The 72,089-nt window shown below is 36.0% G+C and overlaps 1 long non-coding RNA gene across 1 annotated transcript; it reads left to right on the forward strand.

Moving 5' to 3' along the window:
* The first annotated feature begins 26,183 nt into the window (after window positions 1-26,183).
* On the forward strand, window positions 26,184-35,430 carry LOC149262008 (uncharacterized). The gene is made up of 2 exons (XR_016248872.1): window positions 26,184-26,448; window positions 35,043-35,430. It is a non-coding gene; the product is annotated as an uncharacterized LOC149262008 (long non-coding RNA).
* Window positions 35,431-72,089: the final 36,659 nt, after the last annotated feature.

Consider the following 72,089-nt stretch of genomic DNA (forward strand, 5'->3'; position numbering starts at 1 on the left):
GAGCAGGAAAGAAAGATAGGTTCAAGGCTATTTTTTCAATAATCATAGAGAAATCCTCCCTGTTGTTGTGGAAGATGATTTTGTTCCTCCAATTCCAGATTGACCAGAAGAGGAAGAGAGGAATAATATGCCAGGAAGATTTTTGTCTACTCCACCAATTCAGTGACTCTCTAATGCAAGTATGTTGGATATAAGGGAAGCCCAAAAGAGAAGATATCTTTTTCCAGACGTGAGTGGTGGGGAGGCAGTGTAGGAAGATGTGGTCATTTTCTTCTGAGTGTTTTTTGCATATGTAGCAAATGCACGGGCCATACCAACTCCTTTTTTGTAAGTTTTCCCAAACAAGGTTTCTGTTATGATAGACAAGCCAAGTGAAAATTATAATTTTGATAGGAGCTTTTGTTTTCCAAAAGGCATGAAGGGTATGGTGTTCCCCTATCCTGGAAATCTTGTTTGATAAATCCTTATAGACCTCAGCAACATTTATGTTATCTAATTGCATTTTACCCGACCAAGTGATTCTATCCTGAGTCCCTATTCGACAAATGCCTAGATGTTTCATTTTGGAGATGGACTGAATCCATTCTGCCTCCAAGTGACTAGGTAAACCCAGATCATAGGCAAATTTCCACATGGGAAGAGAATCATGCCAACCTTTTATGACTTGGCCCCAGAAGAAAATACCATGATTGTTCAGGAAATGTATGATGTTGATGGATATGGAGAGGTTCGGTTCAACCCCCAAAATAGGGTCAATGCCTATAAGAATTTTATTCCCAGATTGGAATTTCCATGCCAGATGATGTATGAAGTACTTTTCTATTTTTTTGAAGCTTAACCAGATTGCTGAGCCATGTTTTATGCCAATTGAACCAAGGTGGTACGAGCAGGTGAAATATTTATTCTTAAGATATTTTTGTTGTATGATCTTACTCCATGAGCTTGTCCCAAATAAACCCCTCTAGAGGGATTTTATAAGTAAAGCTTCGCCAAAATGATGAAGGTCCATAATACCCCATCCACCCCTGTCCTTTGGAAGGGTTATATTAGATAATTTGGTCAGAAGGAATTTTTTCCTATTGTGAGAACATGCCCAGATGAAATTTGCTATAAGACGGTTTATGTCATTTATGGTGGAGACAGGAATGTGAAATAGATGAGCCCAGTAGACCCCCAACTGAGCAAGTATAGCTTGAGTCATGATGGCCCTACCCCCTATAGACAAACATCTAAATTCCCACCCAGAAATTATTTTATAGAACTTTTCAGTAAGCCAATTCCAGTCAGAGTTCCTGTAACACAAAGGTTTAAGTCTATAACCAAGATACTTCAATCCATTTATCATGGGTTTGGCCTCTATTCCAAATAGGTCTTTGATATAAGCAACTATTTCCATATCAGATTGACTATAGTACAAAACAGTTTTATTGGAATTTATGCATAGTCCCAAAGCATTTGCAAATCTACTAAAAATATGAAATAGATAAGACCAAGTGAAACGACAAAGCATACCCAATATGAGGATATCGTCGACAAAGAGGTTGTGTGAGATACTAATGTTGTTTCCCAACTTCAGAGCTTTGAAATTGTCTTCAAGGACCACTTTTTTAATATGCAAGCTCAGACAGTCCATTACCAGAATGAATAAAAGTGGTGATAAAGAGCATCCCTGACGAAGACCTCTGCCCACCCGGAAGAATCTTGTTGGTAGTCCATTGATGATGATGACAAAATTTACATTGTCCACGCAGGCCATGATCCAGTTAATACATCTAGACTGTAGACCAATATTGTTGAGGATTAATCTGAGAAAACCCCAAGCCAGACAGTCATATGCTTTTCTGAGATCCACTTGGAGAATAGTCGCGTCCATGTTTTTCTTGTGGATGGAATGCATGCTTTCCTGAGCATTTGCCACCGCATCATGAATGATTCTGTCCGGAAGGAATCCATGTTGTTCAGGAGATATGTAACGAGAAAGAGTACCTCGCAATCGCCCTGCAATAGTTTTTGATATTATTTTATATATAATGTTGCACAGAGAAATAGGTTTGTAGTCCGAGAAGCACTCAACAGCTTTGTTTTTAGGAATGAGGGTGATGTAAGTGGAGGTTATCTTCTGATGAATGAAACCCATATTCCTTGACTCCTCGATCATACTCAATAGATCCGACTTGACCATATCAAAAAAGTGGGTAAACAACTCAATGGTCCATCCATTCGGACCGGGGCTTTTGTTGCTCTTAAAAGACTTAAGAACCCCCAGCAGCTCTTCCTCGGAAACTTCCTTAAAAAATACTTCATTTTTCTCCTGGTCAAACATGGTGGGGTATGGATCAATTCCCCAAATCATATCTTCCACAGAAAGATTTTCACTTCTTTTATAAGCGTTTTGAAAGTAGGTTATAGTAGCATTGCTTATTTCTTCTTGAGTCTGGAAAATGTGACCATCTGAATCTTTGATTTGCCATATGGAGTTTATATTCCTGTGGAAATTAGCGTATCTGTGAAAAAAAATTGTATTTCAGTCACCTTCATTTAACCAGAGTGCTCTGCTCTTTAATCTCCATGTGGCTTCTTCTGTCATTAGAATTTGCTTCTTCCTGTGTTCCAGTTCTTGAATGCTTGTTCGGATGAATTAAGGGAGGATGTGGGTGGACATGTGGGACTGAAGAGAGTCCAGTTGATCTTGTATTTTTACAAGCTCTTTCCTGCTGTTTCTAATTTTCTTCTTCTGCCACCATTTTACAGATCCCCGAAGGGAGTCTAGTTTCTCCAGAATATTGTGCATGGGGGAGGATCCTGTAACATTAGTATTTTCGCAAGTGTCGAGTACCAACTTGTTAAAAACAGGGTCCTCCATTTCAGAGTGATGGGTCTATGGTCTGATACATAGTTGCTGATGATGTTAACTCAGACATCACCCAAGCATTCCAATAGTTGCTCATGAATAAAAAACTGATCCAATCTTTTTGGCACATAAGCAAAGCCAAAGTGACCATTGTCCCATGTCAGGGAAATTTTGGAGGGACAAACATCAACGAAATTGTTCGAGAGAATTGCATTTTGAATTTTCCCCGCTAGCGGATCCACTTTCCTGTGGCGACCCCAAATCTCATCAAGACAAATGGTGTAGTTTAGATCCCCTACAATAATGAGAGTCTCTAGTTCCATCAAACCAGAAGCTATGAATCGGTCCCAGAAACTCATTCTCTCTCTATAAGGGGCATAAGTATTTAGAATATGTATATGTCTCGGAAGTCGATGGATACTACCTTCCAGAAGAATACCAGCAAAACAATCAAAAGCTCTTAAATTGATCCATTTCGGGTCCCATAAGGCCGCCAGATCCCCCGAGAGGCCCAAAGCAGCAGAAGTAGTAATATACCAGGAAGGGAACATTCTCCGAAAATATTGGATAGCATCTAGGACATTGTGCATTGTTTCTTGGATAAGGATGATAAAAGTGTGTAGAGATAGAAGGAGGTTTTTGAGGGCTAAGTATTTAGGGGTAGTCCCCAGACCCTGAATATTAAGGGAAATGATACACATCATGATAGGTCCTTCTCAGGCATCCGTGCTCTAAGGGCTCGTGAGGGGGAGATGTCGGCAATGTGAATGTCAACAAGAAATTTGTCCAAAGGAGAAAAAATAGGGTTTTTATTGGGTCGCCTCCGAAAGTGGCGACTGCCATGATTTTGCTTTTTGTGCACAATAATGTTTCCTGCCGAGGTGGGGCTGATATGGGGAGATGAGCTGCTTGCCGGTTTGTGTATGGTGAGAGTACGAAGGTCAAGGGTTTTTCTTTGTAATAGAAAGTCAAGATCACTCCCAACCGAATTTGTCGGTGAAGCGGTAGGAGAATTTGGTGGAGTAATACTGAGACAAGGGCCTTTGCCTTTTGATTTCTGATCGGTAGGATTTAGAGGGGCCACGTAAGCAATTTGTGAGGATGAAGGGATACCCGGATATGGATGAGGAGTTGTTAAAGGAATTGGTATGTCCTGGGAAGCTGCAGGCTCGGGGGGTGGATGAGACATAAAAGGTGGTGGACTGTCGGAGGATGGAAAGTTTGATTTAGCTGAATTTATCGGAAATCACTGAATAGTAATAGGCGAAGAGACGAAAGATCCAAAAGCATGTGGAAAATAGGACGACTGGTGGGAGATTTTACCTGAACGATGGATAGGATGCTTATGTGTCCTTATTATTTTCTCTTTTTGTATCTGATGACCCTGTCGTCCCATCTCTGAGAGAGGCCCCGTGGCTTCCTTATAGCACCCTTTGCTATGTAAACGTCCACCCGGACAGAAAGGACACTATTCGTGCATATGACCAGTTCTGTGACAGAAAGAGCATCTGAATGGAACCCACCAATAATCAAGTCTTTTTTGGAGGAAAGTATCACCCTAGGATAGTTCAATGTGATCCGGGAAACCCCCTCTATAATCTTTTTCAATAAGTATCCAAGCTACTCTTTTATCCTGTGCACCCAGACAATGAGGATCCACATAGATAAACTTTCTGATGGCATTTCCGATATCCATAAGAGCCTGCTTTGTCCATAATTCCAGCAGAAGGCCAGGTAATTTTAGCCAAACCAGTTTGTTGGAGGGGGTATTATGAAGGAGATTGTACCCAATATACCACTTATGTAGGGCAAAGATGCTTTTTCCATGAATCCATGGGATAGCTATGATTTTTTCCAAATCCTCCTCACTGAGGAAGTGAAAGTTGTACCATCCCTTCAGAATTCTAACAACCATAGGCATGTACCCTAACATCATTTTCCATTTCCTTTCAATCCAATTACGTGTCTCTAAGTCTTCCATTTCTGAAAAGTACCATCTACCAACTAATGCACTTTTTTGTAAACTAGTAATACGATCCCCGAGGGAGTCATTGTCCAGGGCCAAAGCAGGGGGAGGACGAGCGGTTTTTATGGGGCGGTTTTTCGAGCGACGATGATGATATACCAGTCCGCCAGCTAAAGATCAGGAGGTTTATCAGCGACATCTCGTAAGTTGCCATCTCCTAAAAGAGTGCACCATGCATCAAGTGAGCGTGGGCTGCTCTGGCTGACATGGATATCAGCGCCCAATCGACGGGATTCTGCCTCTTCAGTGGCACGAATGAGCGCAGATGTGGCAGAGATGTCAGAGAGATAATCTGCCATGGAGGATATTTCCAGATTCGCTGAGGAGGATGCGCTAACGGGAATTGACAGCTTATTAAAGGAGAAGTGGGTTGACAGAATATCAAGGATGCGAAACTATACGTCATATGGTGTACCTCCCAAATGTAAATGTCAAATCCTGAGGAAGCCTACATACCCAGAACCGCTAGGTACGAGGACCAAAAAAGAAAGACTTGCCCGGACGCCGTCGATTGACAACCCTAAACGGGAGTTTTATCATATTAAGACTTACAGAAGAATGTTGCTGCAGGTATGAATTTATGTGGGAGTTAAAAGGTGACTTGTGAAGAGAGCAGATGATGTTTATAGCGTATGTGTGATTAACAACTAGCGCAGTCGAAAAGGTAACCGGGATCCCAGTTACCCACGGGCAGGGGTTAAATTTGACGGGTAACCTTACCCATTAGAGAATTTTTTATGACGGTTTTATTTTTAAATAGCTCTTCGCCTGACTTTTAATATTTATTTTTATTCTGTATAATATTTTTGTTATAAAAATATAATCAATGAAAATTCTATCATTTTTTATTCCCTACTATAACTAATATTAGTCCATTAATATAGCACAAATGTAGGATACATCTTAAGTACCAAAATAGATTAATAGATTCTTGAGTAACTAAATTGAGAGTTGACTTGATAAAGAAAATGTATTTCAAAAAAATCATTTTTCACTAATAAGAAAGTTTATTATGTCCATATAATCCAAATTTTCCACTTATCTCAAATATGTTGACCAGATTTCAATAGATCATCATATTTTATATGCATGTTTTGGATAACCAGCATTCCAAATATATGTAATCCCAACTTTTTAGTGAACACTTAAACCAATCATGAGGTGCGTAAAAAAATAAAAAAAGTAGAGTAATCATGTAAAAAACCATAGATTTTGGACTCTTGCAAGTTTTTTGGAAAATGGTGATTGCAAAAAAGAAAAATGGGTGTTTTTTTCTTTTGTCTTTTGAAGACTCAACATAGTGTATATGAATATTTTTGGAAAAGTTACTTAAGAAATATTAGAAATCACTAACAAAGTTCATAGATTTTGGATTGCTGACAAATCTGTTCAGAAATGAGGTTTAGATTTTACAAAAGGAAGAAAGGGTGCTATTTTTTCCCATGTCTTTTAACTATTTCTCATTTCACTTGTGAGAGTGTTTAGGCTTATATTCCCCAAAGATCAGTCATACTTAAGGGTTGATTTGGACACTAATTGGAAACACCATAATATCGATACCTTTGTGGTGAACACAGTAGAAAGCTTGGAAAAATAAATAAATAATTTGCACAAAGTTTAATGACTTAGGTAACTATGTTCCTCACATTTTTTATAAGTTCTTTAAATAAAGGAAGCACTGTGATTAATATCCATTTGAGTACATTTGTGCAGCATTAAAAAAAGAAGTGAAAGAAACATTTCATAAAAATAGGTTGATATTCATTTTTGAGTATATAAGAAAAATATAAATATACCCATCATAAACAAATATATAGAATACAACATGCCAAAATCAAACATCAAATTGGATCAATTAGATAGTAAAAATATCACCAATTTCAAAATTTTATTGCAAGCCAATCAATTTCCATTTAAAACTATAGTAACAGGGGTTTTTCAAGCAAATCTATCAACAAAAAAACTCTTTCATTTTGTATTTTGATGATTTCCCAATGCTGAAGTTAGTGAAAAATAAAACACTGGAAGTTAGTAAAAAATCATGTAACTAACCTTGCTTAGATGAGTGTCACTATTTGGCCAAATGTCCCAAACCAGCCAGCATTTCTGATTTCGCCATAAGTATAATATAGGTTTTGATTGCTCCATTAACCACCAACACAACCAAACAACCTCGAAACTATAACACCTTCAACCATTTTCTCACACAAATCTTCATTTACATTTCTCTCAAATCTAAATCTCTTTCGCTGTAACTTCTTAACATATAAAACTCAAAACTATTAACATATAAAACTCAAAACTCAAAATATACCGTAAACCCCACCTTCCCTCCTTCCCTCCACCTTTCATGACCCACCCCTGGCCCATTTCAAATTTCGGTCTCCGTGCTATTCAAAAATGGCAATAAAGGAGGATCTGAGACAAGCACATGCTCTGAACGCTCAACGATGGAATCAAACCATTCGATTCCATCTCGCACATGAGTTAGCCATAGAACCCCAACCAGCCTCCACAACTTGTCACATGCAGCGTCGCCGCCAAAGTAGTCAATTTTTTATATGCCCGTCAAAATGACGGTTTTATAAAAAATAGCAAGTTAAGAATTACGTGTTTATTTTGCAATAAACCGTCTTTTACGGGTAAAAAGGCAAAAAACGGGTAAACGGGCGTCAATTTTAAAGCCTGCCCACGGGAAAAAAATCCGGTCATGAAAGATCTGAAACCAGCGAGCTGTAGCAGGGGAGGGTGACTGTCGAAAGGAGGAATGTGAAAACCACAGTAAAATAACTTAAAACATAAAGATTTTTATCCATCCATGTTCAGACAGCAACAATAACAGCAATTGCAGACACACCAAACATTGCATAGACGAACCCCACACTGTTTACAGGGACTAGAAATGATAATCAGACTAGAAATTTTATGCCATGTCGGTAAATGCCAGTCAAAGTGGTTAATAGACGGGTTGAAAGCTATGAAACCCGATATGGCAATCCTAAGCTTCTGAAATTCCCATGGCATATGTAATGGGGGAGTGAATGAGCTATATGAACCATAAACAATCCTATATTTACAGGTGACTAACAGCGCTATTCCAAATAAAAGCCGTATAAAAATCCCAGACTGCAACTTTTCATATGAACAATTTAACGAGCACTAAAAAACTCACACAGCTGAGACAGAAACAGGGAGAAGATGAATTTTGTTATGGCATGGATACCAGTAATTTAAGCTTAGGAATGGGGACATACCTTAACGGAGAAAACCCATATCATCTTCCTGTTTGCAGTCTCCAAAACTCTGACATGAACCTAAACAGTAACTGAGATAGATGACGTTTCCTGCCGAGCTTTCTGTCGAGAAAGGATTTAGCGAAAAAAATTCTTTAGCGATGGCACCATCTAACCAGGAAAAAGCTGGTTAGAGGACACTAATAGCCCAGTGGCTAGGCATAATCCAACTTGTTCACCTCTTGTGAGATTTGCGTTTCTTATTATACCCGGAAATAGCCGTTCAAATGGTCATGAAATGTATTTTCATGCCACATTTCCAATAAACATGACATGTTGGATAAGGCCTTTGGGAGGTACAAGCACTCTCGATTAAATAAAATTTGCAGGCTGCCCTTAAACGTTCCATGTGCGAAAAGGCCTTTGGGAGTTTCAAGCATTCTCGATAAAATAAAATTTGCAGGCTCCCCTTAAACCTTCGATGTGTTAAACAAGTTGCCCATGTTCAGGACCCCACAATTACTCGATTCTCCTCTTAATTAGACCACTGTAAAAAGAATGTTATACAGCACATTACTATTTTTTTTTGTTCGTGTTTTTCCTCCGATGATCAGGTGATTTGTTGTTAATATTAGTTTAACAACGAACATGATTCGAATCTCGTCGCCGTCAATGGAACCCACTGTTGAAATCGTAATTTCAATGCAGAGGCAACATCACCAGAAACCGTTCAGCATACCCGCCTGGAACTTCTCGGACCAGCTTTCCGGCGAAGGAATAATCCGGCAAACGAACCCGATGGAATATGGTGGCGCCACATGTTTCTCACCTGACATCAGCCAAAGTCACTTTCTCGGGTGCTAAAGTCTTGCAACAAACTGGCTTCCGATATTCATCACCGCCGTCCGATTGCCCTCATCAATCTCCACCGTCAATCGCCTGAACCTGCATACGGGCAACATTTAATTTTGCGTGGAGTGAATCAAACGATTTGAGTTTGACTGCCGTCCTGCCTGCAAAGGAAATTAATTGAATTTAAACCCGGTTCATAAATGGTTGGTAAAACATTGAATTTCAACCACACGGAAGTATGGGCATATATTATATGTTCTTTTTAAAAATAAGTGTTGACCATATGCATAAAAAAAAAGCCCACGGTAGTTGAATGCATGGTACTGAGTTTTTAATATAATGAGCCAAATATATATGCTCGCATGTGGTAATGTTTTTATATATGTGTGTTGACCATTAAAAACCAGAGGTGCAACGGAAAGCAAAGAATGATTGCACAGCAGTGCATATAAAAAAAACTGTGGCGTATATTTTTCTTGAGTTAACATTGTATTATGGGAGATATGTAAGAGCGCAGCAGCGAAAGAGAATAGTGTGAGCCAAATGAAAAGAGCTCGTGGGTTGAATTTTTTTTGTGTGGAGCATTGTAAAATGATGGTGCAGTAAAAGGTGAAACACACAGCAGTGTGTAAAAAGACAAGAACAGGGTTGTAATGTTTTGTGTGGCATTTTTGTAAACCAGAGGTGTAAGAAAAACCATGTGTGGTTTTGCACAACAGTGCATAAAGAAAATGGTGGAGCGTTTTTTTCTAAGCCTGTGTAAAAATTTGTTTTACAACAGTAATGTAAAAATGGGTTTTACAGCAGTAAACCCAGCACAGTGAACTCTCAGGTGGAGAGAAAAGACAGAGTTTTTGTTTTTGATGGGTGAATGTAAGTTTTGGTAAATCCCTCTCAGCAAAGAGGATGAATGTTGTTTCAGGCTTTATATGTTAATCAATAGAAATATTTTTATGGCTGTGTAATGGGCTGTTATGAGTATATTTTTTTTAAAGCTTCCCTGTGCAAAAGATCCTGGAACAGTGGAAACAGAGCATTGCCTCTGTGGTGTTAATGTTTGTTTGGTTTTGGTATTTTCTCCATTCAAAAATACCCAACAGTGGTATCAGAGCTAGTCCAGGCTCTTTGATGGTGACAGAGCTGGTTCAGGCTCTTTAAAAGTGTCAAGGAAGCTGAAGGAAAGACTCTTGTTGCAGCAGCAGTAAAGCTTCTCCAGCAGTGTGAAGTTTCAGCCAAAGGGATTCAGGTATTTCTTAAGTTTTTGTGTTACTGTTAAAGGAACAGTCAGTGATTTAAAAGAAAACACAGTCAAGTATTTAAAGCCTAGATAAGAATGGCAAGGTCAAAGAAGAAAGCCTCCAAGCCTTTTAAAAATGTGTCTCCCTCCTCTACTAAAATAGAAGACAATCCATTTGAATACATTTTATTTGAAACCCCAAAGTTTGATGGAAACTTTGATGTATGGGAAATAATGATGAGGGCTTTCCTAATGTCTGAGGGGATTGAAGTCTGGGAGTCAGTGATTGATGACAGCAAGATGGATAAAGAATCCATGGAGCATGATGCACAAGTAGCAAAGACTATCTTGAATGGACTCCCTGATTCAGTGAACAGGAATCTAGGAAAATATACATCAGCAAAGGATATATGGGACAGACTGCATGACCTTCATGCAAAGGGAGCACTGACCATGACAATGAGTCAAGAAGAAACTCATGAACCCATCATAGAAGCTGAGAATGAGAAGCTTGACCTCATCAAGCTTCAAGTAAGAGAAAGGGATGAAGAGCTTGCCAAGCTTAAGAAGGAGCTTGACCAATGCAAGAGGAAGCATCATGAAGAAGTCATGTCTATGACAAATCAGTTGAACAGAGCAAAAAAGCAGGAAGACGCCTTGTCAAGTCAACTTGAACAAAGGCACAAGATAGTGAACAAACTTGCAGAAGAGATTGGACAGTACAAGGTAGAGGTCTCCTCCCTTAAGTCCGAACTACAAGAAGCCAGGAAGTAGGCACAAGGAGCTGAAAAGAAAATGGAGAGTAGTCAAGCAGAAATCTCCAAAATGAAGTCAGATATTATCTCCCTCAAAATAGTAGCAGCTGAAGCTACTTGTAGCAAGGAAGAAACTGAGGGACAACTAGCAAAGAAAAATAATGAGTGTGAAAGATTGGAAGAAGAGATTGTCCTCCTCAGGAAGAAGGTTGAAGGGATGAACAAGATCATGAAGAGCTCTCAAGCTCTGGATGACATGCTCAGCTATCACAGATCTCAATTTGATAAATCAGGACTTGGGTATGTAGCTGAACCCTCAAACAAGGATGAGGATGCTTTAAGCAAAGGAGATGTGAAGAAGCCAGAAAGAGATGGTGATGCTCCTAGTTCCAGCAAGGGCAAGGAGAAAAATGAAGGCTGCAATAGAAGAAATCCTATTCCAAACAGAAAACCAGCTCAAAGAAGCAATGTAGCTGATGTCAAAGAGGCAAGATGCAATGATTATCATCAAAGGATCTTGAGGCAGCAAGGCTTCAGAAGTACATCAAGGAAACCTCCATCTCACAGGTACCAAAGTTCATTTTATGGTTATTGTTACTCTTGTTCAAACTTTGGTCATATGGCAAAAGACTGTAGAGCATTTCATAAAGATAGATGTTGTGGTCCCCGACAATCTCCAAGAAATAATTTCACAAGAAGAAATCATGAATTCTTATTCATGAATAAAGTTGAATGTTTCAAGTGTCATAACATTGGGCATATGGTACGTGACTGTAACTTAAGATGGGCTTCTATGCAAGCTGGACCCATGCAAAAGAAGAAAGTTACACAAGTATGGAGAAGGAAGGAAAGGCAATCTGAAAACCCCTTGAACTCCCCAGTGGATCTAAATTTGTTTTGAGAAGAGTCTGCCAAAAGAAGACAAGCATACACTAAAGGGGAGCTTGATTTTTTTTTTTTTGTTTGCTGAACTGTATTAACAGTCATTTGTTGATGGAGGATGTATTGCAGTGCAGCAGTTGCAAATGAAATCTTTGTTAATCCCTCTAAAAGGTAATATGCAGCAGTGATGAAATCAGCAGTGTTTTTGCTTTGTGTTTATGCAATATGCACAGAAATGCATAAAGAAGAAAAGATGGCAGCGCTGAAATGTAAAGAGCAGCAGCGAGATAAGAGAAAAATGCAGAGCATGGAGACCCTCACAGCAGTGGGAAGACAAAATACAAAACAGCAGTTTGGAAATTTTTGTTATGCAGCACATGCATTGAAATGCATAGCAATGGAATGTAGTTTCCCTTCTATGTAATGTGAGAGAATATACTCACAGCAGAGTGAGTACAATACACAGCAGTAAAAAAATGTAATTTTTTTTTGTATGCAATGCAACATGCACAGAAATGGCTAAAGAAAAACAGGGACAGCAGATTTTTAATGCACATGGGTGAATGATAATGTGTGGCAGTAGAAAAATGAAAGGAACTGCACAGCAGTGCATTATAAAAATAAAAAAAATGAAGATGAAGATTGTGTGAAGCAAGGGTGTAAAAAGAAAAGGCAGCAGCCCGTGTTAATTTTTGTTGTTTGGAGAATGCAGCGCAAAACAACGTGAGGAAGATTTCTCGCTATATGCAAGTAATGGAGAGTAAAGAGTTAGTGTATGGGCATACAGCAGTATGATGAAACAAAGGCAGCCACAGTGCGAATTGCAGAGGCAACGCAGCAGCAAATAAAAAGCCCAGGGATGACAATCTATGGTTATGGGTATGGACAGCAGTGAATATGAAAAATGCAGCAGCAAGAAGTTATGGACAGCAGCATGATGGCAAGAAGGAGAAGCACACAGAAATGCAAATGTGAAAAATGCAGTAGCAAGAAGTTTTGAACAGCAGCACATGCAAAAGAAATTTTCCTTACAGCAGTAAAGGTAACTGTAATGAATGTGTTGTTCATTGAATTGAAATGCAATATATGCAACAGCAGTGAATGTAAGAAATATTTACACACAGCAGTGTAAATTTGTAAGTTGGGACAGTGTAATTGTTCCAGAAAAGACAGAGTATTTTGTCTTTGAAAAGTGCACAAGCAGTGCAAGTGTAGACACAACAGTGTGGGATAGACACAGTAAAGAAGATGGCACAACAGTGCAGCAAAGAATATGCAGCAGCATAAAAGAACATTGTAATGAGTTTGCACACACAGCAGTGCAATGATTGTTTGTTTTGGAACTGCATTTGAAGCAGTCATTTGGTGAATCCCTCTGTTGAGAGGAAGATGCTCTTTAGCATTGTTTGGTAAATCCCTCTGTTAATGAGGAAGGTGCTTTTCAGCACAGTCATTTGGTGAAATCCCTCTGTTAAAGGGGAAGGTGCTTTTCAGCACAGTGTCATGGTAAATCCCTCTGTCAAGAGGAAGATGCTTTTTAGCATACGCATGGTAAATCCCTCTATCAAGAGGATGATGCTTTTCAGCATAGTCACAGGTGAATCCCTCTGTCAAGAGGAAGGTGCTCTTCAGCACATTGTTATGGTGAATCCCTCTATCATGAGGAAGGTGCTCTTAAGCACAGTTTCAGGTTAATCCCTCTATTAAGAGGAAGACAACTTTGTTTGTTTGTGAACTGCATCAGAAGCAGTTGGTGAATCCCTCTATGTGAGGAAGATATCTTTGTAACAGCACTACTAAGGAATCCCTCTATGAGAGGAAGAGTCTGGGTATGACCGAATGCCCAGCTGTTGAAATTAAAGGGGAGTGTTGAAATCGTAATTTCAACGCAGAGGCAACATCGCCAGAAACCGTTCAGCATACCCGCCTGGAACCTCTCGGACCAGCTTTCCGGCGAAGGAATAATCCGGCAAACGAACCCGATGGAATATGGTGGCGCCACGTGTTTCTCACCTGACATCAGCCAAAGTCACTTTCTCGGGTGCTAAAGTCCTGCAGCAAACTGGCTTCCGATATTTATCACCGCCGTCCGATTGCCCTCATCAATCTCCACCGTCAATCGCCTGAACCTGCATACGGGCAACATTTAATTTTGCGTGGAGTGAATCAAACGATTTGAGTTTGACTGCCGTCTTGCCTGCAAAGGAAATTAATTGAATTTAAACCCGGTTCGTAAATGGTTGGTAAAACATTGAATTTCAACCACACGGAAGTATGGGCATATATTATATGTTCTTTTTAAAAATAAGTGTTGACCATATGCATAAAAAAAAAGAGCCCACGGTAGTTGAATGCATGGTATTGAGTTTTTAATATAATGAGCCAAATATATATGCTCGCATGTGGTAATGTTTTTATATATGTGTGTTGACCATTAAAAACCAGAGGTGCAACGGAAAACAAAGAATGATTGCACAACAGTGCATATAAAAAAAACTGTGGCGTATATTTTTCTTGAGTTAACATTGTATTATGGGAGATATGTAAGAGCGCAGCAGCGAAAGAGAATAGTGTGAGACAAATGAAAAGAGCTCGTGGGTTGAATTTTTTTTGTGTGGAGCATTGTAAAATGATGGTGCAGTAAAAGGTGAAACACACAGCAGTGTGTAAAAAGACAAGAACAGGGTTGTAATGTTTTGTGTGGCATTTTTGTAAAACAGAGGTGTAAGAAAAACCATATGTGGTTTTGCACAGCAGTGCATAAAGAAAATGGTGGAGCGTTTTTTTTCTAAGCCTGTGTAAAAATTTGTTTTACAACAGTAATGTAAAAATGGGTTTTACAGCAGTAAACCCAGCACAGTGAACTCTCAGGTGGAGAGAAAAGACAGAGTTTTTGTTTTTGATGGGTGAATGTAAGTTTTGGTAAATCCCTCTCAGCAAAGAGAATGAATGTTGTTTCAGGCTTTATATGTTAATCAATAGAAATATTTTTATGGCTGTGTAATGGGCTGTTATGAGTATATTTGTTTTAAAGCTTCCCTGTGCAAAAGACCCTGGAACAGTCGAAACAGAGCATTGCCTCTGTGGTGTTAATGTTTGTTTGATTTTGGTATTTTCTCCATTCAAAAATACCCAACACCCACAACCTCCAGTTTCGCAGTAACGTTAGAATCTCATAGCACAAGAGAACGGCCCATCAGAGGGAAGAGTAAGAAAAACAGGCGAATCAAATTGAATGGGCGTATTTTCGAATTTTTCTGGCCGAACTTGGTAACTATGGTTATCAGAATGAAAACATTAATCACGCTTCTAAAAAAATCATCCATGCGAGCTCTCATTCTCTTGATCCGTGCGTTGTCATACAAATCCCTTGATTAATGGTAGATATGATTCGATTGGTGATTTGGCATTTGTTTCATTGTTTGGTCATCATCTGCTCTCTCGAGTATTCTACAGTTTGTAGCTCCATTGTTTTTATAGCTTCAAGAACACTTTGCCTTTATACTATCACATTTCAATTTCAACCATATGGTGTGTTGACCTACGAAGCAACGTATATTATGTGCGTAGTGTTTATTTGGATGGCCTGCCGACGGGTCCTCGTGCGTAGTGTTTATTTGGATGGCCTGCCTACGGGTCCTCGTATACTTTTTGATGGAACTGAAGATGCCCCTTTGCTTAGTCGACCGTAGGATAAAAATTCATTTAAGTGATTATCATTCACCATTGCCATTATATTATGTTCATTGTTTGAGTTTTCCTTTTGTTTCATATCTAATATTCGTGGATATAGTATTTATAATATTTTCGATTCAAAGCATTAATATTTGAGTTTTCTATATAGTTTCATCCATTACGATTGGCTCCAGACAATTTTTTCCATATAATTTCACCTGTTATGATTGGCTCACGGGATTTTTCACTCTGCTTTTGGTTTTCTTAACCACAATATCATATGCTTTATATTCATATTAAATGCTGAAAGATAACTCATAAAGGTTCTGGGCTCTCGTAGCTCCATATCTTTTTTACAATTCCCACGATGCATAAAATATCAACAACAACAGTATATGAGGTATTGTTATAAAATCCATATTTAGAATATATATATCTATATATATCTATAATTTTGAACTAAATGACACCATATAATAACATGTTCGTTTCTTTATGTCACGTTATATGTTTTTATTACATGAGATATTTACTCAATATTTGTTATTTACATGTGGTTTTAAATATATATAATGATAATACAAAACAATATATATTCAATTACTTATAATTATAACGTTGATCGAATTATGACTGATATAGGTAGAAATAACTATATGTTATATGTTATTAAAAGTTACATAAATTAATTCTATATATAACGTGTATAGTACAATGTGAAACATAACATAATTTATATCATAATAAATATAAAATACTATATATATATAGCGTACAAATTTATATAAAGGTAGTTACATAAAAGCGACCTGGGAATCAAGTAAAATCGATATTCATTAAATAAATTAAAGGCCGAGATTCATCAAATAAATCAGAGGAGGAAGTAAGGTGTCGAAATGAAAACATTAATCAATTCCTTATGTCGTGAGTGAGGTGTTGAGATTTCACCCATTAGAAAATAGGTGGAAAAACAAAGTTAATAAAGTTATCACATCGATGTGAAAACTCACCTAAGACCAAACAAGCATGCTAAAATATGAAGATCTAGAAAGTTAAAAACAAAAAAAATGAGGATAAGAGGAATCATCAACCACCCAAGTGCAAATAAAAATGTGAATTTTTAAATTTTTGAAAATTTGGAGTAAGGGCCATTTCATTTGATAAAAAGTATAGGAGCACTAGCTGGCGGGCCAAGACATGGCAACATACTAGGTGAACTAGTTATCTCTGGTTATATGATTCAAAACCTGTAAAAGTCAAGGAATAACGATGTGAGATGTGGAACCTTAAGTACCTTAAGTATTCAAAACTTGTTAAAATATAAACCCAAAAATGTGATGAAAAAACCTCATTATAAATGAGTTTGTGGAAAGACGATGCAACTAAGTAAAGCATAGTGTTAGTCTAACTTTAATACCACAGGCATGGCCACTGCTACCAGTGGGCACCTATAACCTTGATAGGGATGCATTTTAATTCAATGAAATGTTTGTATCCCATCTATTAGATATAGACTAATAATTTTTCAAGTCGCTTACTTTTCTTGTCGAGTTTTCTTAGAAATTAAATAAAAGTCGCATACCTAGTTTGGTAACCAGTTAATGGCATGTCATTCACATGAACTAACAAAAGTGAACAAACCTACTCATGATGAGACCTCTTGACTTTCAACCTTATCGCCAAAATACATTACTATGGTTTGGTGACCATTAGGGGTAATATAACATTTTTTAAGACCCATGCTCATAATAGGTCAGCTCGTAATGAGACTTCCTATCCTTCAGTTAACCCTTTTATGCCAAAATGAACTGTGATTATGATTAATCTACAATATATTACTTAATATATATGGAATCAAAATTTCTCTATAAGAGCAAGGGATCACGTAAAAAAATTTCAGTGACTAATCATTTACTTGTTAGTCCTATTTTTAAAAACTCGTGACCTTAAGAGTAAGCCAACATGTAAGGATCTTTCTATTTGTTCAAATAAAATGTTTTTAAATAATCATGGAAGGAATTAGGCAAGAATTGTGTATAATCCAACGACATGTTTGCAAAATTAGAGACTTAACTCATCAATAGAGTTGAGTGTCAGCAGAAGAGACATCTTCATAAAAAATATTTCCGTAAAGATAAGATTTCATTTATGCATAACCGGGCTTAAATTGTTTGGCCAATGGTTGAGCCAAGGAAATCCCCAATAATGATGGAATCCACCGCCATGCAAACTAAAGAAAAGGACTAGAAGAATGTATAAATGCCTAAGAAAAACAAAGCAGAGCATGAAGGTAGGTCGAAAAAAATATTCAACAATATCAAATTAAAAGTTAAGAATGATAAGAAGGATAAAACTCTAGGGATTAAGATAAACTTATGTCTTTTTTGTCCATTTAATCTTTTAGTGTGTTATATATAAGCTTGACTTTAAAAGTTGCATTTACCATTCTGCAAGGATTTTGGTAAGTTGGGCTTTTTATTATGTAGCAAAGAAATCAAATGTTAAATGAATAAAATAAATCCAAAAGCAATAAGTTGTTATGATGTTGATTTCAAAGTAGAGGAGAACAGTAACAACTAAATTTTCATAAGAAAAGTTTAGTGAATGATTAATTAACTTAAAGTATCTTCATTTGATTATTATTAAATATTTCATGACGTACAAGAATAAAAAGCGAAAGAAACAAATTTAAGTAAACTTCCATGGAAAAGTCGTGATGACGGCTCAAGTTTAGCTTGGTCATTAGCAGGCTTCCAAAAATGCATTATTGAGCAAGAAAGAGTACAAACTAGGTGCGAGAAAGCAACTGAGAAAGCCTATCCAGATATAGCGTGTACGGAAGACAAGTGGATGAAATACAGATTCCACTAAAATGTTAACAAAACATTGTATTATTCTAGTGTTTACTTTGGTGTTATTAGAGAAACAAATATCAATTATTTAATACTAAAATTTTACCAATAAAATCATTTAATAAATATTACCAACAATATCATATAAGTCAAATATTTTATTTGGTGCTATTGTGAACAACAAATATGTATTGTTTAATATTAAATTATTAGCAATAAAACCCTTTAGTGCCAAGTGCGATGAACCACACATTTAAAGCTTTCTCCATACAATGGAGTTCTATTGCACTTCCACACAAATGCCTAATTTGAAACATATTCATAAATATGAACATATACATTATTTACAACTAAAATATTATTAATAATATAAGCATAAAGTATGCATTTTTAATACTAAGATATATAATCAATTGAATAGCAATAGTATGCATCATTTTTAATTAAATTATTATCAATAATCTAAGCATAAACAATATAATTGAGAAAATATACACCATTTAATATTAAACTACTAGCAATATAAGCCTTTTGTGCTAAGCATGGCGATCCGCATTAAAAGCTTCCTCTGCATAACAAAGTTTTTTTGCACTTGTACACATATGCCTAGTTTGAAACATATTTAGAAATATGAACTTAAAAATTATTTACACTTAAAATATTGCCAATAATATCATTGCTTGTCACAATAATTGATGGTCACAGATAGCTACATATCTACATGCCTTGTGAACACTGCCTACATGTTGAAAATCAACAGGTACCGAACACAAGGGAAAAACTCGTTGGTGGCCTCACGTTGTGTGATCCTTTCAATTACAAGGTTAAGCATTTCGTCCATAGTGCTATTGATGGGTCCATCTTCGACATCATTTTCATTTTCTATCAAATTTGCTGATAACCATAACAAGCCTAGCTTAGAAGCTAAGTGAAGTTGTGGCTTTGAACCTTTATCTGTAGCTTCTAGATATAGAGAAACTATCTTTATAATGGTTAGAGCTCTATAGGTTCTTTTATTTAGTTTAGGGCTTATGAGACTTTAAAATATTAATTACAAGTTCAATTTTGTGAACAATCACCACAATTAGGAAAACATATGCCTCGCATCTATGTTGATTCTCCAAATATATGCTTGTGTTAATTGCAAAGGAAATCACTAACAATTTAATTTTAACAATAAACGTTTAATGTTCAAAATTTCAAAAAAGCATTGATACTCTTCATGATTGGGCTATAGAAGTTATTCTAAATTTTTATGCTTTCTTAAGAAGGAAAACAAAAAAACAACTTTGTAAATCTATTTAGGAACACATGGTATTGGTTCCCTCCCCCACCCTTTTTTTTTTAAGGAAAGGAAGTATACTTGAATATTCACAGACCAACATTATTTGTTTTTCTTATTATTCTTATTATTACAGTTTTTTTTATCTACTAGTCAAACTATATTAAGTGTCTAATACATATGATTAATATTCAAATGCTAATGTAAAAATACCACTTACTAATTTTTATTGTGTTGTCCATAGAAGCGTTCACCCGTTGTTCATCATGTGATCATTTTAGCATACATGTTACAAACACAAGTCATAAGAATTGGTTACAAATAAAATTCTTGTTTGGGTTGTATGATGTTGTTCTTGGAATTGTAGACCATGAGCGACAATCATTTAGAATGAAACTATAAAACATTTAGCATTAGTAATAGTTCTCTCATAATGATGTACGAATTTTAAATATTATATGATGTTATAATAATAAAGAACATTTGGACACAATACGTTACTATCATATAATTCTTAGTTTGGAAGTACTTTAATCCTATGGAATTAGAAACTCTTATTTTTCTTATTCCCATATATTTGATCTAACTCATATCGTTATGGCATAAAAATTGAATACTTTGAACATTTCTATAAGACTTTCATATTTTCTAAAACTAAAATCCATGTAGTATTTATATACATCATTAATGAATATTCTTTATCTTATTATGTTTTCGTTAGACAATTGTTACTTAATTTTAATTATAGTGTTCTTTTAAGCCGTGGTTTCAGTGTAATATTTGTGAATAGGAAAAAGTTATCAAATTCGAATGATGTTGCAGTGGAAATGCATGGTAGTGTGGACCTAGAAATGAGAAGTACGAGAGAAATAAAAATTGCAATCAACAAAACTTAATCAATAAAAACTATCGAAGAAATAAACACAAATAGCTATTTTTGCCCAAAATCAATATAATCTGTATCAAAATTTTCCTTTTATCCTCTTTTTTTTACCAACTTTCACTTTTATATTCTTTGTTTTTTTTCTTCTTAAAATAAATAAAATATTATTTCAATTCAATGATTATAAATTACGCAAAATTTTCCTTTTATCCTCTTTTTTTACCTACTTTCACTTTTATATTCTTTGTTTTTTTTCTTCTTAAAATAAATAAAATATTATTTCAATTCAATGATTATAATTAGGCAAAAGGATGTTGGGTTAATGCAATTGTTGATCAAAGATATCAATAGAAATATAATTAGAAAAAAAATTCATGTCGTTGTCTTGGTCACATATCGAACATTTTTGGGAAAAACAAATAAGTCAAAAGAAATACTTTGTGCATAATTAACAGATAAGAAATCATAAATGACAATAACATTTTTTGTGCCAACATCGTTAATCGAAGAACATGAGTCAAAGCTTGATTCAAATGTTGGTGTTTTTATTAAAGATTTTGAAATTATTTCAAACCATAAATACGATTATGGTGTTTGGGAGAAAATTATTTATCTAAATAGTCTTAGAATTATTTCAAACCATAAATACGATTATGGTGTTTGGGAGAAAATTATTTATCTAAATAGTCTTAGCAACGTAGAAAACATTTGCCATATTTGTGTAGAGTACCGAATTTTTTCCAAACATAACAATTGCAAATATGTGACGCAATGGCAATGCATTTCTAGTAGGCATAATCATATCTATCACAATTTTGGGAACACAAACAACAACACAATATGTTTTGGAAATCAAAGATAACAATGGAGAATATGACAAATCTATATTAAACTTTTTTTTATTTTAAAAAAATATTGTTACAAATTTCATTGAAATAAAAAACAAGTCACGTATACATAGGTCTATAAATTTCAATGTTTGGGGAAAAAATTATGCATCATCTATTGTATGGTTGTCATATGTTATTTTACAAATATTTCATATGTAATAAGTTCAAGTACATGATAAAATTGTTTTGACATGTGTTGCAATTGAAAGAGATTTGCAACAAAACATTTTTTTTTATGATATTGCTAAAAAAAATAGTTAGAAAACAAGAAAAAGTTTTGCATACATGATATTCAACGTTCATTTCTCTAGTAAACACGGGGAAAAGATGTCAGTCTAAGAAAGTTTCTTTCCTCGCTAATCGAAATATGCATAGTAAGCTGTATCATATTGTTTAAATAGACATGGATAAAGAACAAAAAAGAAGAAAAGAAATTGATTTCGTATTATTAAGTATCTGTTTCCTATATTAAATTTATAACATTTTTAAGGATATTTGAAATTGATTAGCGTATATATGATGCCATTTGAAAATATATGTACAAAATGCAGTAATCTAATCAAAACTACTAGAACTATAAAGCATACTATACTTTATTGCACTCTCTGCAAGTATCACTTTGGATTTGTTTATTTTCATCATCTAAATTGCATCATACAACAATTGATAGGACTGAAAAATAATATATTTTGAGGTACGTCAAATTGGAAAAAACATTATCTTCACTACGAGAAATTTCCTACGACGAATATTGTGCAAAAAAAAATAGATGTTATTGAAATCTTGAGAAACTTTGAAATACATGGAACATTTATGATAGAGCATCAAAACGTAGTTGTATGTATACACTGACAGGTTTATTTGTTTATGTTGTTAAGTAATTCAGCAATGACACAATTTTTGTTCGTTGTCTTTCTAGGCATCCTAATAGCTCTTTCGCTTTACTAGAGACTTGCGATTTGATTTCGTATTATCAGTCAATATACTATACCCATGTAAAAGCAAGATTAACAATATACTCATCACAACAATAAGAAAATTTTGTATACTAATGCAAATGTTACTATGACATTACACATAAATGTAATTCAATGAACTAATTTTTTTGTTTCGACTCTATGTTTTGTATTATGCTATGTTGTTTTTTTTCCCTCATTATTGTTTTTTTCATTGTTTTCTTGATTTATCAAAGTTGTAATTTCTAAAACTACGCAGGCTCAGTGACATTACTTTACAATAATGGTCTTCATTGTTTACAAATTCATTACCTTTTTTCCTATTTAAATAGTTATTCGATACAATATTTAATCAAATATCCAAATAACTTGTCATACAAATCTCAAACAGTTTTATAAACCAATATAGCTTGTAAAAAATATTGTACTTGTTTAGTAATCTTCGGCAAAATCACATAATCAATCTTTTGATTATGTAATCTTCGGACAAAAGATTGATTATGTGATTTTGCCGAAGATTACTAAACAATGTTATGGATCACAGAAGTCTAAATTCCTTAATATTGTATTTATACATAGGTCGGTAATACAAAATATTCCTATATGTTTCTTCGTGTTAAATTTGTTGATAATATTAAAATACATAGCCTTTAACATATATTAAATTTCAAAATCTATTTAGCAAATAGACTAAAAATTGATAATGCCTTCTCTATTAATTAACCATTGTTTTTCGGAATTAACGATTGTACTAATTATGTTATCGGAATTGAAAACTTATTCATCTATTCATGAATTTCAATAAGCTTTCTAATAATGTTCTTACAGTATCTAGTTCATCTTCGAGACGCCTAAGAATTTGTAGAAGTTCTAGTATTTTATGCATTGACATTATAATTTATTTTCTAAGCATTAAGATATCTTGGCTGAGCATTAAAATATCTTTGCTTTCTATATGTACATCTTCCTTTGTGTTCCTACCATTGTTTCTTTGAGCCATTTCTTTGGTGTTAGTAAAAAATTCAAAAAAAAAAATCATAAATTCTAAAGCAATACCTTAAAACACTTATGAGTTTCATAACAAAATGAACATTGACAAATTGCTTTTACAAGAAACAAGCATATATATAATGTGTTAGAGTCAATAATTCATGTAAATCTCGAATTGACATTTAAGTTATGAAAAGACATTTAACTACTATTGATTTCAATGATAACCATTAAATAGTAATTGTTATCAATGTGGATAGTATTGATTTGCCTTAAATTTAATTAGAAACAACTGTTGTAAAATATGTTACTTTAAATCATATATGTTTTACTTAAATTCCAATTTGACATAGTGAAATTGACACAATTATGTTTCATGATTAATCTGCCTTACATACTTTAGAAATTAGTGTCAAGATACTATTTTATTAAAATCATAAATCACATTCTATTTTCATTAACTAGAGCTCTTTTTCCAATAAATAAAAGTATTTTTTGTAATTATTCACTGAACTAATGCATATCTAGCATATTTACTATGTAAACTTTCCATGCTAGCGACCATATTTTACTTTTCAAAAGTATTCTTAGAACCCATATTTCAATTCCCCACTTGAATACAATTTTTCCTTCATCTCATTATGCAGATATTAAATGAACTATGTTCATTGAAATAAGTAATGTGTCTCATTTATGTCTCACTACCACTTCCAACTACCGAGACAAAATCTACAGTAATCACGTAATAAAATATGTTATAAACACTAATTTTATACTACACATATTACGATTATATTATGCAATATCAAATTTGATAATTGAAAATTGAAAATGCACATTAGCTTTGAACTTTTTCGTAGCCAAACTCAGCACTTACGTATCAGTTCCTAGAAAAAAAATCTACAAAAGCCTTTAATTTGAAATGCGAGTGTTCACAAAATCAAAGCTTGAAATATTCCTCCGCACAATAGACTACCACATAACCATAAAGAAAGATTGTGTTCAATGATTTCGGACCACTAATATTTGACAATATTAAGATACACATTACTTATAATTAAAATATTGAATTATAAAATAAGGAATATTTAATACTAAGATATGATCAATAACACCAGTATAAAATGATGAAATTAATGACTAGGTGACTAAAAATGTTAGTCACCGCAATTATTTCAAGTGAATTACTACTAAATTTGAGCAATTTAAAGTGACCGAACTAAAAATCACTAACTTAAATGACTAATTTAGTCTAGGGATAAAATATACGACTAGTTAATAAGTAACTAAACCAAAAGAGACTAACTTAAATGACTAATTTAGTCTAGGATTAAAAAATATGACTAGATAATAAGTGACAATTATTTCATGACGAGACTACCCTACAAGCCACCAAATTTATATCATATCCACGAGGTCAACAACAATTTGTGGTTCAAGATATAGCTAATTTGGAACAAACTTAGCTCTAGATCCCAGGATTTTTTTCCATCTCTAATGTTCATGGTTATTGAGATCAATTTCTAAACTATGTGGGAGCCAAACGATCACCTTTCCCATGTTGACTCCCTCTATTGAACATCATGGAAAATCTCCATAGATTAGTTATCCTTACTAAAACAAACATTTCATTGGAAATGGTCATTAATCCTATGACATTACTACTTCACTATACTTTTTGACCACACAGAGCTTATTTTGATGTCTACGTTGATAGTGTAAAACTAGCCAAATACCTATCAACACTGATAACAAATTGTTTAGCTAACCCTTATTTTTCCTGTGAGAATACTCAAGAGATACTTTTCCATATTTGTGAATACATGTTAAAAATAATTATAACCAATTTAATCACAAATTAATTTTAAATTTGTTGCTACATGTTCTTCTGCTTTGATATAAAAATGCATGTTTAAAAATCTCTTCAATGAAATAAATGTTTAAAAATATAATCATAAATGGATTATGTAAATTATATTATTGACTTAAAAAAAGGTGAAAAGCTTCAAAAACCTATACAAGCATTATAAATCTTAAAAATAATTTAAAAGATGAATTAATTTATTTTTCCTTCTGATTTTACAATTTATTTTTTCTTCCATAAAAATAATTTAAATATTATTTTTTTTTTTTGTTAAAAGGTGTTTAAAACGTTAAAAAATCTTTTATATTTGAACACAAATCAAACACAAATCAAGGTGATGGAGGGAAAAATTAAAAGAAAACTAAAAAAATTTGTAAAAGGAAAGGTGTTATCTTGCCATAACATTTTCAAATGTTTGTCTTTTGCTCTCACTGCCATTCAATTGTTGAAAATAAACAGAGTCAAAAGGAAACCAAACTAACCTCTCACCGCCATTCAATTATTGAAAATAAATAGAGTCAGAAGGAAATCAAACTGACCAAAAAAATTCCACGCAGGTTCACAATGAGTGCCGTGGAGCCATTTTCTCTGTCTTTGGTTTTTAACTAAAATGCTATTGAATTTGCTGGGGGTTTTCAGGTTTTAGGGGGTGTTCTTTCAAGGTTTCCCTGTGAGTTTAGTAGAAATTTGCTTCTAATTTGTTCAGGCGTGTGAAAAGAAGGAAGAACTTACACCATGTCTCTAGCTTTAGAAGTATGATGCATGATGCAATATGATTTCACATACTGGCCTATCACAATATAGAGGAATGGGATCGGGTCACATAGTGTTTATAGAATGGGCTTTGGATCTAAATCTAAACTGCTATGGCTTATCGGTTAACAAGGTGAAATGAAATTGTAGCAGGGGAAAAAACAAAGGTAAAGACAGTTCGAGAGCCAAAGTAAGGAGTTTCACCACCGAAACTAAAGGCAGGAGCAATTCATGACGTTGAGTGAGATCTTGGTGGAATCTGCAGAATGATGGATTGGCAGATCTATCCATACGACTTCATGAAGCTCTGGTGCATGAGGGTTTGAAGGGCTTGGCCCGGCTTCTGGCAGAGGGCATCAAAGAGGTTGGCCAAGGGATGAGGGGCTTGCAACAATGGAGCAATTCACAGTTTCAAAGGGTTTTGTCTGTTACGCAGGTCATTGTCGCAACTTGCTACTCTCTTACAAGTAAGTTTGGCTGCCATACAAACAAAAACAAACATTTTCAGCCAAATGGAAAAATGATAAATTATAAGAACATCTAGATCAATTATCACAAATCTGCTACAAATATGTTATACACCATGCACATTAAATTAAATCTCAGTCATAAATCTTGTCTATGGACTCCAAGGTTGGAGATAAGCAGAAGAGATACACCCTGAAGGAAATTGGGTGGATGATTGGAGGAATTACATTTAACTCTTATAAAAAACAAACATTTTTAGCCAAATGGAAAGATGATAAACTATAAGAACATCTAGATCAATAATTACAAATCTGCTGCAAATATGTTATACACCATGTGCATTAAATTAAATCTCAGTGAGAAATCTGGTCGATGGACTCTGAGGCTGGAGATAAGCAGAAAAGCTACACCTTGAAGGAAATTGGGTGGATGATTGGAGGAATTATATAAACATATTGGTGCAATCCCTGGTAAAAATATCTAAGAACGAGGATCTCTTAATCTGGTCTCCCAATCCTCTAGGCGATTAGTCTCTAAAAGTAGGATATCACTAGGCGCAGTCCTCCAGGACCTTGGAAAACCCCTGATGGGGAAAAATTGTGGAAATTTAAATGCCCTCCAAAGTCCAAGATGTTCATATGGCTCATCCTAAAAAACAAAGTTCCTATATGGGACATTCTTCAGAAAATATCTTTCAATGGACCAAGCAGATGCCCTCTTTTCTTGGAAAACTCGAAATCCATTGACCACCTATTTATACATTGTCCATTCACATTGGCAGTATGGAAGGAAATAAAATCTTGAGGGGGTAGCTTGTAGTCGGCAAGGAGATATAGTGGAAGACTGTTTAAAAACTTAGATTCAAGCTAAGCACTCAAAAAAATTAAAATCTCTCCCTTTGATCATAGCACGAGACATTTGGTTGGAATGGAACCATGTGCTCTTCAAAAAGCAGGCCCACTCTTACCTCTGTGTAGTCATGAAAAGCCTTGCTCTGCAGGACTACCTCTCTTCATAATCTGTTTCCAACACTGCTGTAGAGGAAACATGGTAAACACTTAGTCATCTGAATCTGCTAAAAAAAAAAAAAATCTCCTCTTGAGGGGGCTCTTCCTTAGGAGTTTTAGTTCCCACTTCTTTGGTTTCTACTTGTGGTGGGCCTTCATTAACTGATGTTGGTGCTTCTTCTTCCTCATCTTCATCATTGGATATGACTTCTATATAGTGAATTTTCCCTTTTCTTATACAACAATGCCCTGGCTCCCACAGATCTTTACATGTGAAGCATAACTTCTTACGTCTGAGCTCGTTTCGAGTTGCATCGTCTAACCTGTTCCTTCGATTTCCTTCTCATTGGGGAGGCTTCTTCTCCTTATCTCCTGGGGGAATATAAGGTTTAGCTGGGGCTTGGGATGAAGAGGCTTTGCTCATATCTCGAGCCTTCTTAGCTACTTCCTGGAAGGTGGATGGGTTAAATGCCTGAACCCATCCATGCAATGGTTCAACCAAGGCTTCTATGAAAAGCATGACTAATCTTTCTTATGATATGTTTGTCACCATTACAACAATTCTCTCAACTTCTGTAATGAAGTCATCTAGTGACCCTGTTTGTTTTAGCATTTCTAATTCCCTAAAATGGATGTCGGGGTGCTTCTAGTCAAATCTGTCTATCAATCATTGCATAGAATCCTCATAAGAAACAATATTTGTGTGCCCTAATGTGACCAAACCATGGTACCACTATTCATGGGCTTCTCCTTCAAGGTGTAGAGTGGAAAATTGGATGGCATTGGTTTTTTCCATGGGGTTGAGCCTGAAGTAGGTGTCCAATTTCTGTACCCAAGCCCTTACTGAACTTTTTGATGATCCATCAAAGGAAGGTAAAGGGAGTTTACTTACCTTGCGAGCTAGCTCTCCATTGGGTTGTCCTCGAGGTATATTCCTATATCGGAAGTTATTGTATTCGTTGAAGGACATAGCTGCTCGAGTGGCCTCCTCTAATCGTGCATAGTCCTGAACATAATTGTTTAGGAGTTGATTTGGCTCAATTTCCCCTTGGCCTGTTGGCACTTGGTTGTTTGAAAATTGAGGTAGAAGTGCCTGGCTACTTATTTTTCTGCTGGTTGTTTTTTTTTTTGTAAATAAGATAGTATATTACTTGGTAAACTGATAGATTACAAAAAAGGGTTGTGTGGGAAAGAACCCGACACAAAACCCTGCCAAAAAGCAAGTACTGGTCATAGCATAGGCTGTATTTACAGTACGAGCCAGACAAAAGAGGTAACATAGTACAAAAGAGGAGCCGAGAGGTGCTCATTACAACATTTTCAAAATTAAGAAATTTTTTCTGCTGGTTGGGTTGTTAGGTGGGACAGGATTGTAATGCCCACTTCCTTCAGTTGTCGTCCTATTGGTAGCAATGACATTTGGTTGTCCAGTGAGGTGAGTGTTCAACATAGCAATTTGTTCTTGTCCTTGGGTCAAATATTGAGCTATCTATTGTTGTCCTTGAAGCATTTGTTGTCCTTGCTGGTGCAATAGTTGATTCATCTGTTGTTTCCCTTGTATCAATTCCTTGAATAAGATAGCAAGGTCATGTTCTACTCTGTCTCCCATAGCGAAATGGTGGGTATTCCTCTTCTTTCTTACAATGACGTCATTGGTATCCTCAGGAGGCATATACTAGCATACACCACAAGATGGCAGGATGCTTGTGCTCTGATACCATTGTAGTGTGATAAGGTAATTTGCTAGGGTTCTTAAACAGTTGGTACAATTCAACAATTTTCTTTTTAACACTTCACGAAGTAAGAACAAGACATACTTCGTAAACACTTAAATAATATATTTCCTCAGTTAGTAGTAGGTCGAACAATACATTTCAATTCAACAGTTACAACCTTATTTTGAATCAATAGATATTCCAAATATTTTGCAGGAAAATAATATATATTATTGTTACAGTTTCATTAGCAAATAATTCAATGGCATTTACTTTCAAAACAATTCATCCTGTCTACCACTTTAATTTCCCAGGGCTTTAATTCAATGTAGAATTTTAGCGAGCTCTACTACAACAATAAAAATAATCTAATATGGTCTTAGTGTCCCAATTGGCTTCTGTTTCATTGATTCATGGTAGTTTATTTTCTCTTAAGGCCTCGACGTGTTTTCCTAGTAGCTCCCAATTATGGAAACTGTTATCTCAAGCCCAAACGTTGGGTCCTTGTAGCCACTGTATAGGTTTTTCAAGAACCCATTTGGAATAGATCGATGAGATTGCTTCAATGAGGGTTTAAACTTTTTCTCTTAGCTTCCACTATATCTTGAATCCTTCGTACCACCCAATCAGACCCTTCACTGCTACTTTCAAACCAAGGATGCCTGAAATCCAAGATTGATGCCAAAGAAACTTTGTTGCCTAACCCAAAACTAGACGTCTTTGTATCCAAGACTTAGAGCAAGGGATCCTTAGCTAAACCTCATTGTTCAATTGATTTTCTATGCCCATACTGACTCGTGTCACTGAATTAAACTCAAATGGATTTGTTGTCTCGAGAAATGATGCCCGCATGAACTAGATGCCTTAGGAAAGGACCCCCTACCACAAAATGATCCCAGTGAGCTTCGTTGCTTCAGGAATTGATGCTTCTATGAGCTGGTTGTCTTAAGAAAGGAACTTATTGCCATGGAGAAGGTGCCCAGAACAATTTGTTTTTCCCTTCAAAATATTTTTGTGCCTAAACAAAGGTAAAAGGAGAAGAAAAACCAACTAGGGTGGAATTTTTCATCACCGAAATTGGCAAGAGAAAATGGGGTCTTAAAACCCTTATAGCTATTGCTCAAGATAGAATGAATTGATCTCCAATTGAATCCAAGCCTCCTTAATTTATAGACTTCTATGAGGGGTCTCACTTCCTTAAGTGGTTGAGTGTGTCACACTCAAAGCCCCAACTTTGGGTTTTTTTGCCCAGCTTACCCAAAACTCGCCCAATGTAATTTTTTGGTTTTTATCCCCTATTTAATGGACTATAGCCTACGGGGACAAATAGGATACTAAGTCCCCTTGGTCATTAATTCGTTGAGGACATTACAAAGACATGCTTGTTTAGCTATTTGTGCCTTGATGGTAGTTTATGTTGTTACTGCTCTTACAATTTCAAGGTCAATCACTTTGGGATGATTTTCCTCTATCCACCCGTGAATTTCTTCATCATCACCATGAATAAATTTTGTTTCCAAATGGAGTGGCATATCTCGATAGGTGCTTTCCAAGCCTTGCTGAAGATCCTTCAATGTGGGTATAGTGATCCAAACTTTCTATATTGACATATGTTTTTTTCATCTACAGTTGAAGCTTCTCCTTCAGTCTCAGTTGTATTCATCTTATTAATTGTGGTAGGTATTCCTTCCTCATTTTGAACTGACTTTTCTCTTCCATTAACAACATACAATCCATAACCATTGTAATACCGAGAGTATATTCAATCACCTACAAACAACGTCTATGTAAAAACACAACAAAATTAGATTTTAGAAAATGTAGTACAGTCATTATCCAAAAAAAATCTAAAGAGATATTGTACTTGACACATTTTCTTACCCATGACCAAAATACAAAATAACAGGGAGGTCTAAAGGTATACTCCCTTTAGAAAACACCCATGTATTTACACATTTTGACTACATATCAAGTCTTACACTATATGCATATCATTAAAAAAATAGTATCTATGTTGTCCGAGGAGGCAACCAAAGTTGAATTAGATAGGGTTGCTAGGGGAGAAAAAACCAAGTTTACCAAGGATGTTGTAAGTGGAGCTATGTGACCTTCCACTTGCAAAATTTCCAACCATCTTCTCAAACTTTTTGTTTCATCATTTTTCCTTTAATCATATTCTTGTGTTCTATTAATATCTCAGTTGTCATTATTTGGGTGGCTAGTAGGTCCAAACATAGATACAAAGCCATAATATGATCCTTAAGCTTAGCCAGAGTGCCATCAGAGATAGGCATTATTCGTCTTTGATTCCCTTGATACTGAAGCCAATGGGATACTTTGACTCCAAATCCGAACCACCTGCAAGCTCAAACCAACTTTCCAAAGTTGAGGAAACCTAAAATATTTGTCTCTCCAATTGTTGAAATTGGAATAGATGGTGGCCATAGAAAGAGGGGTCTTAGCATGGTGGAGAGCCAAACACTTGACAATATTTAATGTGCACTCTGATCCATGTGAACCAATTAGGTTTTTCATGGAGCTCACACATGTGTAAATACATGGCCCAACTAATTTCATGATAATGAATTGTAGTTCCTCCTGCTTGTAGAGCATTTGATCCCCAATATCCCATGCCATAATTGGATACCAACCTATGTTAATCCTTTTATTGTATTTGCTGGTGGTGTTCACAAAAGTGAAGGACATATTCCCTGCAATTTTCATAATGATTTCATAATGTCAGATCCCCAAGCTATGCACCAACAAACTTCCCTCCCCCCACAATGTGACCGGTTGTTCATCTGCCTAGCTAGCAGATTTGTCTCCTTGGGTCATGGACAAGAGTTACGAAATTGGGTGGAATTATTCCACACAACATTCTTAGTGGATGAGATTGCTAGGTTACCCAATGGTCCATCAATCTATTGAGATATCAGAGTACATGGATGGATTGATATTCTAGAACGTAGGGATTGTAAAAATGGATTATAAATTTAGATTTGAGGGAGTGGTGCTGAGATTTATGTGCCTTGTGATATTATTGGAATCTCCCACAATAATTAACTTGTGAATTGGGGATTTTTTGGCAAGATTCATACCTTGTAGCAGTGCATACAACTTTGCTTGGTTATTTGAAGATGTGCCCAAACTCAAGGAATAGGCTCGCTAAATTTGTCCACTAGGGCTAATTAATTCCCCCCTCACCTATCACAACTAGGTTTTTTTTAAAGCCCTGTCAAAAGAAAGGATGTATGAATCCCAAAATGTTAACCTTTCTCGATAACTTTCTCTGGAGGGATAATTTCCAGTGTTGTTCCTAAGAGGACAAGGGGAAAGTTGAGGATGAATATTGGATTCATCCATCCATCTTGTTTCATATGAATCCAAGAATTAAGGCCTATATAACTTGGGGCATTTGATTCAAATATGTTTCGCTGGTAGGGATTTAGCTCTATCAGCTACTAGTGTTGGATTAGTCTAAATGTCTTGGAATATAGCTTTGTTACATGTATGCCAAGGTTTCCAACACACATACTTGGGGAGTGCCATCTAAAGTCATTTAAAAGGGGCTTTCTTCTAAATGAATTGAGATAATGTTGGCGCTAAGATTCAAAAAAATGAAGGGGAGATTCACATTCTAAAAAAAGAGGACATGGGGGAGGGTTGTCAAGGAAGACCTGAGATTCATAACCAAGCTTCATTGTGTAATTAGATGAGCCCCAATCCTTATATTTTTTTTATTTGGAGTTGGGTGCACAACCAGATAAAACTAAAATAATTAGAGGAGCAAGATTCTTAAGTTGGAAGGAATCAAGCCCAAGTTCCAACCACACCAGGAACCTTCCAAGGTTTAGAATGAGGAAGAGCAAGGTCAGTTCAGTTCAATTCATAACCAAGCTCTGAGTGAAAGATAGAACTTCTCCTTGATTCCATTCAACGTAAAATGAACATCTTCACCTACAATTTTATCATTTTCCTTACAATTGAAAAGTCCCCATTCTCCCAGATTTTCCGTGTTGTGGGTTGTTGTCTTGGATTTTCCCAGAATTTCTCTTTAACTCTGAATTTTTCCTGGATGTAGGAGGTAGATCACCTCAGTTCTTAGCAGGAATCCAGAATGGATTAAGTATGAGTATTGCAGAGCTACTTTGAAATAGTTAAATCCAGAAAATTAAGTATGGGTATTGCAGAGCTGAAATAAAGTCAAAATAATATATATAATCTAGAGCTTGAACATTGTTGATCAATAAGGCACCCTTGGCCAACAACTTGGGATGTACCTCATCAACCCATATGGTGCAAAAAATGAACATTCAACAGAGGCATGGCTCAAAAACATACTTATACCTAATCTTCTAGAGGGTGAATAAGGAAAAAAATTTGAGCACTGTCAAATCCCAATGAAGGATGACCAAACCAAATAATTGCAATCTCCAAACAATGTGGCACACCAGTGAAGTTTTTCTTGAAGAAAAATATAGTAATGGTCTTGAATGAATGTCCAATTACTCTTGGCAAATTGACACTCCCAAAGGAGGTGTTTCACCATTCCATAACGATGACACCCCCAAAGTAGGTGTTTCACCATTCCATAACGATGAAACCCCCAAAGGAGGTGTTTCATCATTTCAACATGTTTCCTCCCATAGTAGTGCCTTAGATGGTCATGTGGGAGGGCTTCAAATGCAACTTTTAAATGCAGATTTGGGCTTTAGTCAATGTGCCAACGTTAAGTGCATACTCAAAAACTTTCTCTGAATCATGGCAACCACTGCTAGAACAACAACCACTTCTACTTGTTCACATTCTGGTTTTAGACTAAAGACATGTTATATTTGCAGACAAGGCAACATATTCCATAATGGGCACCTGTCTCAATTTGGGAAATTTAAGGTAGGGCTCTTAAATTCTATAGGTCTTATAGGTAAAGTCTATTTAATGCTTGTTTCAATGCCAGAAGTGAAGAATTTAGCTGCTAAGCAACAAAAAACATCATCAATCATGTCCAACATGGCCTTGTAAATTCACAAAAAAGGAGAGAGAGAATGTTCATTTTCAAAAAGATGTATGTTCATTTTTTACATCGCCCTATCCAATATCACTTTCTTGTGGGTATTTTTGACATGCAAACTAGGTGAAGGTAGAACACATCATGGAGAACTTGCCTACAATATTAGATTGGCATAAACACATACTTTTAACATACATGAGGTTGCTTCATCAACAAGCGGTCTCTAGTTTTTTTTCTGGTTTTTGTTACTTCGGTAGGTGCTTCAGTTTGCATGTGATCATAATGAGATCCTATAGTGTTTGTGAAGAAAACCCAAAAATTTCAGGGATTTTGAGGAGAACCCAGAATTAGGGCATCATATATTATTGGTTATGAGGGCAGGTTGCAGACTGATTTTCTATTTTCTATCTTTTTGTGGTTTATATGGTCTTCCAATAGACAATGTAGTTATTCCTTGAACTTTTGAGCTGAACACAGGAGTTGCTAGTGTGCCTCTGATGCTCGATGTATCACAGGTTCATGGAGGACCTTAGGCACATGTCTGTGGAGAAAATCTAATGGATTTTATGTGCCTTTCATAATGACTTTATAACAACAATTGGCTTGGCCTATCTTGGCTGAAATAGGTGATTTTCTTGTGGAGTACTTTTGAGAATTATGGAAGAATTTATGTGTGGTGTCTTGCTGCTATTTTGGAGTGCCTATCTTGTGCATTAGTGGATCTTCTTCTATTATTGTCCATATGTCCTTGACACTTTTTCCATTAAAGATATGAGCTAAAACAGGAAGACAAAGTGCTTTGGTTGATGAAGTTACTATCATATTTGTTTTAAGGGAGGTTCCATATTTGTCTCTGGCAGGTTGGCATTGTTCCTGGTGGGGTTACATGCTAATTTGAGGATGCTTGTTTTGGAAAATGGAAGTGCCCTATCTTGGGGTTTCACCATGCTTTGAATGATCTATTTTTCATGGAGAAAAGGAGGCACCTAGGTGCATGTGCTTTTGATGGAGATCTATTCATGGTTGTCCACTTGTGCTTTTTCAGGAGTTATATGCTTGGTATGGATGGCACCTTATGTAAGCGTGCTTCAAGGTGATTTTGTTGATTTACTCAGGGAGAGGAAGGTTGATGCATGCTAAGTTGAGGATATTTTTCTTGGCTATATTGGACCACCCTATTTGAGGAGTGATGCATGCTATCATTGGAAGCTTTGTTATGTTATTGGAGATGATCTATTCTTATCCATATAGAGTGGCCTACTTGGACTCTGTCTCTTGCTTTTCATGAATGCACATGAGTATGAGGATCAGATCATCCATATTAGGGTTTCTTTGACTTTCAATTTCTTTTTCTTTTTGATCCATGGTAGATGCATGTGACCTTGCATGGCACCTATTCTTGGGTAGAGTTATTATTGGGATTATGCTTCTTCAAGTATAAGAGGAGGAGAAGGTTAGTAGACAATGGACTGGTTACTTTTGATTCCACCTTTCCTCTTCATTCATCCATAGTTCTTGTCCCTTTCATATTAGATTACTCAATGCACTTAGTTGTTTGGTATTGATTCCTCAGGCCTGCTATTGACATGGTTAGTGATGACCTCTGAATAGTAGAATTGAAATAATCTTCAGTAGTGTGAAACCTATTAAAATCTCTTGGAGCAGTGTTATTCTGCCTATGGACATTGTACTTGTCTACAACTTTGTCAATGAAGAATACTCTCTTGGCAGCCATATGATGTTTCAGGTGTACTCTTTGGTTTATAATGATGATTTTCTGAACTGGTAGTTTTGAGTATATCACTCCCCTTATTCAAGAAATCTTTACTTTAAGTACTTAAGTGTTATGATTCACTTCCTTTTGGGTGTGTATCATTGACCCAATTTACATATTTCAGTGAATGCCACTAGGGATACCCTCTTAAAACTAGCATGCACTGGTTCCAAAGTGAGAGAAGTTTGTTGGTGACAGGCATTCTTCTTGATTGTTCCATTTGATCCTTAGTTGTTAGGTTGATGATAGAACCTTGTAAGGACAATTTTGAGTGATAAAAAAACCAATAGACATGTCAATTTGCCTAAAATCTATGACGTTTTGTAGCATGTGTTATCATCTATGTACTCTGAAATAAGGAATTAATAGAAATTTGTATTATATGCACCTTGTAGATTTTCATATTATGAAAAATATCCCCTTTATCCTGAACTTTGGTGTATTTTTTATTTTTTAATTTCCTGAGTCAACTTTTGAGGTTTTCTTGAGTCCAAGTCCTTTCTCACTCCTTGGCCTAAATGAGTCATTGTCTGGGGTGAGTTTGGTAACCTTGTTGTAGAATTTTATATAAAGGTATGCCCTGAAGCCCAAAAATGCTTTCCTTTTTGGCCTTTTTTTTTTCTTGGGACTCTTCTTTTTCATGTGATGTAATTCTTTTGCGCCATGATGTGCTGAGTTGATCTCTGAACTAATATATTTAGCATTTCCAAAAAAGCACTCAAAAGCCTGCCTTTTGTGAATTCACTCTACCATAATGATGAGAAATCATTTTTTTGTTATGAAAAATCTCCTCTCTGCTATGAGAAAACCTTGTATAGCTCATGGAATTACAGATGTTGTGAGAAACCTTGTGAGAAAACCTACTCCCACATTAAAATACATATTATATAAAATTATCTCCCAGAATGCTTTGCTCTTGGAATCTTTTGGAAAATTGTGATTCATGTTGTCACTTCTCTCTTTGGTCCAACACAGGTGGAGAATTTTTTTTTAAGCCATAGATCCACTTACTTTCTCCCAAGGGAGTCCTTAGTTGACCCCATTTTCCCAGTGGAAAGAGACTGGTCTTTGGTCCTTCCATCGAATTCCAAAATCTAAAACCCTTTCAGAACCATTTTGCTAGCTTTACTCTTCATATCACCTTGAAACTCATTTCCTTAAAACCGAGCAATATTAACCTAGGGAAGCGCCCACCCCCCCCCCACCTTGAGGGGGAGGAGAGCCAGCTTGAAGTGAATAAGAGGTTTGGTGAGGTGACAATGGCCTCCCTTTTAGTTGCACTCCAACCACACTTTAACTTTTGGACTTTATCTCAAGAGGTAAGAGTTTGTGTAATAACATTTTGCCATTATTTCCAAGGATAAACTCCATTTCCTGAAAGACATCTATAAAAAACTACAACATTGGATGAGGATTCATTCTTGAAGAATTTTGTTCATATTGGTGACTCCTATCAACCCTAGATCCACTTACTTTTTTCCAAGGGGGTACTTAGTTGAGCCCATTTTCCGAAAGGAAAGAGAGTGGTCTCTAGTCCTTCCATCAAATTCCACAATCTAATACTCTTTTAGAACCATTTTGTTAGATTTAGTCTTCATATCACCTTGAAAATAATTACCTTAAAACCAAGAAATCTTAATCTAGGGACGACCCCCTTGAGCCGAAGGAGAGCCAATATAAAGTGAAAAAGAGGGTTGGTGGGGTGACACTAGACAATGGCCTCCCTTTTAGCTGCACTCAAACTACACTTCAACTTTTGAACTTTATCTTAAGAGGTATAAGTTTGCGTAATAATATTTTGGTATTGTTGCCGAAGATAAAGACCATTTCCTAAAAGACATTTATAGAAAAGATACAACATTGGATGAGGATTCATTTTTGAAAATTTGTGCTCATATTGGTGACCCATTGGAAGAACGAAGACCTTCTTCTTTAAAGATTTTGAAGATTGTGCTTGTGAGGTGAGAGACACATCATTTTGAAGACATTGATAGCTCACATTTGCTACTCATTATGAAAAGTTACAGAATTGCATTATTATCAATTTAAGCTCCCATATTGATGAAACATGGCTCCTTGGGAATGTCATGAGATATATAAGGCTAATTGGTGGCAAGAGTATCCCAAGGTACCCAAACCACTATAATGTGGATTGGTTGAAGATTGTCCAAAATTTGATGGTTACCCTTTTTCAGCCATCCCTCATATTGTATGACCTTTGAAATAAACCTCAGTAGTAGATGCAATTCATGAAGACAACCTGATGAAATTATTCACTTATTCATTGGCGCCATAAAGGGACTGGTTTAAACTTCATGTATTGTTGCACACGGTAAAGTATATCTTCTATAACAGATTTATTTGAATTTTTTCTCAAGAATTGGGGTCCAAGATTTCAAGGTATGAAGATACTTATTAAAATTTGATGGTGGCCTTACAAGAAGAAGATTGTCTTTAACTTGTTGAAGATGCCATTGAAGAAGATAGCAGGTACTGTGAATAGTTATCAAAAACTCTGATGGGGACTTGTTGCTCAATCTTCATGATGAAATAAGGAAAATATTTGATGTCATTATGAAAAATTATCATAGCAATCCCATGGATTTGGTTTCCCAAAAACTCGCTGAAGCATTTGAAGCATTTAATTCACTATGTTCAGTCGTGGAAAAAAATATGGCAATAGAAAGGCAGAGATAAACCTTTTCCAGGACCCCGTGAATAGTGATCAATGTATAATCTTGTCCAAAAAGCTACTGAAACTTGACATAGCGAAGGACAAATGGGGAGACCCGGAAGAAGATATTGTTGACAAAAAAAAGTTGATTACTGCAAAAAGGGAAGATCATGAGTTTCCCATCGATAAGTCAGAAGTTTGTAGAAGTTTCAGGGGCTAAAAGGCCACCCTAATTTTCTCTGGGCAGAATTTGAAGGTGAAGAAAATGGTGTGATAAAACTGAAGATGACATTCTTATGATTTATTCCACTAAGGGTTATGGCAGTAGTTCTGTAGCAGAACATGAAACACAAATAAGAGAGCCATCATGTAGTTTTGTAGAGAGATAGCCTCTAAATCATGTTATTTAAATAAGTCTGTGTGTCTAATTCATGGAAATTCTTTTTCTTCATGTTTTTCAATGATGACCCTTGTCATGATATGAGAATTGCAGAGAAAAAAAACACATTGGGCTGGTGGCTGAGAATCACATTGAAGGGGCATGACTTGATCATTTTCCTATGGAAGAAAATCAGTCTGATAATGCATTTGTGAAGATAATAGTCACAATGACACAGATAAGGAAGGATGAAAATTTCCCAAGAGCACTCATGGCATCGCAATGAGTCTTGATTTCGTCAAAAAACTGAATATTGATGATCGTGCTAGAGATTCTTCTATCCAGGAAAGGAGTGGGGTTACATCCATTGATATAGAGCCCCCCTACAAGGGAAATCATTTGATGATAGCACTTTTGTCCCCAGACTGTCGCTCCAATGACCAAAATATCATACAAGTTTACTGCATTCTTGAGAATTATGAAGCTATTAACAAAGAAGACACTCTAGGTCAGCCTCTGTCTTCTGGTTCCAGCACTGATATAGATTGTGAGTTTTGTGATCAGATCATCCCTACAGCAGAACCAAAATCTTCCCAAGAAGAGAATGATAATAAGTGTGATCAAGTTGTAAAGAATAATTCTGAAGACAGATAGATCAACCACCTTAATCAAGCTCAAGAAAATAGTGGTTATGTTTCTCAATCCAAAGTCTTTCCTGGATCTAAAGGAGTGGACTACTTTGTATATGATAATATTTTCAACCATACAGCCTTCCCAAAGCTCATAACACAGCATTTTCACTCAGAATTAGAGCTAAGTAGCAAGGGAACTTTATTTCTCTGTGATGGTAATGAGACATGTGCTAAAATTGAACAAGACAATGCTCTGCAGTTTGACAATGATAGTAATTGGAGAGGGAACAAATTTATTCCCACAACAGAGGTCACATCAGAAAAGATTTCCCTAAGCATTGCATATACTTGTGAAGAGAATACTTTTAACTATGAGGTTCTTGATACCTTCCCTATGAACTAGGCCACTTTGGTTGTAAATGAGCCACCATCCACCATTGCTACAAATGATTTACCAATCTCATCCTATGATGACAAGGATGTCCAACTCTTTGTTTCACTTTGCATTAAAAGCAAAACAAGATTCCAAGTTTGAGAAAAATATGAATGCAGAGGATCATAAGTTTTCCAGCACTTATGAGATAGAATTTGAACAAACTTATGAAATTGGAAGGGAAAATCGCTACCATCCTGGTTGGCTAGGGAGTAAGTATAACAGGCCCAATTGGAATGATACTCACTTGGAATTTCATTCTTAGTAGAATAGGGGAAGGTCACATGAATTTGTTTTTAGGGATCACAAAATTTTGATAATTACCACCAGAAAGAAAAGGAATTCGGGTCTCTTGTCACAATGGAAACTGGCTTTTGCATCTCTCCCATTATGGCTATTCCTCTATATGAAAATGATGGAAACATGAACAAAAGTGGTTTTCTTGGCAATGAACAACATCTTGTTAAAAGATTACCAAAAAGATGGCATTCAAATGGTTTCCCAAGGATACAAAATTCACTTATCACCCATTGATTTTTTATGGACTGTCTTTTCCTATTGATTATGATGATAGTGTGCTAAAACCACATGGGACACAAACAAAAAATTCCATCATAGCCATTCAAATCAAATACATAATGTTTTGGAGCCATTGTTGTATCCCAGGGATTTTTCCATTATCCGAAAGAATGATGGATCGAGCAAGGGTGAACTAGCCATAAGGAAAATTGATGTTTGCCAATTTGATGTCTATGGAAAATCACTTGATGGTATAGATAATATTGGTGTGGGTGTATAGAAAAACAATATTATTTGCTCCTAGAGGATTTTTCTATGAAATTTAGTCACACAACAGGAAAATGAAAGGGAGTTTTTTCCAACAGTGAAATGAACATATGCCTTTCATTCAATTTCTCATTTCTAGAAAAAACAAAAAACAAAAGATGATAGTTTACCTAAGGGTCATCAAACTTGTATGATTATTTGTGCAATTGGAGCAATGAGAGAGCTTGAGATTTTCCTGTTGACAAATCTGAACATCCTTGTGGATATTTCCATGATTGGTCATTTGTTCCTTGGTTTAAGAAGGATGAAAACAAATGTTGATGATATTCAAAATAAGTCTGTAGCAGTACGCATACAATCCCTTTAGGAAAACAATGTGGCGAGGAGTAGTGTTGACCATGTGCTCTTATCACTACGCCAGGATGAAGTTGAGTGGAACATATGGAGGACCACATCAAAGTTGGTTCAAAGCCTTCCATGCCTCAGTGATAATGAAAGATACAGTGCTTTCAATGAAGCCACAACCAGTCATGGAAGACACCAATTTATGAATTTTGTGGTAGATTTCACTCTTTCCTACCAAGTGAGTTCTTGTAACATTATGGATCTCGTTTGAACCCTATCAATGAATACATTTTTTGTGTGCTCTAGAAGGTGAGATATGCTCCATTGCAATTGCAAATCCAAAATCCTATATTTGAGTATGACTTGTGTGTTGTGAAAGGGATACCAATATTGTTTGATAAGGTAGGTTACACAAATGAGAATTTATGGTGGAATGCATCATTCCAATACTCTTAGTTTTAGTCTTCACATAAGATTGTCCAAAGCATAGGTATGAACAATAGCACTGGTGGCAAGACTTTCTTGCCAAAGATAAGCCTCCAAATTATACTCGTCCATCCAATATGGCTTCAGACCCTCAGAACAGATATGTACCAGAAAGGATTATATAAGCAATTGTTTTTCTTATGCGAAAATTTAAAAAAGGGTTCAGAGCTAGCAGGAGAATTGCAGGATTTTCTATGGAGTAACCACTACAACAATCATGCTCAGAGATACATAGAAAAACACACAAAAATCATCACTAGAGTATATTTGCACCTAATGATTGTCCAAATACCTAGATTTTGGCTCAACCTGGTAGTCAGAAATTCTCCAGATTAAAATCACTCAGAGCTCAATGTGGCCTTGTTTGCTATAGTGATCAAGCATAGAGGGTGAGGGAATTGCCTTTGATAAAGTGCTGAGAATTATGTGATTGGTGGATATTGAAGTATTTTCATGGGTCAATGACAAGATCGTGAGGTTCTCATGAACCCCCTAAAGGAGCACATGTCCATTGGTTGTTGAAGCAGGCACTACTAATAAAAGTGGAAGAAAGTAAACAACCCTCCCCTAAATGTGTCTAGTCTCAATGCCTCAGTGTTAATGAAAGATACACTGCTTTCAATGAAGCCACAACTAGTCCTAGAAGACACCAACTTATGACTTTTGTGCTTGTCTGGACCCTAGCAATGAATACATTTTCTGTGTGCTCTAGAAGGTGAGATCTGCTCCATTGCAATTGACAATCCCAAATCCTATATTTGAGTATGACTTGTGTGTTGCTAAAGGGATACCAACACTGTTTGATAAGGTAGGTTCCACAAACGAGAATTGATGGTGGAATGCATCATTCCAATACTCTTAGTTTCAGTCTTCACATCAGATTGTCCAAAGCATATGTATGAACAATAGCACTGGTGGCAATACTTTCTTGCCAAAGATAAGCCTGCAAATTATACTCGGCCATCCAATATGGCTTCAGACTCTTAGAGTAGATCTATACCAGAAAGGATTGTATCAACAATTGTTTTTCTTATACGAAAATTTAAAAAAGGGTTCAGAGCTAGCAAGAGAATTGCATGAGTTTTTATGGTGGAGTAACCACTACAAAATCCATGCTCAGAGATACATAGAACAAACATGCAACAGTCATCACTAGAGTAGATTTGCACCTAATGATGTCCAAATACCCAGATTTTGGCTCAGCCTAGTAGTCAGAGAGTCTCCAGATTAAAAGCACTCAGAGCTCAATGTGGCCTTGTTTGCTATAGTGATCAAGCATAGAGGGTGAGGGAATTTCCTTTGATAAAGTGCTAATAATTATGTGATTGGTGGATATTGAAGTCATTTTCATGGGACAATGACAAGATCCTGAGGTTCTCATGAACTCCCTAAAGGAGCACATGTCTATTGGTTGTTGAAGAAGGGACTACTAATAAAAGTGGAAGAAAGTCAACAACCCTCCCCTGAACATGTCTAATCTCCATGCCTCAGTGATAATGAAAGATACAATGCTTTCAATGAAGCCATAACCAATCTTGGAAGACACCAATTTATGACTTTTGTGGTAGATTTCACTCTTTCCTACCAAGTGAGTTCTTTTAACAGTATGGAGCTCATTTGAACCCTAGCAGTGAATACATTTTTTGTGTGCTCTAGAAGGTGAGATCTGCTCCATTTCAATTGACAATCCCAAATCCTATATTTGAGTACAACATGTGTGATACTATAGGGGTACCAAGACTATTTGATAAGGTAGGTTCCACAAACGAGAATTAATGTTGGAATGCATCATTCCAATACTCTTAGTTTTAGTCTTCACATCAGATTGTCCAAAGCATAGGTATGAACAATAACACTGGTGGCAAGACTTTCTTTCCAAAGATAAGCCTGCAAATTATACTTGGCCATCCAATATGGCTTTAGACCCTCAGTGCAGATCTATACCAGAAAGGATTATATCAGCAATTGTTTTTCTTATGCGAAAATTTAAAAAAGGGTTCAAAGCTAGCAAGAGAATTGCAAGATTTTTTATGGTGGAGTAACCACTACAACAACCATGCTCATAGATACATAGAACAAACATGCAACAGTCATCAATAGAGTAGATTTTCACCTAATCATGTCCAGATACCTAGATTTTGGCTATGCTTGGTAGTCATAGAGTCTTAAGATTAAAAGCATTCAGAGCTCGATGTGGCCTTGTTTTCTTAGTGATCAAGAATAGAGGGTGAAGGCATTGCCTTTGATAAAGTGCTGAGAATTATGTGATTGGTGGATATTAAATTCATTTTCATGGGTCAATGAAAATATCCCGAGGTTCTCATGAACTCCCTAAAGGAGAACATGTCCATTGGTTGTTGAAGCATGCTGTTAATTTTTGCTATGTTCTATGCTTAAGAGAAATTTACTTCAATTTCTTTATTAGCCTGATATCAATATCTAGTTTAGCAATCACATGAGCATGATAGTAAGATGAAGATAGAACATTAACTTCAAAAGTATAAGACAAGCCAAGACAAGAGGACACAAGATGTGGCACTGGCTAGGGACAAACCCCAATGTTAGAAAATCCTTGATCAATTCTTCTTATATTCTTAAACAATTCAGTAGAGAGAGATAATACAAATTTACAAATCTGATAATTTATGACAACAGTAGAAAAGCCCTAACTAGAAAAGTCAATGTTCGTCAAACAAGGTATAATTCTTCTTCTAAGTAGCTCGGTCAAACCCAGTCAACTTCAACCCCCAACAACGAACCAAAATAGTCCAAAACAGTCTGAAAATGTCCAGTCAAATATGATGAACAGAATTCAACCCTGTGACCAGCCCTAGGATAGTGAACACTGATCAACACAGGGGTCAAATGGCCTTGGAATTTGTGCCTAGAATTGCGGCCTACCCAAACATAATTTCCTCACTCAAATCTGCAGTCAGCGCTTGTCAACACATCCCTAGAAAGCCTCCCTACAGCTTGGTTAACACTAGTAAATGTTGGTCAATGTAGTCAATAGAAAATGTCCTCCTTCCTTCGCACGTGTGAGAGAAAGCTGCTAAATTTGCGTACCTTGTCAAGTGAGGAGAGAGAGATGTGATGAGATGAGATGATGAAATGATGAATTTATGTCTCCTCCTTTAATATGCAATGTTGAGGATGAGTTGGGGGTTAAAATTCTTGTTTTTCTCATTGGCCAACCTTAACAATTTGTCAATAATACAAATAAATTCATATCCCCATTTTTACATGTCGGAATCGGATAATCTGTAGATCAATCCTACACCTCTCGGAGAGAGAAATCCAAGAAAAATATCATCTATCATGAATAAGATGACCCATGTGGAGTTTGGCCCTAGTTGCCAATTTTAACATATGCACTACTAATAAAAGTGGAAGAAATTCAACAACCCTCCCCTAAACATGTCTAGTCTCCATGCCTTAGTGATAATGAAAGATACAGTGCTTTCAATGAAGCCACAACCAATTCTGGAAGACACCAATTTATTCCTTTTGTGGTAGATTTCACTCTTGCTCGCCAAGTGAGTTCTTTTAACAATATGGAGCTCATTTGAACCCTAGTAGTGAATACATTTTATGTGTGCTCTAGAAGGTGAGATTTGCTCCATTGCAATTGACAATCCCAAATCCTATATTTGAGTACGACTTGTGTGTTGCTATAGGGATACCAAGACTGTTTGATAAGGTAGGTTCCATAGATGAGAATTGATGTTGGAATGCATCATTCCAATACTCTTAGTTTTAGTCTTCACATTAGATTGTCCAAAGCGTAGGTATGAACAATAACACTGGTGGAAAGACTTTCTTGCCAAAGATAAGCCTGAAAATTATACTAGGCCATCCAATATGGCTTTAGACCCTCAGAGAAGATCTGTACCAGAAAGGATTATATCAACAATTGTTTTTCTTATGTGAAAATTTAAAAAAGGGTTCAGAGCTAGCAGGAGAATTGCATGATTTTTTATGGTGGAGTAACTACTACAACAACCATGCTCAGAGATACATAGAACAAACATGCAACAATCATCACTAGAGTAGATTTGCACCTAATGATGTCCAAATTCCCATATTTTGGCTCAGCCTGGTAGTCAGAGAGTCTCCATATTAAAATCACTCAGAGCTCAATGTGGCCTTGTTTGCTATAGTGATTAAGCATAGAGGGTGAAGGCATTGCCTTTGATAAAGTGTTGAGAATTATGTGATTGGTGGATATTGAATTCATTTTCATGGGTCAATGAAAAGATCTTGAGGTTCTCATGAAATCCCTAAAGGAGAACATGTCCATTGGTTGTTGAAGCAGACACTACTAATGAATGCGGAAGAAAGTCAACAACCCTCCCCTAAACGTGTCTAGTTTCCATGCCTCGGTGATAATGAAAGATACAATGCTTTCAATGAAGCCACAACCAATTCTGGAAGACACCAATTTATGAATTTTGTGGTAGATTTCATTCTTGCCTGCCAAGTGAGTTCTTTTAATAGTATGGAGCTCATTTGAACCCTAGCAATGAACACATTTTTTGTGTGCTCTAGAAGGTGAGATTTGCTCCATTGCAATTGACAATGCCAAATCCTATATTTGAGTATGAATTATATGTCGCTACAGGGATACCAAGACTGTTTGATAAGGTATGTTTCACAAATGAGAATTGATGTTGGAATGCATCATTCCAATACTCGTATTTTTTGTCTTCACATCAAATTTTCCAAAGCATAGGTATGAACAATAACATTGGTGGTAGACTTTCTTTCCAAACATAAGCATGCAAATTATACTTGGCCATCCAATAAGGCTTTAGAACCTTAGAGAAGATCTATACCAGAAATGATTATATCAATAATTTTTTTCTTATGTGAAATTTAAAAAAAGGGTTCAAAGCTAGTAGGAGAATTGTAAGATTTTTTTATGTTGGAGTAACCACTACAACAACCATGCTCAGAGTTACATAGAAAAAACATGCAACAGTCATCACTAGAGTAGATTTTCACCTAATGATGTCTAGATACCCAGATTTTGGCTCAGCCTAGTAGTCAGAGAGTCTCCAGATTAAAAGCACTCAGAGCTCAATGTGGCCTTGTTTGCTATAGTGATCAAGCATAGAGGGTGAAGGAATTGCCTTTGATTAAGTGCTGAGAATTATGTGATTGGTGGATATTGAAGTCATTTTCATGGGTCAATGAAAATATCCTAAGGTTCTCACGAACTCCATAAAGGAGCACATGTCCATTGGTTGTTGAAGCAAGCACTACTAATAAAAGTGGAAGAAAGTCAACAACCCTCCCCTGAATGTGTCTAGTCTCTCTCCAACAGAATGTTCATCATAATGTTGCATCTTAGTAGGATTGTATAAACAATTTCTTGGTAAATAACCTCAACTAATATAGAAAGCTATTCCGATTCCTCTACACTAAAAGTTAAAACTATCAGTATTTTGGTCATTTTTTTCGAATATGGTTGCAATAAACAATACCCTGGTTTTAAAATGTTATGTTGGCATTGGTGATTCCTCATGGATTACTTTTGGCATCCCTGGAAACCATTGATATTCATTTATAGGATAGCCAATATTCTTGTTTGTTATGGAAATCAATAGGGTTATGCTCATAGCACACCTTTCTTCCTAGTTGGATTTCCCTATCAAAGGTGAAGCATAGGAAATGAATCAAAGAGGTAGTTCAGAATGGAAATATCAACAATATATTATTTCACCCTCTTGATTAGTGAGAATCCATGTAACCCACTATGACCCATGTCTTATAGTGTTTTCCTACATGTATGAGTGGAAGAAAATTGCAGTTGGATCTGCTTATGACTGTTATAACTTGGATGGATCTTATTATTTGGGTTTGCTTTCATCTTGGGAAACATGCAAGTATAACTAATGCATGAATTTGACAAATCTTCATTTTTACGTCTATATTCTTGTTTTGGTACTTTTTGGTTCTCTTATATTTAGCGCCACCTCTCATAGTTGTTTCATGCTTTGCCTATTTTTTCCTGGGTGTGTTTTAGCTTCCATCTTATTTTTTGATATTTATCATGAAAAACTCATTCATTGGTTATGATGTTCTCAACAAACTTGTAATTCCCTAGCCTAAACAATACTTACAGGTAAGAATTCTTTATTATATTTTTTCTTTGATCAATGCAATTGTTGGCTACTTTGAAGATATCGGTGAGGAAGTTTATCATCATATAGTAATCTAAATGGCGCACCTCCTTTTTTTGGATCTTAGTCCAAATATACAAAAGGTATATCTCTGGAGAAAATTTGTGTGCATCCTTCAATGGTTGGCATGTTGGATGCTTCTACAGAGGATGCTATTGAACATGGTGGATGGTAAGGGCCAGAAAATATAACACTTTATAAAATTTTATAATATGTATTTAAATGCATCTGAGCCTTTAATATCTATTTTTTATTTTCTAGTTGAAACTTAAAGTGCTTCCTTAATTCAATTAATCTTTGTTGTACTGATGGAACAATTTTTCACATGCATTTGTAGCTTAATATTGTTTTTGTTTCTTAAAAAATTATATGCATATGTCTGGCATTATTATAATGTTATTTATGATGTATCAACCCTATTTTAAAGGGTCATTGTGTGGAGAGGCCTCTATAATGGCACATATGTTAAGGAAAAACAATATTTTAGTAGAGCATTCAATATTGGAGCATTGGAAAGAGTTCATTGTGGAGAAACTTGTATTTGGGGTTGAAGATAAAATTGCAGGTTTGAAGCTTGATTCTGGAAAAAAATTCAGGGTTGATTTGCACCCATGGTCACCATCATTTCATTTCAGATTTAGTACTTCTTGGTTGGGCATCATATTGTACTGTTATAATGGGCTAATGCTAGTTGTTGAGGAGCTGAAAGAGAGGTGTGTTGACCTTCTTCTTGACTGTTAAATAGGAGAAATTTTAAATATGTATGGGTAATCAAAGGAGATTTTTTTTCTTTTGTGATGCAATTTTCCAGCCAACTGTCATACATTATTTATTATATGTTGTCTTTTTCTTTCCATTTAGCATGTAACTTAGTTAGCATGATTGTGCCTAAGATTTTCCTAAAGGTTGAATGATAAGTTTTTAAGGTGTTTTTTTCTATGGTGACATTTTATTTGCTTTGTTTATACAAGTCATCTAGCCACATGGTGGCCACTATCGCCACACTGAAGAAAATTTGTTCGAGTTTCTTGATTTTCTAGAGAAAAATGGTAGACATTGCTGATGTTAAGGTATATGTTGTTTAAATATTTTATAGTTTACTTTAGTTTATATTCCAGTGTTCATATTATTTATAGTTTACTTTGTTTTGTGTCTTCTTTCATTTTCAGAAGAGGAAATCAATATTGTTGGTAAGAAGCAAAAATTGAAGAAAGAGGAGAACAATAACAGTATTGGAGCGAAAAAACAGAAAAAGAAGAGAAGAGAACTGATTTAGTGATACCCTTAAAGGCAATATCCCGCATGAGAAACACTCATACAAACTAATGGTCAAATCTTTAGAGTTGGTGAATTCACTTGCAATGCCTTGACAATGCAATGATAATGTTTTGAAGTGATGAAACAATATTTCATGTGTAAATTGTAGTCCAACCAATATTAAGTTGGAAACTCATATTGTAATACATGACATTTTATATAATATAATTTATGTGGTTGAAATTATTTATAGTTGCACTTGATATTATTTAGTATTGTAATTAACATATATAACTTTGTGTTTTCATATTAGATGAACATCCACATTGTATGGCATTTTTTTTTATAAATTTAATTGAAAAATCATACTAATTAATTTATGTTGATAAATAATGAACACATGAAATTAATCTAAAACTATTACATTAGTAGTTTATATTGATTAATGGTGAACACACATAAAATGAATATACGACTAAATTAGTCATTTAAAATGATTATTAGTGAAAGTAAATGAAATGAATATAAACAACTAAATCAGTCATTTATATAATATGAAACTACCAACAAAAATAAATGACTATTACAAATGATAAATTTGTGATTACAAATAACGACTAAATTTTGCATATATATGACTATTAGTAGCTAATTTACAGTATCTTATAACACGACTTAAATTTAGTCATATTTTTTTGGTAATTAATTTATTTCAAATGATGACTAAAATTTGCATATATATGACTATTAGTAGCTACTTTACAATATCTTATAACACGACCAACATTTCAGTCATATTTCTTTGGTCATTAATTGGTTTTTTTGGGTGATCATATAGTAATATATTTTGTTGTATATTTGGTTATTAATGGTGATAATTAATGACGAAATTTATGACTAAATATACTACTAAATAATAAAATTGATACAACCAATTAATGACTAAGCTAAAGACTACTAAAAGTTGGTTGCATTATAAGATACTGTAAAGCAGCTACTATTGGTCACTGACCGAAAAATGGTCGTTTATATGCAAATTATAGTCATTTTTTTAGTAACTAATTATGCATTTTTTACTAGTGTAATTGTTATAGACATTTTTGTGCCTTGCAGCTCCAAGCATGAAATGTCCATAAACCAAGGGCTCCTAAGTCGCTAAAAGTGTTGTTCCAACCCCTAAAGGAACAAGGTCAACAAATTACAGCTTCTCCCAGAAGTTCTCCACCAGAAACTGCTCAGAATCAGTCAAATCAGGATCATTTCAGCTGCTCCACTAGCTAGCTGCGTTGCATAGCACCTAAATACACTAGCTGGGTGCATTGCAACACACCTAAATGCATTATCAGGGTGCGTTGAGCGGGAAATGACAAATGGCAGTGCCATTCCGCGAGGTGGAAAGACAATGGAAGCTTCCAGAATCTTCTCCTATGACACTTGCCTCACTGAATTCGACCAAGGATGAGTAAGAGGCTCTCAGTCTCCAAGTGGAAGAAAGAACTGACAGAGAGAAGACACTAATCAAATCACAGGCTAACTCATCCTCCTTGCATACATCTATATATGGATCCCTCATCCCAGAGATCCAGAGGCTGGAATTTTGTACATTGCAAGGAATTGCTGTTGGTTTTGAGATAGATATCAGAGTATTGGGTGATTTATGCTTTGTTGGAGGTGAAGAGGGGCTTCTTTGCTGGGAGGTTGATGCTGGGTCAGGAATCATCTGTTGTAACTCCTCCTGGATCTTCTTGTTATATCAATAAAACTATTTGAGTTTTTCCTACATGCTTGTGTATCATTGATGCTTGTTACATTTGTATGTTTAGCTTAAATTTGATCCTAAGATGTTTATGAATATAGATCCATGTCTTTGTGTAGTTTTCTTCTTCTGTGATCTTACAGGAACTTTGTGAAGCTGGGCAAGTAAGGGAGCAGGTAGCTGGAAGCTGTCAAAGAAGAGAGGGATTGGATCAAAGGATTAGCGCAAGACACAGGTCGGTTCTTTCTATCACCCTCTATCTTTAATTCATAAAGCAAATACAAAAGTAGTTTTCTCTATTTGTTTCTAAGGCAGCTGTCACACCTTAGTGGGATAGAGCAGTTCTAAATAGACACTTTTCCCGGTAACAAAATGGCGACTCCGCTGAGGAAGATTGTCTAGTCAGTTTTTTTGTGTATCTTTTTGTTGTTTGTTTCATAAACTTATAAGTAGCATTCAAACTGCATTTGCCATAACAAATGCAAAGTAGACATCTGCTGCTTCAATCCATTCACTGGATCTGTTTATGATTTGAACAGCTGATTCAAAAATGATCTGATTGCCCTTTGTGATAGCTCTTAAACCCTCCTTAGATCTACCCCCCTAATTGTGCATTACTGATTGCTTTTACTCGGCCAAAAACCAAAGACTAAACTGCAAACCGTGACCCAGAACCCGGACAGATTCTCATTTCTGGCCCATCGCAGGTACTGTTAAGAGTCCCTGCATTTCAGCGCAGTTCCCGAAAGGGCAACCTGCGCTGCAATCTAGTTTCTCTGTGTTACAGGTGCGCTGATCAAACTAGCCATGTGCAGATGAGGTTCTTGTGCTTCATTCTTTCCAGTTTTGTCTCTGATTTTTGCAGCCTATGGTCAGTGTATGCGTCTGTTTAAAAACCCCTTTTCCTTGTTGTTATTCCGCCTCCTTTGTACAAAAGAACTGTAGATGTTTTTGTGTGTTTGTTGAGTCGTTTACAGTTTTCCATTGCAAAAGTAGAATATTCGTACTGTCGTCCTTTGATTTAGATTTGTCGCAAGTGTCGATTTCGATCATAGGAGAAAGTTTGATTGCTTTTGATGGTCGACTATACTTTTAATTTTTCCTTTGGTCTAAATTTGTGACTTTCTAGTGTCAAAAACGAGTATTTATTTCAAAATCGTAAAGCGTCGTAATCGTCTTTATCTTTTGATTTCGAAAAGAAGCTTGTTTGTGTTTGTCGCTTGAAAGCAAATTCAGATTTGTACATCAACTTTCTTTTTAGCATCAATATTAAGAAAGTCGAAAACAAATACATGCACATGTGCATTTGCATATTGACAGTCTGTTTGGCTTGATTTAGGAAAGTGCATTTACAGTGTGCTCTTTGCTCTTTGTGAAAAGATTGTGTCTTTCTTTTCCCCTAGTAGCTAGGATTTTCATTGCTGAAAAGAGATAAAAGTTTGTTTATCATCTTTAGATTGCATTTTAGGAATTACATCTACATCTCGTGGTGAACCCAAAAGGCAAACTTCATAAGAAAGATCAACTTAAAATAAATTCAATGAATCTAACTACGCTTGGGAACTTAACGCACAACATTTAGAGGTCTAGGCTAGAGACGTATTCCGGCGTCGTAAAGCCTGGTAACTGTTGTCCTCACTGATGGTTGGGTGATTCCTCCACTTTGAGACGATAAGTGCTAGTACGGACTTGTGCTCCCACGTACCATCGAGTATATATTGGGAGACCCCTATAGGCTTAAATCCTTTATCCATAGGAAGCCGTGTCTGCCGCCCTATCGATCAAAATGCACTGAACACAACATTCAGGAAGATTGACTGCCGTACCGTAAAAAGTATTCTGCAGTTTTGCGATTGGTTTGGTACTCCCTCTACCTAGATCTCCAGAGCAGTCCCTTTCGTTCCTTTTCAGACTCTTTAATGGAAAAGGTCCATCTGAGCACTTGTCACTTCAGGCTCATTAAAAATCGAAGGAGACTAGAGTCATCTTTTGTTTTTTCTCGACTCTTTAAAACTGAAAAAACAAGTTGTGTCAAAGCATCTAAAAGTTTATTTTAAACGGAATATTCACTACCCCTTTCCTACGTTGATCTTGGGTTGAGAAAATGGAGTCTACCAACCAAGGAATTCCCCTTGGTGGAAATCCTAGTCCCTTCTCCTCTTGGGGAGATGTTGGTGCACCCCATATGGCCACATTGTCGCTTCCAGGACTGACAATTGGTTTTCCCGTATGGCTCTTCTCAACCTCTGTCGTTCAGAACACCACTATTCCTGAACAATCGAATCAACAATTAGACGAGTCCAGAGTTGCCCACCAACCTTCTATTTCCTCTAGTTCTTCTTCTCCTCCTTCCTCTTCGCTTGATGGGGCTAGTAAAGCCAAAAATCAAGTTCCTAAGGAGAAGAAGGAAAAGAAGAAGAAAGAGAAGAAGAAGAAGGAGCCAAAGGCAAACGGGGGAAAACGAGTGTCGTCTAACGAAAATCCACACACTGCACCGACAAGGCCTAAATCGCCATGTGTCATTTGCAAAGGAGACCACTTTCACAGAGATTTTCCTTGCATCCCTCGGATATTAAGGGACTGGTCTCCTAGATTGCACAACCCGGTGTCATCAACCTCTGATGATCATGTTGAAAGCACACCGTCGACTAGTGAAAGTGAAGTCCCAGGACAAAAAGGAAAATATAGATTTCCTTGTAAACTGTGTGAAGGCGATCATGCCGTCCACCGTTGTCCCTTCTTAGACAAAGCTAAAAGAGTTTTGGATGATCGTCCGGTTTCACCGTTACGACTTCCTCCTGGATATAAAAAACTCTTGTCGAGTCCGTCACTAGTTGAAAATCCGGCTGGCCCGCTCAGGTGGTCGGCTAAAGCACCTATCGCTGAAGATAAACCATCTGGATCCATACCAGATGAAAGTCAAAAGGTCGAGGCGGCAGTTGACCCGGTCTTGCCTTCAGAGGTTTCATCTTCAGATGATACAATCACTGAAGAGAACAAGGATGACACCATCCAAATTCTTTTCATAAGCACAGACTCCAACGAACATGGGGGCAATATACCCGTTCCTTTACCGCAGCAAGGAAGTTCGTCAGAGTCGTACCCGGCCGTCTATTCGGTTCCACCTCCAAGCAACCTAGTTGTCTCCTTCGACTGGAATCAACTAGGCAGACCCCGTTTACCAGCTAGTGTACCATTCCGAATTATCGTTCAAATATATAGAATGGTTATGGCTGGTACCATCATAGATGAGGGGGCTTCTGTGAGTATCCTTTCCTCGACTTCTTGGAAAGCGCTTGGTTCACCATCGCTTTTGCCTGAGATGAGAAATCTGACAGGCTTTGATAAAGGAACCAGTCGACCTTTAGGGATCCTTCCCGATGTGCCCATAACATTGAGAGGGAAAATCATTCGCCTGAACGTAATGGTAGTTCAAGGACCCCTAGATTACAATCTACTCCTTGGACGAGACAATATTTATTGCATGGGAGCGATTGTCCCTCACTTTTTAGAGTAATGTGTTTTCTGCACGAAGGAACAGTGGTCAAGCTCGTGGACCAACTTTCATTCCCGGGATCATACAGAGAAAATAGTCATATACCATCCCTGAATGGTATTTTCATGCAACAAATGTCTCAATCTCCAGTCCGTCCTCACGATGAGCGCGAGTAATTCGGAGGGATATGACTGAAACCCAAGGGGCATGCATCCTAGTCTGCTTCGGTAGGAAAAAATTCGGGTATAGGGTAGGTTTCCATGGGAGAATATGACTAGTTTGTACCCCGTCCGTGATTGGAAGAGGGGTTATTCTAGAACAAGATTCTCTTGTCAAAGTTATGTGAGTTGGCGGGCATCGTCGCCCACCTTTGTTTATCTCGGTAGATATCGCCGAAGAAGTGTTTTGTTTGCACCGCGAATAGAACAATCTTTGGGTAACCTGTAAGAGGTAAGCCTCTCTCGTCAAAACAAGTGTTTTGACGGAGAGAAGTAGAGGTAACCTTGAAACTCTGTTTTATATCTGGGGGCATGCAAACCTTTTGGAGTGCAAGCAAAGAGAGACTATTTATTTTTTAAATTTTTAGGACCTCTAACCCTTTAAACTCGTAGGATTGGTCGTCTCCTAACTTGCATAAAGAAAGGATGTGGGGCAAAACTCTAAAAATTGCCGTTTTTATATGAGACATTCTTATCATATGACTGGATTAATCGAGCAGTGTTACCGCGAGGTTCAAGCTCGTTAAAAAATAAACCCGGACCGAGCAAATGTTTCCACCCACGTTTAAGCTCGTTAAAAAATGAACTATTCCCCGGTAAATAACCACCGTGAATGTAGTACTTCAGCCATTAAAGCCTTGGTCGTGTTTGCACCGTCACCTCCACTTTTACATTGGCTGATCATTCACCTCCATTTGATTGTTTACCCATTTTGAGGAACAGCTGCGAAGAGTGATTTCACTAGCCATCCTTGTGACACTCCCGTGATTGGAAAATTCCAAACCTTACCTGGAATCAGCTGCTACCCATTTTGTCACTTGTTCCTCAAAAGACGAGTCTTCTTTAAGCTCTTTTCAACTGACTCGTAAAATATGAAAAGATTGCCGAGTCCTTGGCCTTCCAGCTCGTTAAAGGGACAGGAAGTGCTATCCCTCCTCTAGATTTTAATCTTTTTGGACCTAAGGTATTATTGCACAAAAAGATCGAGCGCTTGTTTTGTTCGGCTCGTTAAAACTATCGAAAATTCATCCCTTCTGTATTGTTTTATACTTTTTCGGACTTAAGGGATTAGATGACGAAAAAGGGATTTTGGAGTTACCTTTACGTACCTTTTCAGACTCTCTAAAAATGAAAAGGACCGAGTTATCTTTGTCGTTAAACTCGTTAAAAAGATTAATAGCGACAAACTTGTCTTTAGACGAGAACGAGTTTCACTATCGATAGGCTCGTTAAAACATAGCGATGGGTTTGCCCGAAGGGCAAATTATAGAACAAGCATATGTTATCCTCCTCAATCTTGACAAAAATAAAGAGGTACTGGTCAGCAATGACTGGGGAAAAATTGGGAAGAAAACTCAAAGAATCTTTATTGGTAGCAAGTCGCTCTTGAACATGACACTTCCACTCCGTGTCCGAGTCGGGTTGGGTTGTTTCATTCACCGGTCACATCACCATGGTCACGCCATACCATCCACATTTGGGGTTAATGCTACCAATCCATCACATAATTGTCGCCGACATGTTCAAGAGAAGTCATCCAGAGAAGTCACCTGTGTCCCACCCACTACCATACATTATACTCCATTCTTTCATGAACGCCATCCTGAACCATATATCATCAGATTTTTTTCACCTCCATCAAAATCATTTGCTCTGTTCCGTGTCATTGTTGTGGGATTTATTAAGTCCCTCCTTTGACGGATCACGTCTTGTCGACATCAGCTCATTATCCAAGAAGTTGGTCTAGGAACACCCCATTCAGTACTTTGAAGCTTGCATTCCTCAATGGCAAGTTTCTCACTTCCAACGACAGGTTTACATCAATGGCCTTCGACCGAAAGATTTTGCGTGGTGTTCGACGCCAAGTCCTTTATTCACACCACGTGAATTGTACTGTAGTACCTTGAGGGTCATGATCATTATCGGTGATTCCTTTCGCGCTTGTTAACAGTTTACATCATTGACTGGTAATCAAGCGATGTCTTTCCATGTTCGACTTCAGAACATTTCTCACATGGATCGACTTGTACTTCGAGTGAAGATCGGACGAGATTGAAGACCCCGGATCTAGTTTCATCCATCCGGGCTGCGATATATATTCAGGAAAATAAAGACATTAAATGTACAGCATTGCAACACAGATAATCATCCTACCAAAAGGATGGTGGCTCTATCAGAATCATCAGTCTACACTCAGACGATTGTCTGTCCTATGTACATGAAAATGAATTTATAAAGCTGAGCATGGGAATGCCCGCCTCATCTAGATCATGAAAAATAGTATGAAGATAATGTATTGTATTGTATCTTATTACAGGTCTCCTCCCAGCATTGAAAGAACTTCAGATCCTCATAATAAAGCATTTCACCCGATTAACGGCCTCATACTTTAGGGGGCAACTGTTATAAACATTTTTGTACCTTGCAGCTCCAAGCATGAAATGTCCATAAACCAAGGGATCCTAAGTCCCTAAAAGTGTTGTTCCAGCCCCTAAAGGAACAAGGTAAACAAATGACAGCTTCTCCCAGAAGTTCTCCACCAGAAACTGCTCATAATTAGTCAAATCAGGATCATTTCAGCTGCTCCACTGGCTAGCTGCGTTGCATAGCACCTAAATACACTAGCTGGGTGCATTGCAACGCACCTAAATGCACTATCAGGGTGCGTTGAGCAGGAAATGACAAATGGCAGTGCCATTCCGCGAGGTGGAAAGACAATGGAAGCTTCCAGAATCTTCTCCTATGACACTTGCCTCACTGAATTCGACCAAGGATGAGTAAGAGGCTCTCAGTCTCCAAGTGGAAGCAAGAAATGACAGAGAGAAGACACTAATCAAATCACAGGCCGACTCATCCTCCTTGCATACATCTATATATGGATCCCTCATCCCAGAGATCCAGAGGCTGGAATTTTGTACATTGCAAGGAATTGCTGTTGGTTTTGAGATAGATATCAGAGTATTGGGTGATTTATGCTTTGTTGGAGGTGAAGAGGGGCTTCTTTGTTGGGAGGTTGATGCTGGGTCAGGAATCATCGGTTGTAACTCCTCCTGGATCTTCTTGTTATATCAATAAAACTATTTGAGTTTTTCCTACATGCTTGTGTATCATTGATGCTTGTTACATTTGTATGTTTAGCTTAAATCTGATCCTAAGCTGTTTATGAATATAGATCCATGTCTTTGTGTAGTTTTCTTCTTCTGTGATCTTACAGGAACTTGGTGAAGCTGGGCAAGTAAGGGAGAAGGTAGCTGGAAGCTGTCAAAGAAGAGAGGGATTGGATCAAAGGATTAGCACAAGACACAGGTCGGTTCTTTCTATCCCCCTCTATCTTTAATTCATAAAGGAAATACAAAAGTAGTTTTCTTTGTTTGTTTCTAAGGCAGCTGTCACACCTTAGTGGGATAGAGCAGTTCTAAATAGACACTTTTCCCGGTAACAGTAATGAACATTATTTATAATTAAAATATTCACAATAACATCATATTGGTCCACTCATTATATCAATATTATTGCAAACAACAAATATAAATGCCTTCATTGTGAACACTAGTGGACTCTAGCTCACAACGCCTATGGAGGAAGCACGTCCACACATAGCATGCGTGAAAGAAGCAGTGAAAATGTTGTTATGTTGAGCAAGAAATGTTGAGAAATCATGAGCTGAGACAGAAGTGTGGGCGAAATGTGAACCCCACTTAATTAGTTGTAGAGATAGGTAGATACACATCATTTATAACTAAAGTATTAGCAACAATCATATAAGGCCACCACTGCTTAGGTGGTATTGAAATTATTTAATACTAAAGTACCAAGTGCGGGGATTCGCATATTGAAAGCTACATCTGCACAATGGACTTTCCCTGCACTTCTACACATATGCTAATTTGAAACATTATTTACAATTGAAATTTACTTAAATCACAGTAGTATACATTAAATACAATTAAATATTATCAATAATTGTGTGGATAAACATACTTCAAAGGTTCTTGTGCTATAAACAAAGATTCTAATCGATGAAATGTAGTTTTGAACACAACTTTGAGTGCACTCCGCACTACGTTTACTCACTTGACTAATAATATCCATTATCTATAACTAAAGTATTAGCAATAATATTAGCAATAAAAGTGTTTAGTTCAAAGTCCATACATCCACACAAAAATCATTTTCTCACATAAGCATAAACAAACTACTATTCAAAACATTACTTAAAATAAAAATCCTATGAATAATATGAACATAATCGATGTTATTATCTGTAGAAATTTTACTAAATTGACTGCTAAAATGCATTTTTTATAACTAAAATATTAACAATAATATTAACACTCAATGCAAAGTGTGGATATCCATGCAAATAACACTTTCACATAAGATGTCCAAAATATAAAAAATATTAGTAGTAACTTCATGTACGTTCACTGTTTACTAATTTTTTTATTTTTTTTATTTTTTTATTTTATTTTTATTTTTATTTATTTTTTTTTCGCTCTATTGGGGTCTCCACATATAACATGTATGTAAATTGTTGTGCAGACTAAGTAGTGTGAAAAATTCGGACCTCTCTACACAATAGTGTTACACTTTATATATAGTGCATACGAAAGAAGTTGTGTAGTCATAGGTGTGCAGAGAAAGTAATGCAAAATAAACAATGTGGATGATATAGACATCTATATACAAATACAAAAATATATTCAAAAACATGAATATCACCAATAATATCGCATATGTCAATTTCTTACTAAAATATTAGCAATAAAAACCTCTCGTGGATGTAATTCAGACCTCTCCACCCAATAGAGTTACATGTATAGATACACGTTATATGAAAAAAATTGTACAATCATCATTGTGCAGAGCAAGAAATGTGGATGAAATATAGACCTCTTCGCACAAATCCAAAAATGGTTATTAATTGTACGAAAGAAGTTGTGTGGAGGCAACAATAATGAGAAAATGCAAGTGCAAAAAACATTGTCAAATAAGGATTTAATAATCTATATACAAGAAAAGGACTAGCTATGTGGATAAATATATCCAACATAATACAACTCATCCACACTTCAGCATATATGCCTAATTATTTACAATTGAAATATTAACAATAATTGTGCCGAGTTATTTATATTATTTTATTATTAGAAAATGAATACATCGTTACTGAGAAAACACTATGAAAAAAGAATCAATTGTTTTTATTTTATTTTATTTTCTTATTGGAAAGTGAATAAATCAATACCAATAAAATGGCTAACACCTTCTGTGCGAGAAACTTAGTCTATTGTGTGGAACTTAGCTAATTATGTGGAGCTTATAGCCTATTGTGCGGATATTATAGCATATTGTGTGAAACTTAGCTCATTTTGTGGAGCTATTTATTTTATTTTATTATTGGGAAACAAAATATTTCATTACTTTGTTATTGGAAAATGAATACAACATTACCGAGAAAACAACTAGTAACTTTTGTGTGACAAACTTAGCCTATTGTGCGGAAGCGAGAAACTTAGCCTATTGTGTGGAACTCAACTGATTGTGCAGAGATTATAGCCAATTGTGTGGAACTTAACTCATTATGTGGAGCTATTTATTTTATTTTATTATTGGAAAATGAATACACCATTACCTTTATTATTGGATAATGAATACATCATTACTGAGAAGACAACTAACAAATTTTGTGTGATATACTTAGCCTATTTTGTGGAACTGAGCCCATTGTGCAAAGATTATAGCCAATTATGCAAAACTTAGCTCATTATGCAGAGCTTATAGCCTATTGTGCAAAACATAGCTCATTATGCAGAGCTTATAGCCTATTGTGCAAAACATAGCTCATTTTGTGGAGCTTATAACCTATCATGTGGAACTTAGCTCACTATGGAGAACTTATAGCCTATCGTGCAAAACTTAACTCATTGTGTGAAACTATTTATTTTATTTTATTATTGGAAAATGAATATGCCATTACAGAGAAAACGCTATGCAAAAAACATCAATTTTTTTTATTAAATTATTGGAAAACGATTATGTCATTACATTTATTATCGGAAATCGAATACATTATTACCAAGAAAACAACTAATAACTTTTGTGTGACAAACTTAGCCTATTGTGTAGAAGTGAGAAACTTAGCCTATTGTGTGGAACTTAACTCATTTTGTGGAGCTTATAGCCTATTGTGTGAAACTTAGTTCATTGTGCAGAGCGTATAGCCTATTGTGTAGAACATAGCTCATTGTGTGGAGCTTGTAGCCTATTGTGTGGAACGTAGCTTATTGGAAAACAAATACGTCATTACTGAGAAAAGAATATGAAAAAAAAATCAATTAAATAGTGATAGAGGTTGGGACTATGTTGCATCATAACTATTACCCTTGTTTTTTCTTATGATCACAATCGACTCTTATAATACATTTATAAATTTTAATTCCTTTTCACATAGAATATGGGATGTAATGAAAGTTTATAAAGTTGATTACATTAAGAATTTAAATTTATAAGTTAAAGGATTTTACATCTTAGTTTAAATGGTTCGCTGAATAATTCATTTTTTAAATATTTTAATTTTACTTTAAAAATAATAAGAATAGAAAAAAACTTACATGTATCACATTTATTGTTATAATAAAAATTTACGAAGTTTATTTAATTATGAATACTAATTTATAAATGTTGTATTGACAATAATAATCATTATTATAATTTTTAAGTCTTTCCATAATTATTTAAAAATTACTATTTTAAAATATATATATTCACACAATCATATAAATTAAATGATTAGTAACAAAAAGAACATCTAAAATCACTACTCCTGATCATTATGTTGTTGTCTCACATGGATTCCCATCACCTCCATCCCAAAACACACCCAGCCATGCTGAGGGTGCATAGTCAACACCTCATGCTTAACCTATTGACCGAGAAACATAACACCTCTACTACAACTACACGACCAAAGACAATCTGGGTTGACCCTTTATTAATTAGTTTGATGATTTATTAATTTTGGTCGATAAATAATTTTCATTTGTAAACAATATCTGATGAGGGGTTAGATAGATTTAGAGTGGGTACAAGTGTCCCATTTGTCCAAATATTTTTGTTGAAGATATTTTCCTATATGTAAACATGGAAGAGCTCTCGAGAATAGATGACAAGCTTAGGTAGTGAGTCTTTATAGATGGAGTAGTCTAAGAAATGAAACTAATTGTACATTCTTGGTACATAGTCTTTGTATACAAGCCGATGAATAAAATCCATGATGAAAAATTTATTCATTGAAACTAAAAACATAAATTTATACATATATTACGTAAGTACAAGACAATTATGTCTTGGTATCTTAGTAACGTAAAAATAAAACTATCAACTAACTAATATGGTACAAAAATAATCCCGAAGGATTATTTAACATTCCCCTCTTAATCCAATGGGACATCTAACATGCCAAGTAACATTCTAAACTTTTCAAACATTTCACATCCCAAAGCTTTGGTAAATATATCTGTGACATGCTCTGAAGTAGGACAATGTGTCAGATGAATGACTTTGGCCTCTACATAATGTCGAATAAAATGATATTTGATATTGATATGTTTGCTCCAATTATGAAACTTAGGATTCTTGGCCAATTAAATTGCAGAAGAGTTGTCAATAAATAAAGGAGTTGAAGACTTTTGTTTCTCCTATAAATCTTCAAGTATTTTCCAAAGCCAAATTATTTCTTTTGTAGCTTGAGCTGCTGCAACATATTTTCCTTCGGTGGAAGAATCATCAGGAACATATTTCTTCCATGATATCTAATTGATAAATGTTGATCCAAGATTCATCAAATAACCAGAAGTAGAGGCCCCATGCTCCTTATCTTCATCAAAATTAGAATCTGAAAAACTAGTGAGATGGAAGTAAGAAAATTTGGAATATTTGATGGCATATGAATGAGAGCCTTCTAAATATTTGAGCACACATTTTTTTGTGATCCAATGACCCTCATAGGGCTGATGCATAAACATAGAATATATTCCTACAACAAAAGCTATGTCAAGATGAGTAGTAGTAAGAAAATTTAAACTTCCAATAAGTTGTTTGTACTTTGTTGGATCTTCAAATGCACTTCTTTTGTTTGAAGTGAGATTTAGGTTTTGCTCCACTGCAGTAGAAACAAGATTATAATCTTGCATTTGAAATTTACTCAATAATTGTCCAATGTGTTTTTATGAGAAATAAAAATATGCTTGGGTTTTTTATCAACTTCAATTCCTAAATAGTAATTAAGTAAACCCAAATATGTCATATCAAAAAAACATTGTCGCTCCATTTCAAGAGATGCTATATAATAGTCATTGTTCCCTGTGATCACCAAATCATCAACATACACAACTAGATATACAACTAATATTCCAACCTTCCTAACAAATAAAGTTACATCATCTAAGTCAAAAACTTTATAATTCAATTTGAGAATATTTTTGGTTAAATTTTTGTACCATGAACAAGATGATTGTTTCAAGCATTACAAAGATTTCATCAATTTACTTACCCTATGTTATTTTCCTTTGAGAGAAAAACCCTTTGGCTAAAACATATAGACATCCCCATTCACAAATTCATTCAAAAAGGCTATTTTTACATCCGTATGATGTATTTTCCATCCCTTTTGAGCTACAAGATAAAACAAGGTTCTAATTGTGCCCCATTTAGGTGTAGGAGCAAATGCTTATTTATTATAAACACCTTATTTTTGTGCATACCCCTTTGTTACAAGTCTTTCTTTGTACTTGTCAAGTGAACCATCTGCCTTATACTTAATTTTATAAATCCTCTTACAACCAATGGGTTTCATACTAACAGGAGGATCCACGAGCTTTCAAGTGTCATTCTTTATGAGTGCATCATACTTCCCCTGCATCTCATCTTTCCAGACATCATAACTAAAATCTTATTCAAAGGTAGAAGGTTCATTAATAAAAGGAAATTTAAATTCACAATCATGAGAACTATTACCTAAACTCTAAATAACATTTCCATCATTTCCTTTATTTTTTTTACAAGAATTCCATTTATGAAAGTCATCATACTTTCTTGGAAATTTCTTGGAAAGGTCTTGATGCATGTTGATATTCGTAGTGATTGTTGTGGTGGTTTCTCATCTTGAAAAAAAAATCTCTGGAATAGGCTCTTTATGAGAAATTTTTGATCCTACAGAAACATTATTGTCATCCTATTTTTCTTTAGTAGAAACGGTATCATTATCGAGTGTTAAAGATGGAAAATCCACATATTGATCTAGAATGGGAATCCCGTTGTTTAGGATGTGGAATTCAATTATCTAATTCACAATAAAACTTCTTAGAAATGAATTTATCCAAATAATTGAGTTATCTATCAATAGTGGAAGCATATTTAAAATACTCAAGAAAAATTACATCTCGTGAAATAATGTATTTCTTGTTGTCCTGATCATACAACTTGTAATATTTGGAAGTAGTAGAATATCCCAAGAAAATACATTTGTGTCTCCTGGCACCCAATTTGTTGCACTGATTTTTATGAATCAATGCATAACATATAGAACCAAAAACTCTATAAATTTGAACAACAAGAAGTCAATTATACCGCATTTCATAAGGCGACTTATTATTCATGACAGAAGAAGGACAACAATTGCGAATATAGGTTTCACAAAGCAATGCTTCTTCCCAAAACATAAACTTAACATTCTTTAAAAACATCATTGATCTCACCATATTTAGAAAAGTTTTGGTCATACGTTCTGCAACACCATTTTGTTGTATTATCAGATTGTAGAGTGTTAATTTTAAGTTGAGTTTCGTTTTTAATCGATAAATGAACCTTTTTAAAAGTTTCAAAAACTTGTGATTTATCTTTTAGCATAGAAACCAAACACATCGTCGAGTATTCATCAATAATATTCAACATATATTTGTTGCAATTTCCATATGGAACATACGTAGGCCCACATAAATCAGAATGTATGAGACCTAACCTCCTAGAAGCTTTGGAAGTAGAATTATGAAAGGGTTGCTTACTGTGCTTTCCTAAACTAAAAGCATCACATAGAGTAATTTTTCTTGGAATAGTAGGAAGACCTTTAATTCATTATTGTCTCATAATCTTTATTCTATAATAATTTATATGACCAAAATGAGCATGCCACAACAAACGAGGAGATAGAGTATCTCTTTGTTGAGTCAAATGAGCAAAACGGAATGTAGAACATGAAATGCCTTTTAGTTTCAAGAGTTTTTCTTCTTCAAAACAAGTCTTAACAATTATATTATTAGATTCTCTATGAATTTCAACTATACCATCAAATATATGTATAGGATTCCCTTGCTTCCTAATATGTATGAGAGACATCAAGTTTCTTTGAAATTGAGGAATGTAAAGATCATCTTGTAAAATATAATCAACAAGTCTCGATATTTTCAACAGAATAGATCTAATTCCTGAAAGGTTTTACATATGACTTAACAAAAAAATAAACTACTCCATCAATATTATCAATGAAAGTTCCAAAAACATATCTTCTTGAGGTTATATGAAAAGTGGCTCCAATATCCAATATCCAAGTATCTTGCCAGTAAAATAAAGTAGTTCTAAAGACATCACTTATACTGGAATTACTATGTACAATAATATAGTGAGCATATTCTTGTGGTTTTCCTTTGTTTGGAGGTGATTTATCTTTATTTTCACTAAATTACTCTCTCTTCTCACTGATCTTTTCCCAAGGAGTGTGACAATTCATGGCCGTATGAACAAGTTTACCAGACCTATAACACTTAATAGTTTGATTATCATTTTGAATTTTTTTTTGTTTCCTGTCATCTTGATTGTAACTCCCACTGCCTCTAAATTGTTTCTTACCATGACCTCTACTACTTTTTCCACCTCTAATAGACTCTCCTTGAGACTTTTGTTCCTTTTGGGAAAGACATAAATAATCAACATTGGAATTAGGAGGTGACTCTTTCTTCCCAAAGGCCTTCTCTCTCTCTCAATAATTTTGCCTACAATTTTATCAAAGGTAATTTCATATTTATCGAATAGCTTGAAGAGATTTCAAGTAGTGTGAATAGGTAGGGTAAAGGGCTTTAATGAATGCAGTAAGTTGAATGCAATAAGTTTAAATTCAACTTTAACACTAGTGGGATCAATATCATGATAAATCGCTTTTATTTATGAAGACAACCTCATGGTATAATTGTCTATCAATTCCAAATTAAACAACTTCATCATCAATTTTATGATTTCCAGTTATGAATGGGACTGAAAACGTCCTTTTAATTTTTTCAATGTTGTAAATGTTGTGGTGTTGGGAAGAATATGTCAATTCACCTCTTATGTTATTGATGCAGAAATCAATGGATATGCCTTTTTATCCTTGTCTAAATTGTAAATTGATTTTCATATTTAGGATACTCTAGTTCATTGTTATCCTTTCCTTCGCAAACACCTTCTAATAAATCGTTAAAAATTAGAGTATTTTTAACCTTTCGAAACCATTCTTGGTAATTCTCTTTCCCACTGAGAATAACACCAACTATAAAGATCAATGAATTAGTATTTATAGTAAGATTTGGCAGCCAACTACTAAAGAACCTTTTATAAATTTCTTTAAAAGCTCAAAATCATAGAAGTTCAAAACTATACTTCATCCATATAGTTTCACTAAATCACATTCAATAAAATTCTTTCTCTCTATATGGTCTCCCTTTTTATTTTTATTTTCTATATGGTCTCTGATGAGCCCCAAAAATGGATAATTATTTGGGCTCATTCAACCTCCTAATTCGAATTAAGCCACCATTCTCATTAGTTTATTGCATGTTTTTTATAATATTTATGCTAATAGAGTGAATTGGGTTAGTCATTATGCCAACAAGTCTAATGGGTGCTTTGTGTAGTCTTTTTGGTCAATTTGGAGACAAAATCAACGGGTTTAATGAGCACTTGGCAGCCAAATTAGTGGGAGAACAAGAGAGAGGATTTGTAGGAAGGTGTCCCCTTCATTTATGAGCCCTTACCTCGAATTCTCCACCATCAGCTCGGAGTTCAAGGGCCACCAAATCAATTATCCAAGGGCAGCCAAGCAAGTCAAGTAGGACTGCTGTTAACTGCAAGTTTTGGGCAGCCGAGTCCCTAAACTTTAGGAGGACTGTTGGGGTCCTCAATTTGTATAAATAAGAAGGCTTAGGGCCTCATTTTGGTTAGCCAGTAGTTAGTCACTTTATATTCATTTTCTATTCATTTTGTAGTTCGATTTTTAGGCAGTAGATTAGCTTTGCTTTCAGCACATTTTCAAGTTCTCCTTGTGGACAGTTTTTGGAATGTAACATTTCTCTTGATCAATAAAGATGAATCCAACTTTGCACCAGCTATAAATCTCTCTTAGGAGGTTGTACCTCTTGGGGTTGGTCCCATCTCAAGTTCCCAGTACCTCCTTTGTTTACTTTCATGTGTCTTTACTGCATTCTTAGAATAAAATCTGTTATTTAGATTTAAACCTTGTTTTATTATTTAGGTTGTTTTTGATGAGTAAAATAGCTTTCCATGCTAAGATTTAGTTGATAGGTTTTTAACAGAAAAAGCTTCAAGAAAAGGGCCAACAAACATCTGTGGTTTCACCTCTCCCTCAGTGGGATCAGGAGCTTTGACTAGGATGAATTTGTTGCCCACAAAAACACTGATTTTGCTTTGCCATGTAATCACTAGTGTTTGATCTTCATGTGTAGAAGTTGGTTACAAGTTTAGACATTCGTTTGCTTAGTTGCATGAGTTAAAATACATGGTTTCATTGCAGGTCACACTTCTGTTCATTCTCTTTACTGACAGCTAGCAAATTAGGTCAACATAACTAGGTCTTTGAATTTACAAGTCTTTGTTGGTTCAGATTGGAAAAATGACTTGCAGAGCACCTATACCACTTCTTCATCTGCTTATTCTCCATCAGCACCATCCACTCCACCCTCTACTTAGAATCCTTACCTCACGTTTGCCACATTTGCTCACATAACCCTAGTTTTTGTATATCATTGTTTCATCCTTCTTTGAGCCAACTTAGCTATCTACACCTTCTCACCACTCCATCCACCAGTCCCTGGGACACTTCAGACCCCAATCCTACCTCCATATCCATTCATGAATCTTCCCTCACTCACCCATCCTCCAAAATCCAATTTTAGAACATCCTGTAGAAATTTCTGAACATCCTGTAGAAATTCCTGAAACATCCTGTAGAACCCCTGCAGACTTCCTGTAGAAGCTCACGAATGAGGTTTCTTGATAGCCAAACTCTGTGAAACTCTCTGGAAGGGTGTTAGGGGCCCCTTAGGCCCTCTCTGAACCTTCCCGACATCTTCCAAGCATTTCCTCTCGCCAATCCACCTCTGCACAGTCACAAACAGTTAAAAGCACATGCATGATAATTCTAATAACTTACTCAAAAATACAAAAAGATGTTTTCTTCACGTAGAGGTAGTCTAGACACATGTATCTTACCTTCATAGAAGTAATGACATCTCTTTCAGAAGTTTGCATTCTCTCCTTTGCATCAGTAGGATTAGTTGGTAGAATTAGGGTTGGCTAGGGTTTGTGTTTTCCTTCAGTTTTTCAATCTCTTTTCGCAAATATATTAGCTTCCTTCGAGTTAGCTTTCATCCATCAATTAAAAAGCTTCTTCTAAGAGCTCATAGAAGTTGGCTTAAGCTCCTAGTGGACTTGTGCCAGCTGACCAAGTGACAGCTGCGGCAATAGCTAGTACTTGTGCATACAACACCGTCGCTTCCAAGTTTGTTACGAACTACCGGGTTGATAAAATTAAAGAAGGGAGTCTCAGGAGTTGCAGCATTATTGCTGCAATATTGGGGCTTACAACTCTTTTTGGCGCCGTTGCCGGGGGAGTGTCAGAGTATTGGTGATTGCTGCTTTTCTTCTATTTTCCACTACAACCTTCTGCTAAGTAGTTTATTTCATTTCCATTATGCAATTTTATTTATGCATTTCCCGCTTTCATAGATTAGCATTTCAATTCCGCAATTTCATTTCTGAAAGCGTAGATTAGCATTTCAATTCCGCAAGCATAGACTAACATTTCATTCCTGCAATTTCATTTGAGCAAAATTGATTAGTCCTTTCCTGCTTTCATTTCAATTCCACATTTTCAATTTAGCAAGATAGTTAGTTGCAGTTCAATCTATTTCAGTTTTGCAGGTAGAAGTAGAAAAAAGCAAAAACCAACCAAAAAGATTTCATTTCAAGCCTTGTAAGAGTAGAGCTAAGTTAGAGAAATGATTGCACAACGCCCCCACTGCTTCACACAGCCAACATTCTCTCTTCTTCGATGGTTGTGATTAAAGAACCCTTAGGTGGACAGCAAGACATATTTGAAGAACCTCAAGGGAAGAAGAAGAAGAAACCATTCCTCTGGAGCAAATGGCTACAAGCAGAAATGTTGGGAGCAGCACCTTGTCCAAAGACGAATTTGAAGATCAGATGGAAGATTTCAAGAGTGATATGAGGCAGTTTCTTGCCCTGCAATTGGATACCCTTTGGATCCAAAAGAAGCAAGAGGAAGCAAAAAGGGCTTTGGCCATCTTTTGTCCCAGGTGCACTAGAAAGCATCCTAGGGACGAATGTCCAATGCACTCCCTAGAAGTGTGTTTCGTCTGCGAAGAATACCATCCTACGGATCAATGCCCTTCCTTGCCTGGAATCAAAGCTGCATATCAGAGGGCAAAAGGAGCCACTGAATCACTCTACTATATGAACCAAAGGAGGCCACATGAACCTAGATCTTATCAGTAGGAACTGCAAGGGACATCCGAGACCTATTATGATCCCTATCAAGCCACTTTCATGCCTTCTTGGGGTCCCCCTGCTCATCCTTCCTAGTTCACACCTCCTCCTTGTTCCTTCACAGATCCATATTATGCCCAACCAGTTGCTCACTCGTTTCACTCTTATGCTCAGCCACAGCCTCAATGGAATGCACCTCATCAGTGGTGGAGGCCCCAATACAACACTCCTCCCGCTTCTTTTCCTCCACCACCTGCTCATCCACAACCATCGCCTTTTGCTCCACCAAGGAAACCCCAAATGCTTTCCCAACCACAACCCCATCCACATCCATCTCAGGGCTACACCCCCACTCAGCTACCCATACCACCATTTCCAAACATGTCCATTGTAGTAGCTCAACACCATTGCAATGCTGGGACACAACATGTCCAAATGACTCCTCTTGAGCTTAATGATCTTCACCATAGCTCAGGAAGAGTGTTGCAAAGCAGAGATTATGTTGACAACATTGAAGGACCAAAGGCAAAAGAAGATTCAAAATAGGAGATCAAAGCACCATGGGCTACACTTGATGAAGAGAAAACAACAGAAGCAGAAATCAAGAAAGCTCCCTCATGGTTACCATCAACCCCTCCATGTAGTCAAGAGAAAAATCAGCACAAAGAGGAAGATGTGAAGGTCATGATAGAAGAAGATATGGAGAATGATCCAGATCAACAAAAGGACCAAGGATATCAAAGTTATATTGAGATATGGTTTCATATCGTCACTAAGTTGCAGCGGTACTCTCTTCCTTAGCTATGTTTGATCCCTTCGAAGTCAGATCATTTTGTCTCTGAAATTTGGATAGCTGTCAAAGCAAGCATTTCGAGCCTTCACATCATTTTGTCACTAATCTCTATGTGCACATGGCTCCATTGGAAGTATTCTTATACTAAAATGATTTTGTTTTTCAAGTAGTGTAGGGTAGAAAAAAGGAAAAAAATGAAGATAAGAAGAAAAATAAAAATCTAGGGTGAAAACCTCCTCGGAGGCGCCTTAGATTGGCTCATTGATTGAAAACCTCCATGAGGTGGTCAATGGGTTGGGAAAAGAAGAGAAGAGAATAAGATCTCTGGGTGAAAACCTCACTTGGAGGCTCCCAGGGTAGGCAATTATGGTGAAAACCTCCATGAGGCGCCCTAGTTATTTTTCAAAAAAAAAGAGAAAAATAAAAATAAAAATAAACCTAATTTCCATTGCATAATTATAGGTTGCAAGAAGGACATTGCAGGTCAGGAGGATCACTCAAAACAAAGACAAAGGAGTTTTTGTGCCTTCCACAAGAAGTTCTATATTTCTACATGAAACATCCTGTAGAAGCTTCAGGCGAGCCAGATTTGATTTTGGAAGGGAATCTAAAGCTTGGAATCTGTTGGTTATGCCTACAAGCATCCATGTTTCCATTTCCCACCCTTTTCCATCATTTTTTCCACCTCATTGTGCTTCTTTTATGAAAATTGTGTTTTCTACAGGAACTTCCCGTAGAAATTACAAGAAGTTAAAAATAGATTGCAAAAAAAGTAGCTTGGCGAACATGATAGCTTCCTCAAGGGTTCAAAAGTCCTCCTGCAATCTTCAAACTCCTCCTCCATCATCTCCATGCCTGCATAACAACCCAAGCTCAATTTTTCTTACCATGCAAAAACTTGCAGAATGCTTTGAAGAAAAAATACATAGAACAAAATTTGTTTTTTCCCTAACTTGAAAACAATGCATCCATTTGAAAAACCATTTTATGGGGAATTGTACAAGGGTGATGGAAACATGCCTGAGAAGTTTCAGCCAATTCCGGTGCACGGTTTCCAAGAAATCAGCCTCCATCACCTTCAGCCATTTTTGCATTTTCTCCATATCCGTGCATCCATTTCAAAACCTGTTTCATGGGGAGATGCATATGGGTGATAGTAACCTACCAAAGCAGTTTTAGCTGATTCCGATGCACAGTTTCCGAGAAATTGATCTCTGAAATCTTCAGCCATTTTCCATTTTCTAGAAACCTATGCATCCATTGATCTGAATTTTGCTATGGGAGGTACATCATGATGATAGGAACATGCTTAGCAAGTTTTAGATCGATCCGATCTATCCTTAGGGAGCAATGGCGAAAACAAGTTTTGGTCCTGTGAAAATTCGGCAGCAGCAGCTTGAGGGTGCAGATCTGAACGTGGAAATGAACTCCTTCAGCTTAGGTCTGGCTAGAGGATACCTACGCAAGAAAAATAACCACACATCAGACAACAAAGAGCTTATAGCACAAAGGATCCATCATGCAACCACAGAAACAGATGCATGCAGCAGAAAAAAGTACCTCACAGCAACCATTTGACTTTAGGTACGTGACTAAAACTCATTCCTCTGATTGCATGAATGTAATTCGGAAACAGCATGAGTAATGAGATGGTTGAGATTACAAAAATCGGTGGCCAGCTAACTGGCCACCCTCATCCAGTTCAAAACCGCTCGGTGGGTGAATAAGACACGTTCGCTCAGCCATCTTAGGAGGAAATCAGAAAACAGGTAGTGATGACCAGTTAAACTTCAGCGTGATTGATGGAGTGATCACAGGTAGGAAATATGATAATTTGTGGCAGCACTTCCGTCTGCAT

Source organism: Pinus tabuliformis, chromosome 6, assembly GCF_031772625.1.
Source record: "Pinus tabuliformis cultivar Carrire ecotype Pingquan chromosome 6, CPIR1, whole genome shotgun sequence".
Classification (NCBI taxonomy): Eukaryota; Viridiplantae; Streptophyta; class Pinopsida; order Pinales; family Pinaceae; genus Pinus; species Pinus tabuliformis.